At 40.3% G+C, this 72,089-nt stretch overlaps 1 protein-coding gene across 3 annotated transcripts; it reads right to left on the minus strand.

Moving 5' to 3' along the window:
* Window positions 1-4,080: 4,080 nt before the first annotated feature.
* Window positions 4,081-40,922, minus strand: PAGE4 (PAGE family member 4). Of its 3 annotated transcripts, none has more exons than XM_023202016.1 (5): window positions 8,660-8,716; window positions 7,517-7,624; window positions 6,937-7,024; window positions 5,364-5,489; window positions 4,081-4,204 (listed from the first exon to the last, which is right to left on the minus strand). In XM_023202016.1, the coding sequence occupies exons 2-5, from the start codon at window positions 7,592-7,594 to the stop codon at window positions 4,188-4,190; spliced, it is 309 nt and encodes a 102-aa protein (XP_023057784.1). In that variant the 5' UTR covers window positions 7,595-7,624; window positions 8,660-8,716; the 3' UTR covers window positions 4,081-4,187. The 3 variants fall into 3 exon arrangements, with proteins under 3 accessions (XP_023057784.1, XP_023057783.1, XP_023057786.1); XM_023202015.1 differs by lacking the exon at window positions 8,660-8,716 and adding an exon at window positions 40,844-40,922 and having other exon boundaries at window positions 4,088-4,204; XM_023202018.1 differs by lacking the exon at window positions 8,660-8,716 and adding an exon at window positions 8,723-8,759 and having other exon boundaries at window positions 4,088-4,204.
* Between the last annotated feature and the right edge of the window lie 31,167 nt (window positions 40,923-72,089).

Genomic DNA, 72,089 nt, shown 5'->3' on the forward strand with positions numbered 1-72,089 from the left:
CAAGACCATATTCCACACACTGTTCTACAGTGCTTTTTCCACTTAGCATTGCATCTTAGATATCAGATGTGGGCTGGATGGCTCTTGCCTGTGGACCTCATTTATAGGCCTTGGGTATGACACTGGCTGCACCTACCTGTGTACCAGGGAGCAAGTAGTGTCATCTGGTGCACCGGAGCTCCAGGTGGCAGTGAGTGTGGGAGATGGGGGAAGCTGACAGGCTGCAGGGGGTGAGGAGGTGTACTGGGAGGTAGGGTTAGTTTGTTGATGGTTCTCAGGTGGGTCTGGCCCTCACCTCTGGTGTATTCTGGCCCCTAACCCTGGTCACAGACAAAATTCAGATTTGGATGCAACCAATATTCACAGTGCCTTTAGAACAGGCCTAGCTATTTACTTTGCACATTAGCATTTTTAAAAATCTCAATCTATATAGAATCCTTGGGAGGGAGGAATTATCTGCATCTTACAAGCAATAAAGCTAAGACTCAAAGAGGATCATCTACATGTTATTATACAAAGCTTTTCAGAAGTAGAACCAAAAGCCAACTCAGTTCTTTTGATCCCCATCCAGGGTACTGTCCACCGCACTTCAGCAAAGGCTTCCAGGATAGTACCTTGTGCCTGACACAATGGTTGTTGAGTACAGGCTTTGTATCCCCTTTTACAGCTCTGATCTTCCTCCCTTATTCTTTCCGTCTTCCATGCAGGCTTCCCCCAGCCACTACAGGGCTGGGGGCCGAGCGGATGCCAAGTCCAGAAATGTTTCTGAGGCTGTGAAATGTCCCCTCCAAGGAGCCTGCCTGAGGAGCGCAGGCAGAAGCTGTGACAGGCCTTCATTTCGGCAGCTGAGCCTGCCTCCAGCCCCGTCCCAGTCTCCCCTCCCACCCCAGGTCCTGCCCTTCCCGGAAAAGACTGAAGCTCCAGCTGCAGTTCTGGGGAGGCCTGGACCCCAGCTCCGGAGGGGCTGTGGTTCCCAAGGCTGCTGGGCCTGGAGAGGAGCGTCCCTGGCCCATCTTATCAGCGCTCTGCAGGGTCTGGGCCTGCTCCTTGTCTCCTTCTGGGCTCCTAAGGCCATGGGTGAGTTGATGGTTTGGCAGCCAGCCTCCTGGCCCAGCAGATGCTGAGCAGCCTGGGGGTACAATCCAGCTCTTCTCTCCAAGGCCAGTTGGAGGGATGAGGCATGACAAGGGCATCCCTACAGCTGGCACCTCTCCTTCAGCTGAGAGGGGGCCTAAACTACAGGGCACAGTCCCAAGACCCTTAAGCCCTGGCAATGTCCCGGGGTAGGCAGCAGGTGGAAGTGGAAAGAAGCCTGTGGAGCTACCAGCAGGGACAGGGGATCGGACATGGGGCTGAAGGGCCTCTGGGAACCCCTGTGCCAAGGGGCTGCTGGCACTGGGCAGCAGCACCCCAAATCCCACGAGGAGTGTGCCCAGAGCAAGTGGCTCAGACCTTGGGCACGGCTCAGGGATGTCGGTTTGTAGCTGCTGGTCCCAGACAGTGCAGCCCAGGGCAGGCATCAGGACATGGGTCGGAGGAGAAAGAGTGTTCTAGGAAGAGTCCAGTTCCCGAGTGCTGGTGGTGGCTGGCCACAGCCTAGTGCACGCTGTCTGGCTTGTACAGCTGTGCTGCCTGACTGTACATAACCTAGCAACATTCTCCTTGCTCAGCACTGGACATCAGCTCTCCACCTGGCGTCTTCCTCCAGGGAGGGAACGGGGAGGCTTCCTAGGGTTAGTAGCAGGAGTTGGTCCTCAGGAATCAGGAGCCCTTGAAAGGAGGATGCCTGGTTTCCATACAACTGAGGGTCGCCCTGGGCCCTACCCTTCCTGAGTAAGTTTGAAGCACTCCAGCATTCTTTCAATAAATGTCTGCCCTTTGCTCTAAAACTAGTTTCTAGCTGTCATAACGCACTCAGTTTATAAGGCCCTTCCCTTCCATCTGCCACCTCTCTCTTACCCCCAGGTGACAGATGTAGAAACTAAAAATGATGTCCAGGTTGTATTAGATTTCCTTGCATACCCACAGCAGTTCCAATACCTGGTGATGGACTGGGAGGAGTAAAACCTTCCACCAGGAAACCTCCAACAGGTCTACTCCACATCCCCTCCTCAGGGTAAGAATCAGTGCTAGGATACCTTAAAGGCAGACAAAGCCAAGTGATTAGTTTGCCAGTAGCGAAGAGCCCCACCTCCTTATTGCTTTTTGTCTGCTTATTCTCTCAGTTACCAACCTCTTTTCGTATTCTGCCAATTTTCCCATCATATTTTGAAGCCACATTAGGCTCGTATTTAAAATCGAATCTTGCTAGTGAATTGAACCTTTTCTCTGTGAAATACTTTATTCCTAGTAATGCTCATTTGCCTTAAAGCCTATTTTAATTATTTTATGCAGAATATCTTTTGTCTATCCTTTTACTTTCAACTTCTGTAAATTTTTATGTTCTGGACGTATCTTTTGTAAACAGCTATTGTCAGTTATCTATACTGTGTAACACAACAACAGCTAGCAAGTGTTCAAATGTTTGGAAGAAATACACTTCTAAGTAATCTATCATTCAAATAAATAATGTGAATTAGAAAATATTGAGTTGAATAACAAAAATACTAAATATAATCTGTGGACTGCAGCTAAAGCCCTCATTAGAGAGAAAGTTATGAAGTATACATTAAAAAGAAGACTGAAAATTAATGAACTAAACATCTATCTCAAGGAGTTAAAAACAACAAATTAAACACAAAGGAAAAGAATAAACATGGGAGCCAAAATTAGCAAAATATAAAACAAAAATAGGATAGCCAAAAGTTAGTTTATTTTGAAAAGACCCTGACATTGATCAAGAATACAAGACAGAAGACATAAATTATCAGTTTTATGAATGAAAACAGGCATTAAGAGGATAAGGAGAGGATACTATGGACTATTTTGTATAACAAAAATTTTGATAATATGGACAAAATCCTAGAAAAATAAAACCCAAAGTGAAGAAATAGAAAATTGAAATAGTCCTAATGTGACTAAAGATATTGATTCAATTTTAAACTTCCCTACAAAGAGAACTCCAGGTCCAGATAGCTTCACTGGCAAATTCTATCAAACATTTAAGAAAGGATTCCAATGTTAGCTGAACTACATGAGAAAAATAAAAGGAGAATATACATCCTAACTCATATTACGAAGCCAGAATACCCTTAATACCAAGGCTTGAATGGAGTGAGTATTAAAAATTTATAGGTCAAGCTCATGAACAAAAGTGCAAAAATCCTAAACAAAACATTAGGAAAAGGAACCAGTAATACACAAAAGGACAGTATATGACAAATTAAATTGGGCTTATTCTAGGAATGCTATATTAACAGCTTAATGGAGAAATATCATACACCTCAATAGATGCAGATCAAGTGTTTGATAAAATTCAACATATATTCATGGTAAGCATGGTAAGTACTCTTAGAAAACTAAGAATTTTTTTGAAAAGTCTTTAATCTAATACAGGTTGAGTATACCATCCCTGAAGTGCTGTTTCAGATTTTGGAATACTTGCGTCATACTTACTGGTTAAACATCCATAATCTGAAAATCTGAAATCTGAAATGAGCACTTCCTTTAAGCATCACAGAGGCACTCAAAAAGTTTCAGATTTTGGAGGACTTCGTATTAGGTATACTCAACCTGTAGAAGGACTCTACATATATTTTTAAAACCTCTCATGGTGAAATGTTGAAAGTTTTCCTCTTGACATCAGGAATATAACAAGAATTCACATCATCATCACTTCTAATCAACATTGTACTGGAGGGGTCTGGCCAGTGTCATAAGGACAAGAAATGAAAGTATAAAGCCTCAAAAGGAAAAAACAGAATTATCATTATTTACATGTGGTATGATTGTGTATGGAGAAAATCCAAAAGGATGTAGGGATAAACCAACAAATAAGCAAGTTTAGCAACGTTGCCCAACACAAAATCAGTATACAAAAATATATACCAGCTCTAAACAGAACACAAGGAATTTTTAAAGATACCATTTACAATAGTTATCAATTTCCTAGGAATAAATTTTACAAAAGACACGCATGACTTCTTCAGAGAAAACTCAAACTTTATTGAGAGAATTTTCAAATTTTCAGTCACATTTTCAATGTGACATCAGCCATGTGTGTAGCTTCAGCTTGTCTTCTTTTTAACTTATGGTTGCCCATCTCCTAAAATATAAACATAACATTTGAGTTCATTACCTAGCAGAACTTTACCGAGATGATACTAAAAGCACACAAACAACACTAGTTTTGGTTTTTTAAGATGAAATGAAAACCAGAACCCTAACCACTGCATAGACTTCTATGCTAATGTACATTTTCAGGCATATGTGTACTAATTTTTAAAATTCATCACTCTAGTGGTATGAGGAAACAAAGGCTTCTCAAGTCAACAGATTAAATGCTATGAGCCCATTTAAAGAAAATTTTAAGTAGAGGGCAAAAACAGCCACTGATTTCAGTTTTGTTTTGTTTTGATTTTTAATCAAACAAAAACTCTAAGAAGCAAAAAACAAGCAAGTAAACACAGTGTCACTCAAATGTATTGACTAAAAACACTCTACTAATTATATATTAGCTAAGGAATTGTTTAGCTGACTAAAGAGAGGTCAAAGAATGCCATTCCGTTTGTCTCTTTTGTGCAAAAGTGCAAAAATAATTCATTGATCTAGTTAAATCTTTATGTGGACTCTTTATACCAGGGTGGCCATTTGTCTACCTGTTAACCTGATGTATTCCTTTCCCTCTCAAAAGTGTCCTGATTTAGGTGATAAAAATTACATGGTTGGAGGCCAGATATGCCTGTTAAAAAAAATACGTAGTCTTACTGGTTTATTTAAGCTACTACCATATAGATGACATTAAAATGAGAAGGAAAATGGTACTGTTTCTCAGTCTAGCTCGCAATTTAAAAAAAAACAACAAACCAACTTGGAAAATTCAAAACATACAGATCTATCTTGTTAGTGCCTAAAAGCGATTTGTGATAAACAATTCTGGCAAATTTTTTTTTAAAGCAACACTATGTGTCATTTAGATACCCAATTGCCCTGGGGTATGTTAAGTAATACATATACTTTTTAAAGTGTTTGATCACTTGCCTTGAATTTTGGAAGATTTCTACTCCAAAGTAATAATACTTTCATATTTTATAATTCAACAACATGGCTTTGACCTAATTCATTTTTTCCCTGACACTGTCTTTGAATCAAGTATTTGGTGTCTGAACTACCTTTCAAATAATATTTGTATGTGAGACTTGTTATTAAAGTATATTATAGAAAAAGAGTAACCCCATGACTTCCATTCCGAATGAATAACGTACCTGCTTCTTTAGTCTTAGCACGCTCCGAATTAGGTGGAGTCTTCTCTTTTACATCAGAGCCATCTTCACGCTCATTCCCAGTGTTTTCCAGATCCATTTCCTGGCAATCACCTTCCACTTTACGTTCTCATATAAATAAAAACATTATTGATATAAGTAAGCAGTAAACTATAAATTAGTGTTATTAAATAAAGCTCTGTAGGCTTGTATTCTAACAAATGTGAGGCATGAGTGCAATGGGCATTAGAATTTTCTGCTAGAAAATGGGGAAGAATATTATCTCTACTAGGAAGTTTTCTTTTCCTACGACTGTTTAAGACAACTTAGTTGTCACTTTCACGATCTGCATATACTTCTGTTACTGTAAATCACTCATTAGAGCAGTATTTATTTACATGAATTTCCCTGATTAGATTGCAAGCTCAAGGAAGAAATCATTCTCTCATTTATATCCTCAGTACTTAGTACATTTCCCGGCACCTAGTAAGCCCCAGTAAATGAATGAAAAAAATGTCTGTAAAAACATTAACATAAGACAAACCCAAATTAAAGAACATTTTACAAAACAACTGGTTTGGATTCTAGTTGTCAATGTCATGATAGGCAAAGAAAGACTGAGGAACACTTCCAGATTAAAGAAGACCAGAGAGATAGGACAACTAAATGCAATGAGTAGTCTTGGATTAGATCCTGGATCAGGAAAAAAATCCTATAAAGGACATTCCTAGGCCAACTGACAAAACTGCAATAGACTATATATTAGATGTTTTCTCAATGCCAATTTTCCTGAATTTGATCATTGTTCTGAGGTTATTTAAGAGATTATTCATATTTTTAGCAGATACATACTGAATTACTTACAGAGTAAATAGTTGTGATATTTGAAACTTACTCTCAAGTGGTTCAGCAATAAAATATTAATATGGCAAAAACAGGGAGATAAGTGGCAAAATGTTATAGCAATTGGTGAATCAAGGTGAAGAATAAACAGGAGTTCACTGTACTTAGATAACTTTTCCTTACATTTTAAATCCTTTCTAAGTAAAAAGTTAAAAAATGAATATATGACAAATAGATAATGGTTCAGAAAGACAAAAGTATTGAAGACTTTTAACGGCAACTAAAAGGATTTCACATTTTTATTTCTCTGAATTACGACATTTTCTAAAAATTGCTGTGTAAGAGCTAACCATAATATATCTAGGTTTGCTCAAACTTTTAATGCAATGACGTATGCCCAGAAAAATAATATCCCAATAAAACCAAGTTTAACTCATGAAACAGTTTACAATTTTTTCTAAATTTAATGTAGTTTCCTTTTGTTTGGTAATATAGAGTTTGGCAAGGATTGTATTTTCCAAGTATGCCAAAGAACTCTTAAGATATAAGACAAGTAAAATGCCGAAGAGAAAATTTATCACAAGAAGGACTACGGCAGCTGAAAACTACATTATTCCCTTACAAAGGATTACCTTACAGGTTTCCAGCCAACTTTTAGGGGATGGTTTATTTATCCTGTCACTAGTATAACATCATACATGAAATACAACATGCTCCTCCATGCCCTTCTCACCTTCAATCGGAGGTGTTCTTTCTCTCTCTCGTCCAGGTTCAATATCCTGATTGTCAGCTGGTGGTTCCTCTTGCTGAGATTCACCAGGCTTTTGAGACATGGGGGAGAGTAGATACAAATAGAATATTGTTATTAACACCATGGCAATGGAAGTCACAAATATACATACTATGTGAAGATAGCTAGTCACAAATAAATCTGAAGAGGTTTTTCTTAGCCTCTCTATAAGCATTCTTAAGAAAAGTTATTCTTCCTATATAGAAAATACTTTAAGGAGTTACCTGCAAGGACAGATGATTCTGGAACCTATCTTCATCTTCTTTGGGCTGTATTATTTATTAATAAGCATGATAGGAAAGTCATAAGGACTATTTCCAGACTCTTAACAACATACATATGCAGACAATATCAGAAAATAGGTCTTCTTGCTCAATATCTCATTAATGTGATTTAGTTTGCAACGATTTTCAGCAGGGAAGTCCTTTATATAACAGATCTATATTGGTTCAACAATGTTTTCGATTTTCTTTCAGAAAAATACATTTCTGCCAATGGAAATAAGACACTGAAAGGTACTCACAGCCACGAATGCAACCACATCGGGAGCCTCCTGACCATCTCCTCTTCCTCTGGATCTTGATCTCACTCTTGCACTCATCGCTCCAACTAGAAGTTCGTGAACTGCAGACTGCAATAAAAAGGAGTAATTATACTCGACTATTTCCATGGCCATCTGCTGATTGTAATTTTTTTTTTAAATTTTGTGAGATTTCCATAATAGGTCCTGAGTTAATAATAACTACTCCTGGTTTCCAATCACATCAAATAAATCTATCTGCAAACTGCTTTGTTTCTTCCACAGCCAACTTGGCAGAGAAGTGATCTTCAAGTCCTAGATCAAAACATGGGGTCTTTCCTAAAGAGATTTAATTTCATAACTGAATTCCATTACGAAGAGATTTTTTTAATATTCAGCCACCCCAGGTCCCCTCCTCCCCAGGTTCCCACTGTCCTCTGTCGGCAGTTTCAAGCGCCTCTGGGACTCAAAGATACCTCAAAAAGTACCCCCAAGTTTCGCTCCATCTGATCCCTCTCCCCTCCGTGGCCCAACTTCCTCCCTCGCCCCAGCCCTGCCACAACCACAAGGTCATGGCGGTGCCACCGCCTGTGAGGCCCTTCCTCCACCGAGGCCACGGACTGTGCTGCCTGACCCGCCTGAAGCCCACCAGCTCCTCCTCACACTTAAACTCCCAGGAGGAACGATCGGTGGACCCATCCATTGAGTCTCAGTCTCAGGTGAAAGAGTCCCGACAACTGGAATGCAAACAACACCCTCACAGCTCTGCGGCAGTTCACCTCGTGGGTGAAGGGGCTGATGGGAAGACCCCCAGTGAATATGCACACTGAGGCGGGCGCTGTCAAGCGCGGGCCGTCCCACCCTTTCCCTGGTCCCCACTGAGGACTCCGGCATCCGTCCTCTATGGGCAGTTTCATATGCCTCCAGGACTCTCAAATAGTGTCCCGCTCCAAAACTCACACCATCTTGGCTGACCCTCCTCCCCTTCATGGCCCTCCTTCCTCCCCTGTCCCTGCCCCGCCGCATAGCTGCCTGCTAGGAGAAGGATGAAGACCTCAAGGCCCTTCCTTCTCTGAGGCCAGGGACCACAGTGCCCGACCCACCAGAAGCCCGCCGGCTCACTCATTCACACCTGTTCTCACTTACACTTGACTGGAGTCAGCAGAGAGCCTGGCGAAGAATGAAGAAGGGAAGAGAAGTGGCACTTACCTACTTCTGCCTCCTTATTTAGACCTCAGCACTGTCAATCCCACCAGCCAATCCCAAACATGGGGGGGTGTCACGTGGGTTGTCTTTCCAGCCCTCTCCCGCCTCCTAGAGGCTCTGTGCCACCTGGAGGAAGGGCCTGCTCGGTCCTGGAAAGGGCTTGTCTCTGGCTTCTGGCCCCTCCTGCAAAATGTTCTGTCCTGGATCTAGGAATGTTCCCAGCTCTGCATATCACCTGCAAATTTACCCTTTAATTTTTTCTCAGTGCTGCTGCCTCAGTGGCCCTCAAGAGGGTATTCAGTCTTCCCAGAGATGTGTGAAAGCTTAGGTTCTCAGACAGTACAAAGCCATTTTAAGCATGATAGGAATCCAGAAAAAAAATGTAAAGAAGAAGGATGATAAACCCACATACATAAATAAGCCTAAACATTTGCACAAAAATCCGGGCCAGGTGCAGCAGCTCATGCCTGTAATCCTAGCACTTTGGGATGCTGAGGCGGGTGGATTGCTTGAGCCCAGGAGTTCAAGACCATCCTGGGCAACATGGCAAGACCCTGCCTCTACAAAAAATACAAAAATTAGCTGGGCATGGTGGTGCCCACCTGCAGTCCCAGCGACTTGAGAGGCTGAGGTGGGAGGATAGCTTGAGCCCAGGAGGTTGGGGTTGCAGTGAGCCAAGATCACACCACTACACTCCAGCTTGGGCTACAGAGCAAGACCCTGTCTCAAAAAATAAAAAATCCTGTGACCCAGCATTTCTACTTCTAGGACTAATGTTAAGGAAACTGTCTTGAATGTTGACAAATATTCTTTGCTTGGCCAAACTTTTAAGTCAGAAACTTCTGAAACTTCTCCTAGAACCATCTGTGCATTTCCTTGTAAAACCCAGTTTTAGCAAACAGCCCTGCTAAGTCAATGTGGCATGAACCCTCCATCCTCAATATCTAATCATATTTGCTATCTCATGGGGTTCTTCATCTTCCACCATCCCCCACGTGATGTCTGATTTCCCTTGGCCTGTCTTCAGCAAGAATCCTGCTAGATGGGTTTAGCCAGAATCCCCCTTACCCCTGATGTTTCCTCTTAGTAATTTTCCACCCACAGACTGTCATACTGCTCCTTTGCTATACATTCCCACTGGCCTGTTCTGTATTCAGTATTGAGCCTAATCTCTCTCCCCTACTGCAAGATCCCATTGCAATGGTCCCTATACCCATCACCACTGTCCTAAGTAAGGTTTTCCTTACTGTGCTTTAACAACCACCACTGAATTTTTTTTTCTTTAACCATGTGAACAAAAATTTGGATACATGGGACTTCCAAAACAGCTTAATTTATAATAGCATGGTCGTGGACTTGCTATATAAGTAAATTATGGCACATTTGAAAATGAAATATGGGTGACTACCAAAACCCATGCTGAATAATATTTCCTGTAATAGTGGTGCTGTTCACTTTAAGTCATTAACTTGAAACATCTGGTTATGTAGCACTGTGTATGTACAATATGATCTCAAAAGAAAAGAGAGGTTCAATAGAGCTACCACAACACCAGCCTTCCTCTCAGTAAGTGTGCTTTGTTCTTGTGCAACCAGCATGTTCTGGGACTCCAAAAATATATGGTTCTCCGAGGGGAACCCAGCAGATAAAATGCAGTGCTAGAGGACATAGGTCTCCTGCACCTGGTGCACGTCAAAGAGCTTCACCATTGCCTAGGTGGTCTGATCCTCTGCTGTCAAAGAAGGTGTGGGGGGTTGGGGGTAGGAGGACAGAAGCCCACTGCTACTGCTTTGGGCAAAAGTTAGATGGGTGCCTGCAGGACAGAAAGGAGCTTGCCCTGCACATCCCTGTCCACCCCCTCCTGCCCCCGCTAAGCCCCCGGGGGAAAAGTATCCTTTCCGTCCTTGCATGCCTGGACCTGGACAATTCGCAAACTGCAGGTTACCCTTAAAGAAGTGCACATTCTTTGAGAGTTAGAAAGATCCCCCATTGCAGAAGTAGAATTGCCAGATCTCCCTCTCCTTTTCTCCCTCTCTCCCACAGATAAGATATAGAGTCAATACAGAGCCAAGTGTGAATATATAATTCTTCCTTGATCTCACCAATCAGAGATAACCACTTTTTATATCTAAGCAGGAGCTGCTCCTACTACTCAGATCTTTATGTGGATTAAATAAAGATTTATTGACAGACTGAGATCTCACACTGTGCAATCAGCATAAACTGTGGGCTCTAGTCTCAGCCTCCTGTTTCTCCTCAGGTAAAGTGCTTTCACTAGCTCTTAGGTGTTTCCTGTTATCACTTGGAAAGGCTATCTGCAGTCTGCTGCCTCCCTGACCTTGGTGCCTGTCGGTTGGCAGCTGCTGTGTTCTCTGCATAGGATCAAGTTTCTTTAGGATGCTGTGAAGGAGTGAGAGGACAGGTAAGGCCCCCTTTCTGTGTGAGAGCTTAGATCTGAACTGAAAAGGAAATCCCGATTTACCCAGCACCATGAGCTTTCCCAGAGAACCTCATCCTCAGGCAACATTAGTGCGAAGCAAGCACTCTGATCAAGGATATGTAGGTGATCCCAAGCCCCTGTTTGTATCATTGTGATGATTATAGATGTCACTTTCATTGTATTCATTTTACGTCACAGGTGATATCTGCTCCTTACAAATAATCCAATCACTAAAAATTGACTAATACTACTGTTTTCTGCTATTTGATGGGAGAAAACACCACAGTACTATTTTAATTTGCACTTTTGATAAATACTATGTTTGAACATTGTTATTCAAGTAATTCATGGTCATAAACAATCCACAAAATCAGAAAGAGGAGAATTAAGAAACAACTCTGGAGTTCCAGCATTCATTAAAAGCCTCTCTTCTATTTGTCATTTTAGCGCATGTGTTTCCATATATTTATCATTTTAGATGATCATTCATGCTGCAGCAAATATCCTCATGGATCATTTTCTGTCCAATTCCTTAAACATTTCTTCATGAAAAAAACTCCTACATGAAGAAATAGGGGCTCAAGAGTATGTACAACTTGTCTAATGTAACACCCTCTGGCAAGGTATGCCTGGAATTAAATCTGTATCTTTCCGATTCCGGTTTAAGCCTGAACCATAAACATAAACATGTATGCTTCTTCACCTTGTGCTATCCCATAGATCCAATAGTTCCTTTGAATCTCGCAGCTCAAGGAGAAGCTTAGGAACCCCATGAGCACCATCCATGAGAGGTGATGTGGTATAGGGCCCACATGTGCAGAACGCAGGACTGGCAGAAGAAACATCACATGCTAAGTCTTGGAAGCATGCTTGCAGACTGCAGAGGCCACTGGAGCTGAAGACTGAGGCTGTGGGTCAGAGGAGGATCTTTCCTCTGGTGTCCTTTTACCTACTATATGCCACAATAAGTGCATGAATATAAATATTATGAATATAAATATTTTGTGAGATGATTTTTCTAAACACTGACTGGTAAACATGAAGGCAATTTTCTTTTTTTTTTTTTAATTATACTTTAAGTTCTAGGGTACATGTGCATAACGTGCAGGTTTGTTACATGTGTATACTTGTGCCATGTTGGTGTGCTGCACCCATCAACTCGTCAGCACCCATCAATTCGTCATTTATGTCAGGTATAACTCCCAATGCAATCCCTCCCCCATCCCCCCTCCCCATGATAGGCCCCGATGTGTGATGTTCCCCTTCCCGAGTCCAAGTGATCTCATTGTTCAGTTCCCACCTATGAGTGAGAACATGCGGTGTTTGGTTTTCTGTTCTTGTGATAGTTTGCTAAGAATGATGGTTTCCAGCTGCATCCATGTCCCTACAAAGGACGCAAACTCATCATTTTTTATGGCTGCATAATATTCCATGGTGTATATGTGCCACATTTTCTTAATCCAGTCTGTCACTGATGGACATTTGGGTTGATTCCAAGTCTTTGCTATTGTGAATAGTGATGAAGGCAATTTTCATGATTGCAAAGGAGAGTTCCTGGAAATCTTGACATGGGTTGACAAAGTATGTTATTTTAAACTGTTACTCCAACTACCTGTGAACTCCTTCAAATACTACTCATGCCCATTCAGTTGCTGCACACATTCTCACATCTATTCAGATAGCTATAACTTAGTGTCAGCATTTCCGAGTAGTTCACCTGAAGCAAGTGGAGAGGAAGGAAGATTCTGTCCTTGAGAGTTCCACCATCAGAAGGAGAAGCCCTTGTTTCCCATTCTCCTTATACAGAAACCTCCAGGTTCACCTTTCTGTGCCAACTGAACCCCATTTTATAGTTGTGCTTGTAACTTCAGTCTTCACTGATGGTATGCAGGCCTCTCACTTGTGCTAGAAAGCTCATCTGGCTTTGGACTTCTTTCTCTTGGGCAAGCCTTCTCTTACGCACGTATCCCCTCGTAGGTAATTAGTGAGGGTACGTTGGTCACGCTGGCCTTCGCTGGTTGTTATGTCTCTACCTGGATACCTTTCCCAAAAATCAGTTGTTTGTATAGGTGTAAGTTTGTTTCTGTACTCTCTGTGCTGTGCTAACCTACTTGTTTATCTTTAGGCCAATGTCACACTACTGTGATACAGTTTTGTAGTAACTCTTGAAATCCTACTTTGACTAATCTTGGTCCTTTGCATTTCCATACGAATTATAGAATCAGCTTGTCAATTTCTACCCCCCAAAAAAAGTTTCAGTAATTTTGATTGAGAATGCACCAAACTTATAGATCAATTTGGGAAGAATTGACATCTTAACAATATCGAGTCTTCAGACCCGTGAACAAGATATATCTCTTCATTTATGTCGGTCTTTTTTTTTTCTTTTGTTTTTTGTGTTTTTCAATTATGCAGGTCTTAATTTCTCTCAGAAATATTTTGTAGTTTTCAATGTACAGATTTTTCATATCTTTTTTCAGGTTTATCCCTTATGTTTTTCATGTTTTATGATATTGTAAATGGTATTGTTTTTATGTCAATTTTATTGTTTGTTGCTAGTAGACATAAACACAACTTATTCTTTATATCGAGCTTGTATCATGCAATTTTGCTAAACTCACTTGTTGATTTTAGTAGCTTTTCATTGTTTTAATTAGATTCTATCATGTTTCCTATGTAAACAATTGTGTTATTTGTGAATAGACGATTTTACTTCATTCCTAATCTGCACGCATTTTACTTACGTTTGTTCCCTGACTACACTACCTAGAACCTCCATTACAATGTTGAATACAAGTGGGGAAAGTGGAAATCTCTGTCTTGTTCCTGATCGTAGGGCAAAAGTTTTCAACATTCTGCATCTATTAAAAATAATTATATGTTTTTTCTTTTTTAGCTATTAATATGGTGAATTTTATTGATTCATTTTCAAGTATTAAAACAGCCTGCATTCCTGAAATAAATTCCATTCAGTCATGGTGTATTATTCTTTTAATGTATTGCTGGATTTAATTTGTTCAAATACTGTTTAGAATTTTTGCATGTATATTTATCATGGATATTGATTTATACTTTCCTTTTCTATTAATATCTTTGTCCAATTTTGGAGTCAAGAAATTCTGGCCTCATAGAATAAGCAGGAAAGTATTCTTTCCTCCTCAATATTTTGGAAGATTTTGCATAGAATAGGTATTATTTCTTCCTTAATTATTTGGTAGAATTCTTCAGTGGTGCCATCTAGGCTTGGGAGTTTTCTTCATGGGAACATTTTTAGCTATGATTTTAATTTCTTTAAAGGGTTATTCAGATAAAGGTTATTCAGGTTATCTATTTCTTCCTGAGTGAGCCTTGGTGGTTTGTGTCTTTCAGATTATTGTCTATTGTATCCTTGCTGATTTTCTGCCAACATGTTCTATCAATTATTGAGAAAGAAATATTGTAATCTCAGACTGTAATTGTAGATTTGTGTATTTCTCATCATGTATTTTGTGACTCTGTTATTAGATGCATAAATATTTGGGGTTCTTAGGATTGTCACTAACATAAATCTAAGAATCCTTAACAAAATATTAGCAAATTGAATCTAGCAATAAGAATAATACAGCACAACCATAGGAAGTTTATTCCAGGAATGCAATGTGAATTCAATGTTCAATAATCAATCAATTTAATCTTTGATATTAACAGTCTAAAGAAGAAAATCATATGATAATATCAATTGATGCAGAAGCATTTGACAAAATACAGCATCCATTCATGATAAAAACTCTCAGTGAAGTAGAACTAGAAGGAAATTTTCTTAATTTGTAAAGAGATCTGCAAAAAACCGACAGCTAACATTGTATTTGATGGTGAAAGACTGAATGCCTTTCCTCCAAAGATCAGAAACAAGACAAATATTTCTATTCTAACTACATCTGTTCAACATCATGCTGGGAGTCTTAGCCAGCATAATCAGGCAAGAAAAAAGAAATATAAGGCATTCAGATTGGAAAGGAAGAAGTAAAAATTACCCTATTTGCAGACAACATAATTGACCACATAGAAAATTCCAAGAAATCTACCAAAAAAAAAAAAAAAAAAAACCCCTTCTTAGAACCAACAAGTAACTTTACTAAGGCAGCAATATACAAGGTCATCACACAAAAATCGATTGGATTTCTATACATTAACAACATACAGTTGGGGCCAGGCATGGTGGCTCAAGTCTGTAATCCCAGCACTTTAGGCAGCTGAGGCAGGCAAATCACGTGAGGCCAGGAGTCCAAGACCAGCCTGGCCAACATCGTGAAACGCCCATCTCCACTAAAAATACAAAAATTTGCCAGATATGGTGGTGCGCACCTATAGTTCTAGCTTCTTCAAAGGCTGAGGCAGGAGAACTGCTTGAACCCAGGAAGCGGAGGTTGCAATGAGCTGAGATTGTGCCACACTGCACCCCAGCCTGGGTGACAAAGTGAGCCTCTGTCTCAAAAAAGCAAACAAATGAAAACAACATACAGTTTGAAACTGAAATTAAGAAAACATTTACAGTCAAAACATTGATGTGCCTAGATATAAATCTCACAAAATATGTACAGGATCTGTGTGCTGAAAACTGTAAGACACTGATCAAAAAAGTCAAAGAGGACCTAAGTAAGTGGAAATACATGCTATGTTCATGATTTGAAAACCCAACATAGTAAAGACAAATTGATATATAGATTTAACACAATACTAATCAAAATCCTAGGAGGACTTCTTGTACATGTAAGACAGGCTGATTCAAAAATTTATAAGGAAAAGCAAATGAATTAGATTGGCTAATGCAATTTTGAAGAAGAGGAAGAAAGTTGGAGGAATCTTATTAACTGGTTTTGAAGCGTGCTTGCCCGTAATTTTTAGACTGCCCCTCAATTTGAGTTTAATAGAGTCTCATGATTGGACTAAGATAATGGATTTGGGGGAAGAATACTGTTGGGGTAAAGTACCCTTCTCATCACATCATATCAGAGGGTATATAATATAATATAATATATATATACCATGAAATATAAACATGAAATCTTACTGGTGACATTAACCTTCATCACTTGATTTAGATTATGTATGTCAAGTTTCTCCACTATAAAATTACTATTTTCCCCCTTTCATATTCTATTCATTAGAAGTGTATCACTAAGTCCAGCTCACACCCAAGGGGAAGAGAGTTAAGCTCCACCTCCTGGGGGGAAGCATATAAATCTCTACAGTAACTAATGCGTATTTGAGGGGAAATACTTTGAGGCAATGCAAGTAACCTTTTTCTTCTTAAAGTGTAGGTGTCTAATTTTAGTATTAATCCATGGACCTTACCTAGAGCAATTATCACTGTGCTGTTCTAATAATGATTTTCTATTTCATTCATTCCTTCTACATTTATTGTTTGGAATTATTCCATAAGAAAGATCTGTCCCTTTTCCATTTATTTACTTATTAAATTGCTCATTTATATCAGTATGGACTCATGGATTCCTTTTTATTTTTTGAGTTCTATTCCAATACACTTGCCATGTGTTTTGTGACTCAAATTGTTCTAGCTTAGATATTGGGACCTCTTTCAGATTGGTTCTTACACACTTTTGATATCACATTCATCTTTTTTGTTTTTTTTTTTGGTTTTTTTTAGCTTTTGTTTACTTCCTGGCACTGCATGATAAGACAAGTTCACCTGCTCTAGAATCAACCATTTCTCCAGGTTTCTGGCTTCCTTGTAGTAAGAAATGGTATTTAGAAACTAAGATCTGTACACTGAACAATATGATTTTTAAAATTATTATAAAGTGACAGTAATCAAGGCACATAGATCAATGAAAAAGAATAGGATCCAGAGATTGGCCTACACAAGTATGGCCAGTTGGTTTTTGACAAAGGTACCAAAGCAGTTCTACAGATAAAGGATAGTATCTTCAGTAAATGGTATGAGGAAAATTGGATGGTCATATGCAATGAAAATTAACCACTATTAAACCTCACAACATATATAAAAGTTAACACAAAATGGGTCATATATCTAAATATAAAATATAAAACTATAAAACTTTTCAAGAAAGTTTTATAAAAAGAGACTTTGAGTTTATCAATGAATTCTTAGACATGACACCAAAAGCACAATTCATGAAAGAAAAAAATTGATAAATCAGACTTCATAAAAATTTGATACTTTTGCTTTGTGCTCTTAAAACTGTTAATAGAATTAAAAAGAAAAGCTTCTCTAAATGCAATGTGGTATCCTGGAACATTAAAAGGATATTAGTGGAAAAATTAATGAAATCCAAATAAAGTGTATCATTTAGTTAGTAGTATATTGCCAATGTTAACCTCTTAGTTTTGACAAATGTACTGTGGTTATATTAGATGTTAACATTAGGTGAATCTGAGTGAAAAGTATATGAGAAGTTTCTGTATTATCTTTGCAACTGTTCTATAAATCATTTCAAAATGAAAATGGGTATTAAACAAAAAAAAAAGTAGCCAAACCTAATAATAAAACAATTAGAACTACTGCACTTGAAGCCAGAGAGGAGCAGTCAGAGGCTCATCATCTCTATCCCCGCACTCCCAATTTCTTAGGTAGCCTCTGGGAATCCTCTACAGCACCAGTCCTCAACCTCTTTGGCACCAGGGACCAGTTTCGTGAAAGATAATTTTTCCACAGTCTGGGGAGTAGGGAGAGATGGTTTCGAGATGAAACTGTTCCACCTCAGATCATCATATGTTAGCTATATTCTTATAAGGAGTGCACACAACCTAGATCCCTTGCATGCATAGTTCACAATAGGGTTTGCTCTCCTATGAGAATCTAATGCCACCAGTGATGTGACAGGAGGTGGAGCCCAGGTGGTAATGCAGGCTTGCCCACCACTCACCTCCTGCTGTCCAGCCCGGTTCCTAACAGGCCACGGGCCTGTACTGGCTCATGGCCTGGGAGCTGGGGACCCCTGTTCTATAGAACCCCTGGGTTCCTTGAAGTATGATTCCTAAACCATCCAACTTAATCATTAATAATACTCTAAGATAGAAATACAAGCCAAACTTAGGCCTGAAGAATAAAAATTTATTAGTTTCTCTTGACCATTAAGGTTTTTCTATCATAGAACATTATTAAGTTGAATTGATATAATCTTTTCTTTACAAGGTCAAGCCTTTTGCTGCCCAGCATTTTGACCTTAGAACTTCAAATCACTTGATTCATTGTTCAAGGTGTCTTTAAAATGTCAAAGCTAGGGTAATTGCTTCTGATTATGCAAGAGTAGGGAGGATTAGGCTATAATTTGAGGACATATGTGTATGATAAAATTCTACCTATGTTTAAATTTTCATGAGGCCTCTTCAACGTCCTTAAAGCAATAAAATACTAACTTAAAAAAAAAGACAACTATAGACTGGGAGAAAATGTTTGTGAATCATCTATCTGACTAAAGCCTTATATTCATAAAATTTAAAGAACTCTCTAAACTCAATAACAAAAAAACACACAACCCAATTTGTAAGTTGGAAAATGTCATGGTCACTAAACCAAACAGAGCATACAGATGGAAAATTAGCACAGGAAAAGATGCACAACATCACTGGCCATTTGAGAAATGAAAATTAAAACCGCAAAAGATACCATTACTCATTTACTTGACTCACTGAAACAAAAGTTACTGACAATACCAAGTATGGGTAAGGATGTAGAACTACTAGATCTCTCATATGTTGAGGACATGAGTGCAAAATTGTACCGCCACTCTGAAAAACAGTTTGGCAATTTTCTATAAACTTAAATATATACATACCATATGACCCAAGAGTTCAGAGACGGAGCACTGAAAAAATTCTGCTCCTATCCCATCCAAGAAAAAAGCTAGTTAAACTGTAAATTAATGACTTTTCTTTTCTTTTTTCCTTTTTTTTTTTGAGACGGAGTGTTGCTCTGTCACCCTGTCTAGGGTGCAACGCCTCCCAGGTTCAAGTGATTCTCCTGCCTTGGCCTCCTCAGTAACTGGGATTACAGGCACCCACCACCACGCCTGCCTTTTTTTTTTTTTTTAAGTAGAGACAGAGTTTCACCATGTTGGCCAGACTGGTCTCGAACTCCCGACCTCAAGCGATCCACCCGCTTCAGCCTCCCAAAGTGCTGGGATTACAGCTGTGAGCCACCACACCTGGCTGACTTTTCTTTGACCCATCAGAGGACCAAGGTCATAGGGTAAATGCTATACCAAAATCTGGAGAGAGACAGGCACCGACAGGAAGCCACAGGACTCTGTGCCTTATGCTTACAAGGGGGCAGAAACCAGTGTGTAGATTAAACAATAAATTTTGATGAAGTCCTGGGAACCTAGTGTGAGCTAGCATGAGAATGTGAAGCTCCCAGAACACTTATTCATGTGAGGTTACCCTCTTGTAGGCTTTTCACCTAGGGCTACCACTAGGCTCACACAGAGAATCCAGAGAAAGTTCCCGCATGGCGCTGGCAAGCACAGCAGCTGCTGCCAAACTCCACATTGGTGCATTTCTCCTATCTCCCTTACAGAAATAAAGGCTTAAGCTGCAGGCACTGGTCATACTATAGCAACTAAAGAAGATGGGTCTGGGGCAGAGTTTCAATGGTGACTACCATATTTTCTCCCAACTGCTGTGGGGTTGCACCAGTGACCTCAGGCAATAGGTCTTCTTCAGCTTGTGAATTAAGGCTTTTGTTTTATGTGGGGCATTGAGAGACTGGGCAGAGTGGAGTTTCAACAACGACTTCTGTCGCCCTTCCTTAGTCTTCTCAGGATTCTCCCAACCTTCCCTGTCAGTACCTCCTGGAGTTGCTAGAGGGAAAGCCTGCAAGCAAGTGCAAAACTACCATGTCTGCAGCCTCCAGGACCTCACTCTCTCACACTAGCCCACACTCAGCCCTTAGCAAGTTATTTGGAAGTTTCTACCCTAATTTTCTTTTCTTTTTTTTTTTTTTTTATTTTTCTTTTTTTTCTTTTTATTTTTTTTATTGTTTTTTTTTATTATACTTTAAGTTCTAGGGTACATGTGCATAACGTGCAGGTTTGTTACATATGTATACATGTGCCATGTTGGTGTGCTGCACCCATCAACTCGTCAGCACCCATCAATTCATCATTTATATCAGGTATAACTCCCCAATGCAATCCCTCCCCCCTCCCCCCTCCCCATGATAGGCCCCAGTGTGTGATGTTCCCCTTCCCGAGTCCAAGTGAGCTCATTGTTCAGTTCCCACCTATGAGTGAGAACATGCGGTGTTTGGTTTTCTCTTCTTGTGATAGTTTGCTAAGAATGATGGTTTCCAGCTGCATCCATGTCCCTACAAAGGATGCAAACTCATCCTTTTTTATGGCTGCATAGTATTCCATGGTGTATATATGCCACATTTTCTTAATCCAGTCTGTCACTGATGGACATTTGGGTTGATTCCAAGTCTTTGCTATTGTGAATAGTGCCGCAATAAACATACGTGTGCATGTGTCTTTGTAGTAGCATAATTTAATTTTCTTGCTGACGTATATGGCATTCAGAGGCATCTGCCTCAGATAATCAAATGCTCAGGTGCTGTGTCTCCCTATAGGTGTTTGTCTTTCTAGATTTCAGGTTAGTTGTTTTCCCAGAAAACTTATTTCCTTGATGATTTCAAGAAAAGTATTTAATTTGAAGTTTGCCCAGCATTTTTCTTGTTGTGAGGATGGAAGTGATACCCTTTCCAGCCGTCTGTATCTCTACACTGAGACCAGCCATCTTTTTACTTTTATCCAACCTATACCATTGTATTTGTAGACAGCATATAGTTAGGTCATGGTTTGTAATTCATTTTGACAATTTCTTTTAATTGGTGTGTTTAGATCATTTAAATTTATTATTTAGACCTACCATTTTATAATTTGTTTTCTGTTTGTTCTGTCAGTTTTTCATTCCTCTGTTTTACCTTTCCTCCCTTGTTTTGCGTTATTTAAAACTTTCAGCATTACATTTTAATATATCTGTTGTGTTTTCTACTATATCCTTACATACACAGTCGTCCCTCAGTATTCGTGGAGGATTGGCTCCAGGACCCTTGTAGATACCAAAATTCATAGATGCTCAAATCCCCGATATAAAATAGCATAGTATTTGCATACAACCTACACACATTCTCCTGTATACTTTAAATCATCTCTAGCTTACTTGTAATACCTGATACAATGTAAATGCTATGTAACTAGTTGTTATACTGTATTGCTTTTATTTGTATTATTTTTATCATTTTTAACTTTTTTTTCTGAATATTTTTTATCCTCAGTTGGTAGAATTTGAGAATGCAGAACCTGCAAATACGGAGGGTTAACTGTAGTTTTTTTAGTAGTTACTCTAGGAATGACTGTTGCCAAACTCCATCCTGGTGCATTTCTTCTATCTCCCTTACAGAGAGGCAGATATAAACTTAACTCTCCACATTCTACTTAGACTCAATGTTTCGTAATTTTAATTGGAATGTAGAAACCTTGCCACCTTATATAGGCCTCTTAAGCATCCCTTGTTCAAGCTCTAGTTGTCTTACGTATTACATCTGCATACATTGAAAACCCCATCAGACAATGTTATACATTTTACTTTTTTAAGCATAAAACATATTTTAAAGAATTCAGGAGAATCATCTATTATATTTACCCAAATATTTACCATTTGTGAATCCCTAGGTTTGAATCTGAGTTATGCAGGATGAGTGTTGAGACTATGAGGCTTCTGAATACTTTATCTGTGTTTAGACTGTGAGGTCTCTGAAATCTTGAGAGTCTCTGTTGTGAGATTTGATTCTGAATGTTTTGGAGGTCTGTATTCAGGGTGTGAATTCTCTGAACTCTTTAAGGTCTGTGACTCAAGGTTTGGACTCTGAGCTGTAGTATTCGGTGATCTTTGTTCACAAGTGTGAGGTCTCTGAAGTAAGTCTTTGAGGACTGGTGTTGTAAGGTTTTAACATACAGTCTTTGTGGGTCTATGTTCATGATGTGAGGCCTCTCAAATCTTTTGGTATCTTTGTTTTTGTTTTTGTTTTTGTTTTGAGACGGAGTCTCACACTATCGCCCAGGCTGGAGTGCAGTGGCGTCATCTCGACTCACTGCAACTTCTGCCTCCCGGGTTCACGCCATTCCCCCGCCACAGCCTCTCTAGTAGCGGGGACTACAGGCACCCACCACCACGCCCGGCTAAATTTTTGTATTTTTAGTAGAGACTGGGTTTCACCGTGTTAGCAAGTATGGTCTCAATCTCCTGACCTTGTGATCCACCCGCCTCGGCCTCCCAAAGTGCTGGAATTCTGAGGTATTTGGGGGTCTCTGTTCAGAGTGAGATGTCTCTGCAATCTATGGGAGTTTGTTTCCAAAAGTTTGTTTCACATATTTGGAGGTCTGAATTCATGGTGCGAGGTCTCTGTACTTTTAGAGGATCTGTTTCCCAAAGCCCGAGTTATCTAGGGGTCCACATTCAGAGTTTGAAAGGCTTTGAAATTTTCAGTTTCTGTTCCAAGATTTTAGTCTTAGGGATTAGGAAGCCTGGGTTCAAGATATATGGTCTTTGAACTTTTGGAGGGTCTAAGTCCACATTTGGATCTCAGGTATAATATTTGGGTCTGTCTGTGTTCAAGAAGTGAGGTCTGTGGATTCTTTCAAGGTCTTTGTTCCAAGTTTTTTACCTGAGGTGTTTGGAAATCCATGCTCAGGGTGTGAGGTCGCTGATATCTATAAGGGAGTATGTTCCACATTTTGAGTCTGAGATACTTAGGTGTGTGTACTTTTGTTCTCTGAAATCTTTCAGGGTCAGTACAAAAGTCTAAGGTAACTGGTGGTTCTGTGTTCAGAGTATAAGGTCTCTGAAATTTTTCAGTATTTGCATTGTAAGGTTTGAATTGGAGGTAACTGGGGGTCTGTGACCAACATGCGAAGTCTTTCAAATTTTAGGCTTTGTTCCCAAATTTTGGACATATTTTTGCTCTGCATTCAAAGAATTAGGTCCTTGAAATCTTTTAAGATCTGGGTTCCAAGTTTTTTGTCTAAGTTGTTTAGACATTTCTGTTCAGGGTGTGATGTCTGTGATCTCTTCGAGAATCTGCATTTAAAGGTTTGAATCTGGGATATTTGGGGGTCTGTGTTTGCAGAGAAAGGTCTCTGAAAGCTTTTAGGATCTGTGTTGTAAGGTGTGAATATAAGGTACTTGGGGGTCTCTGGCAGATAAAGGTTTAAATCTGAGATATTTGGAAGTCTGGGTTCAGGGAGAGGAGTCTGAAATTTTTAGTCTCTCAAGTTTGAGTGTGAGGCATTTGGAGTTCTGTGTTATGTGTGCATGCTCTCTGCATTCTTTGAGGCCTGTGTCCCTAGGTTTGAATCTGAGGTACGTGGGGATCAGTGTTCAGGGTGTGAAGCCTCTGAATAGTTTCTGAGTCTATGTTCAGAGCATAAGTTCTCTAAATTATTTGAGGGTCTGTGTTCCAAGGTTTGAATCAGGGGTTCTGAGGGGTCTGTGATCAGGGAGTGAGAGGTGTCCAAAGTTTGTTTTTTGTTTGCTTGTTTGTTTGTTTATTATGGGTTTTTTTGTTTTGTTTCATTTTGTTTTTTGAGACAGGGTCTTGGTCTGTCGGCCAGGCTGAAGTGCAGTGGCATGATCATGGCTCACTGCAGCCTCAGACTCTCAGGCTCAAGCAATCCTCCCTCCTCAGCCCCCAGAGTAGCTGGGACTACAGGCATGCACCACCATGCTCAGCTAATGTTTTTTTTTTCTGTAGAGACAGGGTCTCACTATGTTGCCTGGTCTGGTCTCGAACTCCTGGACTCCAGCGATCCTCCTACCCTTGCCTCCTAAAGTGCTGGGATGAGCCACCATGCCCGGCCTGGTGTCCAAACTTATTAACTGTCTGTGCTCCATTGTTTCAGCCTGAAATATTTTGGGGTCTGTGATCTGAGTGTGAGGTCTCTCAATGCTCTAAGGGTATTAGTACCAAGATTTGCCTGTGTTCTATGAGGGTGTGAGTTCCGGGTTGGAGATTCTGATGTGCTTTGATTACGTGTATTCCCAGATCTCTTTCTGACATAACAAGGGATCTGGATTGTATGTTAGGTCTCTGAAATCGTTGAGTGTCTGTACTTCAAGTTTTTAGTCTAAATTGTTTGGAAGTCAGCAACCAGAGTGTGAAGTCTCAAATACTTTGAGGGTTTTTTTTCCAAGGGAGGAGTTTGTGGTATTAGAAGATTTGTGTTGAGGGTGTGAAGTCTCTGAAATCTTATAGTGTCTGTGTTCCAAAGTTTCAGTCAAAGATAAGGTATTGGTCAGTGTTTAGGCTGTGAGATATCTATAATTTTAGGGGATCTGTTTTCCAAGTACTAATCCTGAGATATTTGGGAGTCTGAGTTCAGCATATGAGGCCTGACTTGTTGAAGTACTTTTTAAAAATAAGATTGAGTCCGAGGTACTGGAGTCTGGGTTTAAAATGTAAGGCCTTTGAACTCTATGAGGGTTTGCGTACTAAGGGTAGAGATTGATGTATTTGCAGATAGTTGTCCAGGGTGTCAGTTCTCTTTGAAGGTCTGTGTTTGAAGTCTGAAGCTCAGGCATTTGGGATCAGTATTTAGACTGTAAGTACTCAGAACTCTTAGTATCTGTGCTTTCATGTTTTCTCTATCTGCATTCCAAGACTGAATCTGAGGGATTTGGGGGTTCCGCATTCAGTGTTTGAAGGCTATGATTATCATTGAGGGTTTATCTTTCATTGTTTGAATTTGAGGCATTTCAGGATTGGAGTTTGGAATGAGAGGTCTCTGAACTCTTCGAGGACCTATTTTTCAAGTTGTTTCCTATAGTATTTAGGGCAAATGTTCAAGATACAAAGTCTTTGAACTCTGAGCATTTGTGACCTGTTTTCTCCTGCATTAATCTAACTTCAGGGAGTGAGGTTCTTGATTTTTTTTGTTGAGCCTCCATGTCCCAGAGTTTGAATCTGAGGTGTTCGGGACTCTATGTTTAGGGTGTGATAGTCTCTGAACTCTTTGAGGGTCTGTGTCTTGAAGTTTTAGTTGATGTATTTAGGGATCTATGTTTAGGGTATGAGGGCTCTGAAATCACTGAGGGTCGTTGGTACAAATTCTGAATCTGAGCTCCTGGGGGTCTTTATTCAGGGTGTGAGGGTTCTGACTCTTTGAGGTTGATGGGTTGGGATTGTGGGAGACCAGAATATGCCTCCCCCAAATAAGAAGTATTGTTGAGCTGAAGACAATTAAGAGAAAATAGGCACAGGAGAGCTTTCTGCCCTCCCTCTATTTGCCTAAAAACTGGACATAATCTATAATAACAAAGGTATCCTGCTCCCCTCCCTACAACCAGGAAGAGTGAAGGTTAACAACTTTAGACAGCTTTAGACTTTCATCAGCCTGGAGATGGTTCCAGAGGAATTTATATTGGCAGGTTTTGCTAACTCACCTTTATCTGCCATTTGTTTGTCTTTCCTCAACTTGCTGCCTATAGAGACTCAAGAACCTTTCCCTTTGTCTTGTGACTTCTCTAAAAAGTTACTCTTCTTTGTTAATAAGGCTATATAAGCTGTAATTCAAAGCCATCTCTTTAAGAACTACTAATTCTCTGGGTGTTCCCCCATGTATATATGAAATATACGTGTTAAAAAACCTTCTGTTTGTTTTTTCTCTTGTTAATCCATCTTTTGTAACAGGGGTCCATTCCAACTAAGAACCTATTGGGGGTTATATTACTACTTCCCCACAGGGTCTTAGGTATTTGGTGGTACATAATTAGGGTATGAGGTATCTGGTTCTTTGAAGGTTTTATATATATACACACACACACACACACACACACACACACACATATTTATTTAATATGTAACATCTTTTAATATATAATATCTTAAATATTTAATATATAATATCTTAAATATATATCTTAAATATATAAAATGTTAAATATTTAATACATAATATATTAAATAAATATACTAAATGTATAATATATTAAATAAATATAATATACTAATATTTAATACATTAAATATTAGTATATTACATATTAAATAAATATATGATATATAATTATATTAAATAAGTATTCATATACTTTTATATTTGTATATAATTATGTACTATATAATTGAGTTTGAGTTGTATGCACATCTGCATTTGGAGTGTGAGATCTCTGAGGTCTATGAGGGTCTATGTCCTATATAATGAATTTGAGATATTTGCACATATGTGTTTAGAGTTTTAGTTCTGTGACATCTTTGAGGGTGTATGTTCCAAGACTTGAGACTAAGGCATTTTATATCTGTTTTCTGAGTGTAAGCACTCACAAATATTTTAGGGTCTGTGTTTTAATGTTTATATGACGTATTTGGGTTATTTTTAAAAGGCATAAATTCTCTGAACTCATTGAAGGTCTGTGGTCCAAGGTTGCTGTTGAGATGTCTGAAATCTCCTTCAGGATATGTGATATCTGAAATCTTTCAGGTTTTGTGTCATGAGGTTTGAGTCTCATTTGTCTGTAAGCTAGTGTACTGGGTTGAGGTCTATGAATTCATTGAGGTGAGAGTCTAGGTTCTAAATATTGAATCACTAGTATTCAATTCTCAGGTTATGATAATGCCATTCAATATTTAGGTGTTCAGGTTGTGATGAGGCAGAACACTCTCATGGTATGTATTCCAAGTTTGGAGTGTGAGGTGTTTGGAGTCTCTTTTCAAGGTTGAAGGTATCTGACCTCTTTGAGAATTTGTTTCCTAAGTTTGCTTCTGGGATTTTTGTTTTTGTTGTTGTTGTTGTCTAAGTTCATTGTGTGAGGTCTCTGAACTTTAGAGAATCAGTGTTCCAAGATGTATGTGTGTTTGTGATGTAGTAAGAAGTATATATTTGTTCTCCATCCCTCCCAAAACCATTGGAATCTCCAAAGTGAGATTCCAATGCTAATGGATTGACTGGTGGCTATGGGCTCATAGCTAGCCTCAGGATGGGGGCTGGTTACCAGGGGCAATGATTAGAGAGTTGGAACTTTCAGCCCCACCACTGACCTTGGAGGAGAGAAGGGCTAAAAGTTGAGTGATCCTGTCCAACAAGCATATGAAAAAATGTTCAACATCAGCTAATCATTAGAGAAATGCAAATCAAAACCACAATGAGATACCATCTCACACCAATCAGAATGGGTATTATTAAAAAGTCAAAAAATAACAGCTGAGGTTGCAGAAAAAAGGGAATGCTTATACACTGCTGCTGTATATGTAAATTAGTTCAGCCATTGTGGAAAGCAGTTTGGCAATTTCTCAAAGAACTCAAAGCAGAATTACCATTCGACCCAGCAATCCTATTTTGGGGCATATACCTGAAGGAATATAAATCATTCAGCTATAAAGACACATGCACATGTATGCTCACTGCAGCAGTAGTCACAATAACAAAGACATGGAATCAACCTGAATGTCTTTCAATGGTAGACTGGATAAAGAAAAAGTGGTGCATATACCCATGGAATACTACACAGCCATTAAAAAGAATAAGATCATGTTCTTTGCAGCAACGTGGATGGAGTGGGAAGCCATTATTCTAAGTTAATTAACACAGGAGCAGAAAACCAAACACTGGCATGTTATCACTTATAAGTGGGAGCTAAACATTGAGTACATATGGACACAAAGAAGAGAACAACAGATACCCAGGTCTACTTGAGGGTGGAGGATGGGAGGAGGGTGAGGATCAACAAACTCCTTATTGAGTACTATGCTTATTACTTGACTGGTAAAATAATCTGTACACCAAACCCCCATGACATGCAATTTACCTATATAACACACCTGTGCATGTACTCCTGAACCTAAAATAAAAGGTGAAAAGAAATGATTTGGGTTGTAATCAAAGGAACGTGAGCATAAATCTAGCTGGGTGTGGTAGCTCATGCCTGTAATCGCAGTATTTTGGGAGGCCGAGTTAGGCGGATCACTTGAGGTCAGGAGTTCAAGACCAGCCTGGCCAACATAGTGAGACCCCATCTCTACTAAATATACAAAAATTAGCCAGGTGTGGTGGTAGGCACCTGTAATTCCAGCTACTCAGGAGGCAAATGCAGGAGAATCGCTTGAACCTGAGAGGCGGAGATTGCAGTGAGCCGAGATCATACCACCACACTCCAGCCTGGGCAACAGAGTGAAATTCGATCTCAAAAAAAAGAAAGAAAGAAAAGGAACATAAGTGTAAATCTGTACAAAGATAAATATTTTCTAAAAGAAATTCCAATAAAAAGTTTTTTAAAAAGATTAAGTGATTTAACTGATGAAGCCTCCATAGAAACACAAAAGGACACGGTTTGGAGAGCTTCAGGGTTGCTGAACTCATGCAGGTGTCTAAAGATTGGTGCACCAGGGGAGGGCATAGAAGCTCCATGACCCTTCCCACTTACATTGCCCTATACATCTCTTCATCTCTCCATCTCTATACTTTGTAATATCCTTTATAATAAACCAGTAAATGTAAGAAAGCATTTCTCTGGATTCTGTCAGCCATTCTAGCAAATGATTGAACCCAAGGAGGTGGGAACCAATTTATATCAGTCAGAACTACTGAAGGCCTGGACTTGCAATTGGATCCTGAAATGGAGGACAGTCTTGTGGGACTGAGCCCTTAACCTATGGGATCTGATTCTAACTCCAGGTAGATAGTGTCAGAATTGAGTTAAATTGTAGGATACTCAGCTGGAGTCTACTGGAGAACTGATGTGTGCAAAAATTCCCATATATCTGGTAGCAGAAGTGAAGTATTGAGTGTTGTGAGAGTATAATGGGAGAAAAAAGTTTGTTTTTCCTATATTCGGTGGTATTTGGGTGTTTATGTTCTGGGTGTAAATCATTAAATCTTTGAAGACCTCTGTTCCAACCTGAGAATCGAAGTGTTTCATTCCTCTGAGCAGAGAATGAAAGGTCTCTGAACTAATTGTGTTCCAGTGTTTAAATCTGAATCATTTGGGGATCTCCATTCAAAGTGTGAGATCTTTTTGACAGTATTTTTTTCATAGGATTGAGTCTGAGGTATTAGTCATTTTGTGTTTAGCGTGTGAAGTCTTTGAATTCTGGGAGCCTATGACATAAAATTCTAAGTTTCTGTATTGTGGGCCTTTTTGTAGGGTTTTGGTCTCTGAAGTCATTGAGGGTCTTTGTTACAAGGTTTGAGTCTTAGGTGTTTGGGTCCGAACTCTTTTAAGGTTTTCATCCTAAGTTTTGTTCTGAGGTTCTAATGCCTCTCTTCAGGGTGTGAGATCTCAGAAACTCAGTACTCTTGGAGATTCTGTGTTCCAAGATTTGAGTTTGTGGTATTTGGGGATTTATATTTAGGATGTGAAGGCACTGACTTCTTTGAGGGCCTGTGTTCCAGAATTCAAATCTGAGATATTTGCAGGACTGTATTCACAAAGTGGTACCTGGGGATCTCTTTTCAGGGTATGACTTCTCAAATCTTTGAGGTTCTTTCCCAAGATTTGAGTCTGAGGTGACTTGTTTTCAGGGTATAAGGTGTCTGAAGTTTTTAAAGGTCTGTATCACAAGTTTTAATTCTGAACTATTTGGGGAGTTTTAAGGGAGTAAGATTTCTGAACTCATACAGGCCTTTTCCAAGATTTGAGCCTGAGGTATTAGAAACTGAGTTTAAGGTGTGAAGTCTCTGAACTTTTAAATGTTCTATGCCCCAAAGGTTGAGTATTAGATATTTGGGGGTTCATATTCAAGATGTGAGGGTCTTAAAATCTTTGCAATTCTGAGTGTTTTTTTTTTTTTTTTGTTTTTTGTTTTTTTTACATTTTAGTTTTAGGTGCTTGGGAGTCTGTGTTCAAGGTGTGTGAGGTCTCCAGACTTTTTCAGGGTCTATGTGCCAAATTTTGAGACTTAAGTATTTGGCATACTCTGGTTAGGATGTGAGTTCTCTGAACTTTCTGAGGGTCTGTGTATCAAGACTTGAGTCTCAGGTGTTGGGCAGTCTGTGTTCAAGAGATGAAGTCTCTGAAAATCTTTTGAGGGTCTGTTTTTCAAGTTTTTGATCTCAGGTATAGGTGGTCTGAGCTCAGAATGTGAAGCCCCTGAATTCTTTGTGGATACATATCCACATGGTTTGAATCTGAGGCTTTGGAGATCTGAGTCCAGGATGTGTTGTCTCTGAACTTTTGAGGGTCTGTGTACCAAGTTTTCAGTCTTAAGTATTTGGAGTACTCTGGCCAGAGTTTGTGGTCTCCGACTTTTTGAGGGTCTGTGTTGAAGATTTCCATAGGTTATATTTATGGCATCTGTGTTTAAGGTCCCAGAAAATTTTTGAGTGTATGTTTTCTAAGATCTGAATCTCAGATATTTGTTGCCTGTGTTCAGGTTGGGAGCTCTCTGAATTCTTTGAGGGCATGTATCCTAAGCTTTGGAGCTGAGATTTCGGGGATCTGTGTTCATGGTGTAAGGTCCCTGAACTCTTTGGCATTGTGCTTCAAGGTTTGAGTCTGAGGTAATTAGTGGCCTGTGTTCATAAAGTGAGGTTTATGAACTTATTTAGAGTCCTTTTAAAGATTTGAGTCTGAGATATTCAGGGACTGTGTTCAGGGTGTTAGTGTCTGAAATTTTAGTGAGTCTGAAAGTTTGAGTCTGAGGTATTTGTTGAGTCTGCTTTCAGGATATTAGGTCTCGGTCTCTGAAATCTTCGAGAGTCTGTGTTCCAAAATTTTAGTCTGAGGTATTTAGGAGTCTATGTTCAGGTTAGAAGGTCTCTGAAATCTGTAGGGGTCTGCATCTCAAGGCTTGACTCTGAGATATTTAGGTGTCTGCTCAAGGTGTGAGGTCTCCAAATTCTTTGAACATCTTTGTCATGTCCCAAGATTTTAATTCTGTGTAACTCAGGGTCTGAGTTAATGGCTTGTGGAATCTGAACTCTTTGAAGGTCTGTCACAAGGTGTGAGTCTGAGATATTTGATGATGTGCTTTCAGTGCATAAGGTCTCTGAACTCTCTCAGAAACTACGTAAAACGATTTGATTCTGAGTTTTTGGGGAGTCTGTGTTGATGTGAGGTCTCTTAAGTCTTTGTGGGTTCTGTTTTCCAAAGATGTCCTGATTCTGAGGTAATCACGGGTCTGTTTTTAGGGAATTAAGTTTCTGAACTCATTTAGAGCACTTTCCAAGGTTTGGATACGAGGCATTTTAAGACTCTGTTCAGGGTGAAGTCTCTGAACATTTAGAAGGTTTATACTCCAAGATTTGAGTCTGAGGTGTCTGGGGTTTGTATTCAGGTTGTGTGGTTTCTGAAGTCTTTGAGATTCTGTGTTCTAAGGTTTGGGTACGAGGTACCTGAGTGTCTGTATTCAGTGTGCAAGATATCTGAACTCTTTCATGATCTTTGTCCCAAGTTTGGGTCTAAGATCTTTGGAGTCTTAAGTTTAGTGTGTGAGGTATATTTGAGTGTCTGTGTCCCAAGTTTTTACTCTGAGATATTTGGGGAGTTCATATCAGGGTATGAGGCCTCCTAACTCACTGAGTGTCTATGTTTTAAGGTAGAGACTTTGGTGTTTGTTGATTTGTGTTCAAAGTGTGATGTCTTTGAAATCTTTAAGGGCCTTTATTCCAAGGTTAAATGTGAGGTTTTGGGGTCTGTGTCCAGGGTATGAGGTCTTTGAATTATTTGGAGTTCTGTATTCCAAGATTTTAATCTGAGGTGACTGAATGAAGTACCATTTTCTATTGATAGGTCCTATAAATGAATAGCCAAGTAGTAGAGGGAATTTTTAAAAATCATAAGCACATTTCCAAAATGATGTCCATAAATTTAAATGCTCTAAATAAATCTTGATTTTGCTTGCTGTAGATTTCCATTATATTTTCAGAGAGAAAAGAAATGTTTGTCCTGAAGATAGCATAACGGTTGTTTTTAAAATGCAGCACATAATTGGCAGGAAAAGTATTTCTCAGAAAAATATACTGTTTATAGTAATACAGGTATGTCCTCCATTAGTGGTTATTTTAGAGGAAGAACTCTTGTGTACATCATATTTTTCTAAACCAAATAATATTCCAACTCCAAGCACATTAAAAATCAGGACTGTGTTTAAAGAACACCTCAAATGCCACATCCTGTACAAAACTCCCTTAGTCTTGTAGATGCTAAAATGTTACCTAAAACCTTTCTGGAAATCCAGCCCACTCACCACGCTTACCTCTTACTCACCCATCTTCACTCCTATGGCATTATTATAACATGAATCTTTTTGTGAGATTTAGTTTCACACTATCTGTTGTGCCTCTTCCCACTGAGGGCAAAGACTATATCTTCTTCTCTCAGCATTTCTGTTCCCTACCACAATGCCTGACCCATAGTGGGTGGTAGATATTTCTGCCGTTATGTTTTTATCCATTATTTTATTTATTTGTTTGTTTGTTTGTTTATTATTTTTTGGAGACGGAGTCTCGCTCTGTCTCCCAGGCTGGAGTGCAGTGGCGTGATCCTCAGCTTACTGCAACCTCTGCCACCCAGGTTCAAGCAATTCTCCTGCCTCAGCCTCCCGAGTAGCTGGAACTACAGGCGCATGCCGCCACGCCTGGCTAATTTTTTGTGTTTTAGTAGAGACAGGGTTTCACCGTGTTGCCCAGGCTGTTCTCGAACTCCTGAGCTCAGGCAATCTGCCTGCCTTGAACTCTCAAAGTGCTAGGATTACAGGCCTGAGCTACCGTGCCCGGACCCATTACTTTAATAAGACATCATGCCTTTAATTCTCTCCATCTCAAGGTGCCCTGCATTGTCACTGACAGTGTTGAATTGCTTTCAAGTGTTCCTATAAGGACCCATGGTGGACATTAATTAACTACCCAGATCCCCCTCCAATGAAGGGCTTATTACCTCAGTTGCTCAGTGTGCTATTATCAGACAGCTGTCGGCCCCTTCAAGGACTGTCTCAACTGTAGGCAGATGCCTCACTCAAGACCACATTCCTTCCCTGGGTGGCCCCCATTTAATGACTTATCAACATAGGGGTATAAAGGCACAGTCATCTAGACCCAACTCAGAATAACTGATGGGCCATTCAAGAACTTCCCAAGGAGTTGACCATGCAGAAATTTGGTCTGAATCAAAGTTTGACTTCTTTCCCCGCTTGACGTATTTATGTAGACAAATTTGTTGGCTGAAAGTTGTTTGCCAGTTTTTTTTTTATTATCCTTTGAATGTCTGCAGGGTCTCTGGTGAAAATGTCATGTGTGCTTCGAATATTAGTGATTCGTTTCCTCTCTTTAGTTTTCTTTTTTAGTTTAATTAGAGATTTGTCAAGTTGTGTTGATCTTTTCAAAGATCTGCTTTGGATTTGTCAGTTTTCTCTATTATCTGTTTCCTACAATGTTGAGTCCTATTATTATCATTATTTTTCCTTCCTTCTTGTTACCAAGGGTTAACTTTGTACTTCTTTGTTTAGTTTCTTAAGGGAAAACCTTAGATAATTGATTCTATGTATTTCTTTTCTAATATTATCATTTAAAGCTATAAATTTCCCTCTAAGCATCTCTGTAGTTCAATCCCCTAAATTTTGATCTGTTCTACTTTATCATTCAGCTCAAAATATTTTCTAATTTCCCTTGTGATTTCATTTTTGACCCACGAATCATTTAAAAGTATGTTGTTTAATTTTCAGATATTTGGAGATTTCCAACATATCATACCACAATTGATTTCTAATGTAATTCAACTGTAACCATAGAATGTACTCTGTATGACCTTGACCCTTTAAAATTTATTGAGGTATGTTCTAAGGTTCAGCCTCTGATCTATTGTGGTGAAATGTATCATGTGCTCTTGAAAAGACTTTACACTCTGTACTTGTTGCATGAAGTGTTCTATAGATGTCAATTAGGTCAAGGTGCTTGATAGTGATCTTCAAACCTTCTATGTCTTCTACAATTTTTTTGGTCTCGTTATTCTATCAAGTAAGAAGGGTTGTTAAAATCTCCTATTACAGTTCTGTCGATTTTTACTTTATGTGCATTGAGACTCTATCATTAGGTGCATACCATTTATAATTGCTACATATTTCTAAGAAACTGTCATCTTTATGATTATGACATTTCCCTTTCATTTGTGATAATACTGTCTTCAAGTTTATTTTGCCTGATTTATAAAACCCACTCCAGCCTTCTCATGGTTTTTCCTGTGTATAGTATAATTTTTCTATCCACTTATTTTTGAAATTTTCTGTCTATTTAAAGTATGTCTTTTATGTGTAGCATTTAGTAGACCCTGGCTTTTCATTTACTCTATGTATCTCTGCATTTTAATTGAATTGTTTATACTAGTAACATTTAATGTAATAGTTGGCAGGGTTGTATTTTGGCTCTGAGGTTATTGGGAAGGGACTTGTTCTGTTTATTCCTTCAGGCTTTTATTTGCTTATTTATTTGTTGTTTTCCCCCATTTCCTGCCTTCTTTTGAATTATTTGAATATATTTGATCTTCCTTTTAATTTATCTGTTGTCTTTTTCATCTTGTTATTAGAATTATAATATACACATCTAACCTTTCACAGTGTCTAGTTTGAATTTATATCATACCACTTGATGTAATTGCTTTGGGTTTAATTTGCTATTATTTTTCTAGTTTCTTAAGATGAAAGCTAAGGTCATTGCTTTGCAAATTTTCTTCTTTTTTCCTTTTTTTGTTTGTTTTCTTTTCCATTTCTTAATTGACAAATAACATTTTTATATATTTATGGCATATAACATGATGTTTTGATAACTGTATACATTATGGAATAGCTAAATCAAGATAATTAATACATATATTACCTCACATACTTATCAATCTTTGTGATGAGAATTCTTAAAATCTACTCTCTTAGAAATTTTCAAATATACAATACATTGTTATTAACTATAGTCTATAACTTTCTTAGCTATGAATTTCTTCTTTTCTAATACGAGAGTTTGATGTAATAAATATTCCTTCAAGTATGCCTTTAATGGTACCCCACAAATCTTGATATACAGTACTTTCATTTCCATCTAGCTCAAATACTTCTTAATTTCCCTTTGATCTGTGGGTTACATAGAGTTATTTAGTTTCAAAACGTTTGGAGATTTTCCAGAGATCTTTATGTTATTGATTCTTAATTTCAATGGAGTCAGAAAATAGACTTTGCTTGACTTGAATCATTTTAAAGTTATTGCAATCTATTATATAGCTTAGAATATCTTGGTGCATGTTCCATAGGCACTTGAAATGAGAATGTATTCTGCATTTGTTGTATGATGTGTTCTATAAATACCAATAGGTCAACTTGATTGAGAGTCTTGTTCAAATCTTCTATATGCTCACTGATTTTCTGTCTGCTTTTTCTATCAATTATTGAAAGAGGTATTGAAACCTTTAACCAAAATTGGAGATTACCTATTTATGTATGTGATTCTGCTAGTCTAGGGAAGGGAGATTCTGGCTCCTATTACTCCATCTTGGTCAGAAGCAGAAGCCTACCACTTCATGTGAAATGTAGAAACATTGCAAACATACTATTCCCTTTAATCCACTCCCAGGGACCTGTATGTTACAGTGGCCAGATATATTACATCTACATCTATGAAAACCCTCATCAGACAATATTATAACTTTTTGTTTAAACAAACATATATATTTTAACAAACTTCAGAGGGAAAATTATATTTACCTAGTTATTTACTATTTCTGTTGCTCTTCCATCATTACCAAATATCTACATTTCCTTCTCATATCATTTCCCTTCAGCTTGAAGAACTTCCTTTAGTATTTCTTAATAGAGCAGGACTGTTTTTTCTTTCATCTGAGTATGTCTTTATTTTACCTTCATTTCTGAATAATATTTTCACTTGAAATAGATCTCTGGGTTGACCATTCTTTTCTTTCAGGACTTCAAAGATGGCATTCCACTATCTTCTGGCCTTCATGATTTCTGATAAGAAATCTGCAGCCATTTGAATTGTACCTTTCTATGTAATGTGCCATTTTCTCTGGCAACTTTCAAGACAGATTTTCTTCATCTTTGCTTTTCAGCACTTTGATTATGATGTGTCTGAGTGTGTGGTGGTCTTTCACCAAATTTGGGGAATTTTCAGCCATCATATCTTTAAATGTCTTTTATATTACAATCTCTTTTTTCTCTCCTTCTCGAACTCCAATTGCACTAATGTGAAAACTTTTGCTATTGTCCTATTGGTTTCTGAGGATCTGTCCATTTAAAAACTAATGTCTCTGATCTAACAATTATATAATTTCTATTGATCTAGGTTCAAGTCCACTGACTCTTTCCTCTATTGTCTCCATTATTCTTTTTTTTTGGACAAAGTCTTGCCCTGTCACCAGGCTGCAGTGCAATGGCATGATCTCAGCTCACTGCAACCTCTGTCTTCCAGGTTCAAGCAATTCTCCTGCCTCAGCCTTCCAAGTAGCTGGGATTACAGGCGCGTGCCACCACACCCAGCTAATTTTTTGTATCTTTAGTAGAGATGGGGTTTCACCATGTTGGCCAGGCTGATCTCGAACTCCTGACCTCATGATCTACCTGTCTAGGCCTCCCAAAGTGCTGGGATTACAGGCGTGAGCCTGGCCTCCATTATTCTATTTTAACCCATACTGTGAAATTTTTGAGATACTTTATTTTTCAGTGCTAACATTTTCATGTAATTCTTCATTAAAATTTCTATTTCTCTGTTGAGAATTCCTACGCTTTCATTAAATTCAAGTGTATTTTCCTTTACCTCATGGAACACAGTTAAAATAGCTACTTTCAAGTCTTTTTCTGAAATTTCCAACAACTAGGCCATCTTGGGGATGGCATTAGTCTTTTCCCTTGAGAACTGGAAGCATTTTGCAGATTTTTTTCCCAGTAGTTTTGTCATTTTTTGTTTTTTATTATTGTTACTATTTTATTTTATATATGTATAGTATGCAACATGATGTTTTGATGTGCTTTTACATAGCTAAATGGTTACTATAGTCAAACAAATTTTGATTGGTGCCTTGGGCATTATATATAGTATGCTCTGTAGATTCTGGGTCCTTTGAAGAATGTTGATATTTTAGTTTTAGCAGGAAATCAACCCAGTTAGAGTCATAACTGAACTTCTATCTCTTCCCCTATGAGTGGTGGTTCTAATCTCAGTTCAACTCTCTAAGCTTTTGCTACTTTGGTTTGTGTCTATTCTGTACATGTATAGTTCAGATGTTAGTCTTAAACTAGAGAAGGCAGTTCAAATCACAGCTCAGTTCCCTCAGTCTTTGCTACACTGGTCTTGGTCTGTTCTACACATGCATAGCTCAGGGGCTAGGCTAAGACTTGCACAGGATCCATATGGATCCCTATTCCTGTTTCCTCTGGCCAAAGGATAGTGTTTCTCTCAGAGTATCAGTCACCTGCACTACCTGGACTGGGGCCAACATCATGAAATAAAAAATGAAGACATCCAGTAATATAATCCCAATAGCTTCTGTAAGTTTTGCCTCACCTCCACAATCCAACTGCTTTAGCTTACTTTCAGAATCCTCAAGTAATTGCTTTTGTATTTTGTCCAGAGTTTTGAGTTGTAGTCAACCAGAGAGACAGGCTATAATGGACTTCTGCTGCAATAGTAAACCAGATCTGCCCAAGTTAGTTGTTTTTAGAAATGGAAATTTGAACCAAGTTTTTTTTTGCCAGAACTTTGACTAATTCGACTTGTCAATTGTAATCATTTCATTTTAAAAGGACATTAAAATAGTCATATTTAACCCAGGTTTTACAAACGCATTCAGCCAATTTAACATAAACATAACAAAACTCCAATTTAACATAAACACCTCCATACAGGAACTGTGCACTGATGGAGCGAGGTTAAGATATTAGCACTGACTCCAAAGATGACACGGTATAGTGGGGGACCCTAAAAAGCTCACAGACAACTTACAACCAAGTAAAATAAAAGGTAATACAGAGAGTAACCCAGAGGTGTAGGGGAGTGGAAGGGTATAGAGAACACACTGCATCAAATACCTTATCCTTAGTAAGATCCTGAATACTCCCTTTCTATACCTCAGAATAGGAGTTAGTACCATCTGTGACTTGCATTAAGCCCTCATCATCCTCTTCACATGGAGTCACAGTCATCATCACCTTCACGTTTTCTTTTCATTGCATTTGTGGACTCAGTGGCTTCAACTAACTTGTGATGGAATCACACAGTGGGTGATAGCAGTGTTTCTGGCCAAGTTATCAAAGGATGAAACATAACACCTTGTCCTGAAGGTGGGATAGGATCTGCTCACTGGAAATTCATAAGTCAATTAGGAACCACAAAGTTCCTCCATCCTGCCTTCCTCATACCAAAGCTGATTGCCTGACCCTGGGTACAATCCCATAGCCTAGATACAGAGAGGAGGAATGGTAAAAAGAAATAGCACTAAAGGACACTGAGCATATGGCCACAGCAAACCAAAAACAGGTGTTTTCATGAAGCTGGGTAGAAGCAGCTTGGAGGAGGAGATGGAGACTTAAGACACTCAAGACAGAATAACCTTTGTGCCCATCAAGGGCTGTCGTAGATCCACTGCCAAAGTGAAGTGGCCCTTGTATGTCTTCCCCAGCACCAAACCCAACACACACAATAATTTTTCTTGAAATGGGTGGCCCCTACTCATTGGAACTTCCCAAAGTGGGCTGTTCCATTACTGCTCCTGGGAGAGGCCTATTCCATCCCTCACTCCTCATCCCCCCCACCCCGCCTACTCCCTGCCCACCTTTATGCGCTCTAGAGATGAATCCCCGGAGGGGCTGAAGCCAAAGGACTACATTCAGACCCCAAAGAGTTCATAGACCTGACACCCCAGAACAAAAAACCTGAAGCAGCAGAGGGACTTCACACTGTGGAAAGAGACCTCCATAGGCCTCACACTATGGTTGCAGATCTACAAGTAACACAGAGCCCAAATCCTAGGAGGACACAGACCCCTATGCAACTCATAGACTTCACACCCAGAATTGACAATTCTGAACAGCAAAGAGTCTTCACACTCTGGCACAGAGCCTCAAACAGCTTGCTAACACCACACCCTGGGTCGCACATACTCAGATAGATCAGAGACCTCACATCAGGGACAAACACACCCTTAGAGTTAAGTCATTTTACACTGAGGATCTAGACCCCTAAATATCTATAGACTTCACTACCTTGGGAATGGATGTCAGAAAAGTTGAGTGACCTCCAAGTCTAGGCAAAGACCCTTAACTAGGTCAGAGACTTAAAACCCTGTATGCAGAACCCCAAAGACCTTAGAGAGCCCACACCTTGGACCACTTCTTCCATGCAACTCATACAACTCACACTCTTGACAGACATGTGAACCATGTGAACAGCTCAGAGAGCTCATATCTTGTAAACAGAACACCAAAGAACTCAAAAACCTCATGCCCTTGGAACAAAGGCTCACAAGACTCACATGCTAAACAGACTCACCAAAAGTTCAGATACCTCACATTCTGGGGCACAGAACCCTTCCTCAAAGAGCCATAGAAAACATGTACTGGAAAATAGACCATCAAACTCTTCAGAAAGCTGATAATATACTCTTATAGCTTTGATTTCCAAACCCTCTACTGTGTAGAGTCTACACAATCCCTGCAAACAGCTCAAGGAATCCGCACCCTGAACACAGACTCCCTAGAAGCCACAGAACTCATACCATAAGAATCAGACCACCAAACAGTAAGTAGATCTTACATCCTAGACAACAGAGTTGTATAAGGCACAAAAAACTCATGGCCTGAGAGAAAAGCCCCAAAGGAGCTCAAGACTTCGCCCACAGTCAGACCACAGATTCAGACAACTAAAGAATTCAGAGACCTCACACCCTGCACACAAACTCCCAAACAGTTCAGCATCCTTACACTTTGGAACAAGGGGTGTTCTGAGACCTCACACCAAGAATCCAGGCCCAGAAGACCTCAGACACCTTAAAATTTGGGACACAGATCCCCATAGAGCTTATAGATATCACAGCCTGAACACAAACCTCCAAAAAGCTGAAAAATCTCATGCTAGGAAAGAAACAAACAGTTCAGAGATCTAATATCCAGTGCAAAGACCTAAAATCAGATTTACAGACCTCTGAACCTGAACGCAGATCCCCATACAGGTGAAAGACTTTGAACATTGGGAAACAGACCCACAATTAACTTAGAAACCTCACACCTTGGACCACTTTGTCAAAGTCTTCAGACAACTCACATCATGGTCAGAGAGCCCCCTCAAAAACCTCAAAAACAGCTTAAAACCTCACCTTCTGGGACACAGACACCAAAAGAGATCATGGACTTTACATCATGGGCACAGACCCCCATTCTGTCCAGAGACCTTCAAAACTCCGGGTAGTTCACTCTCTGAACAATGAACTCCAAAGCTAAATGGTCTTCTACCTGGCACACAGACACACAATTAGCCAACGACCTCATAAACTGAACACAAACCCATAAGCAGAACAAATACCTCATAACCTGGCCAAAGAATCCCAAAATCTAGGAGACCTCTCACTGTGAAACACAGTGTTCCAAAGAGTTTAAAAACTTCAAAGCCGGGAACACAGTTTCAAAAAAATGTTCAGAGACCTCACACTTTAAACACAGATCCTAAAACAGCTCCAAGAGCTCATACCTTAGGGACTCCACAACAGTGCCCAGTCCACACACCCTGGAACCAGACCTGCAAACAGGAACATGTCATCGACGCTGGTTTAGAGAATCCCAAACAGCTCAGAAACTTCACACCCTGTAACTGACCAAACAGCATAAAGACTTCACTCTCTGCACGAAGACACCAAAAGAACTCAGCAACCTCTCACACTAAACACAAATTCACAGACACTCGGAGATCTCAAACCAGACAGAGACCTCTGCACAAATCACAGACCTCACACCCTGAACACAAAGCCCTAAACAGTTCAGCATCCTTACACCCTGGAACAAGGACACACACCCCTCTCACCCCAGTTATCAGAGACAAAACATGGGAGCATAGGCCCTAGTACTCAGACTGAAATCTTGAAACACTGTTTTTTTGTTTTGTTTTGTTTTGTTTTTTTGTTTTTTGTTTTCGACGGTGTCTCACTCTGTCACCCAGGCTGGAGTGTGGTGGCGTGATCTTGGCTCACTGCAGCCTCTGCCTCCCGGGTTCAAGTGATTCTCCTGCCTCAGTCTCCCGAGTAGCTGGGACTACCAGTGCATGTCACCATGTCCGGCTAATTTTTTTTTTTTTTTTTTTTTTTTGTATTTTTAGTAGAGACTAGGTTTCACTATGTTGGCCAGGCTGGTCTCGAACTCCTGACCTCGTGATCTGCCCACTTCAGCCTCCCAAAGTGCTGAGATTACAGGTGTAAGCCACCGTGCCTGGCCAAAACACTGCTCTTGAAGAATTAAGAGATTCTCAGCTTTGGAACATAGACCCCCAGTGAGTTAAGAGACTTCACACCCTGAACATAGACTCTGAACGAGTTCAGAGAAGACGTACTCTGTATACTGGTCCCAAAAAAACGATAGACTCGATCTGTGGGAAACAGACCCTCAAAGACTTCAGAGATCTCATGCCCTGACCAAAGACCTCCAAATACCTCAACCTGAACATTTAGACTACAGACCCTCAAAGAGTTCAAAGAACTCACACCATAAATGCAGTCCCCTAAACACCTCAAACTCAAACTTTGGAACACACACCTCACTGAGTTCAGAGACCTCATGCCCTGAACACAGTCCTCAAAACACCTAAAACTCAAACCTTGGAGCACAGACACCAAAAAGCTTAGAAACTTCACAGACTGAAAACAGACGGCCCCCGACCCCACCAGGAAACTCATATTCAAAACTTGAAACAAAGGCTCTCAAACAATTCAGAGACCTCACACTTTCAACACAGACAACCAAACACTTCCAACTCAAAACCTTGGAATGCAGACCCTCAAAGACTTCAAGATTCACCCCATGAACAGAGACATACAAATACCTTAGATTTGGGACTCAGACCCTCAAAGAATTCACAGACCTCACACCCTGAGCACAGACCCACAAATTAAAATTACTCAAATATTGAGATGCAGACCTTCCAAAAGTTCACAGACATTAAACTTTGAACATAGAGCCCAAGTACATCACACTCATACCTTGGGACACACCTTCAAAGAGTTCAGAAGCTTCACACTCTGAACACATATCCCCAGATACTTCAGACTCAAACATTAACTGAGATTCCCCAGAGTTCACAGACCTAACATTCTGAAAAAAGATCCAAAAAATGTTCAGAAACCTCACACTTTAAACACAGATCCTAAAATAACTCCAACACTCTCATACCTTAGAGAGTCCACAAGAGTGCCCAGTCCACACACCCTGGAACCAGACCCACAAACAGGAACAGGTCATTGACACCGGTTTAGAGAATCCCAAACAGCTTAGAAACTTCACACCCTGGGACTGAGGTTCAGAGACCTCATGCTCTGAATACAGATCTCAAAAACACCTAAAACTCAAACCTAAACAGCACAAACATATACCATGGGACACAAAGGCTCAATAATAAAGAAATCTCATACCCTGAATGAAAATCCCCAAATATATCAGACTTAAACGTTAAAGTACAACCCCACAAAGATTTTAAAGGCCTCACAAACTGAACACAGGCACCCCCCGCTGCCCCGGCCACCAAGTACCTAGATTCAGCCTTGGAACACAAACCTTCAATGCATGCAGAGACCTCACACCCTAAGCACAGACCACAAATACCACTGACCCAAAAGTGGGAAAAAGACCTTTTAAAAACCACAGACTTCACACCCTGAATTCAGACAACACATAATTTATGCTAAAACTCTGTAACAAAGACCTATAAAAATTCAGATACCCTTAACATTCTGAAACTGACCCCCACAAACTTCAGACTCACACTGAAACACAGAACCTCAATGAATTTAAACAAAACACGTCCTCCTTATGAACACCCAAATATTTTAGACACAAAAATTGGAACAGATACCAATTGGTACAACTTGAGACTCAGACTCTCAAAGAGATCAGGGACCTCAAATCTTAAAAAAAGGCCCCCAAAATACCTTAGACTCAATTCTTGTGACACAAACTACCGAAGAGTTCAGAGATCTTAAAGCCTGAACACAGACCTCCAAATACCTCAGACTAAGACATTAAGATACAGACTCTCTAGAAAATTCAGAGGCCTTACACCTTAAACATTGACCAAAAAATTGATACAAAAAGCCTTGATCACACCTAAAAGTTCAAGGACCTCACACCCAAGTGCACACCCCAAATATGTCAGAGTCAAAACTTAAAACACAGACCCTCAATAGTTTAGTGAACTCATCTCATGAGCAGACACAGAAATTCCTCGAATTCATACCTTGGAACTCAGACTTTCAAAACTCAAACCCTGAACACAGGTCACCAAATAACTCTGACTCATATCTTGGACACAAAACGCCAATGAGCTCAGACACCTCACAACCTGAACATGGGCCCACATACCTCAGACTCAAATATTGAGACACTGGCCCTCTAAAAGTTTCACAGATCTCCAACTCTGAACACAGACCCAAATAAATCAGATTCAAACCTTGAAACATACCCTCAAGGAGTAAAGAAACCTCATGCCGAGTACACAGACTCCCGTTTACCTTGGTCTTAGGTATTGAGAAACAAACCTTCAGAGAATTCAAGTGTCAAACATTGTGAAAACACACCACAAAAATCACTGACCCAAACTTGAAACAGAGACCCTTAAAAATTATGGATTTCATACCCTAAAATTAGACCTCCAAATAATTGACCCTAAAAATTTGGGTTAAAGGTCCTCTAAAAATTGAGAGACCTCACTCCCTGAACACTGACACTCAGATTTAAACCCTGTGACACAACAGTCAATGAGTTCAAATACAACACACCCCTTTTATATGTGTTTTATATCTAAAACATTAAGATATAGACTCTCTAGAAAGTTCACAGACCTCACACCCTGAACACTGACCCAAACATTGGCACACAAAGCCTCCATCACACTCTAAAAGTCTACAGGCCTCACACCCTGAGCAATGATCCCCAGATAGCTCAGGTTGAAAGTTCAGGAAACATACCCTCAAAGAGTTCAAGGACTCCACTCCCTGAATACAGATCCCCAGACCTCAGACTCATGCATCAGATTCCTCAGCGTTCAAAGTCCTAACACTACGAAGAGACCCTCAAATACCATAGACTGATACCCTGGGACACAGATCCCCAATAGTTCAGAAATTGTATACCCTGAATATAGATCCCCAAAATGTGTCAGACTCAAGCATTCAAATATGAACCCTCAAAGATATGAGAAAACAGTCTGACCATTGACCTCCCAGCACCTCTGACTTAAACCTTCTAACTCATACTCTCAAAGATTTCAGAGTCCTTGCACTCTGAACATGAACCTGCAAATACCTCAGACTCAAATATTAAGACACAGACATAATAAAAATTGAGAGACCTGACACCCTAAATATTGACCCCCAGACACATTGGTTTCAAGCCATGGGGTACAGACTTGAATGAGTACATAGACCACACCACTCTGCACACACATTCTTATACTTCAGACTCAAACGTTAAAATCAAGATCCTCTAAGAGTTCAAGGAACTAACATATTAAACACAGACCCCCAAATACTCCAAACTCATCCTTTGGGACACAGATCCTCAATAGTTCAGAGGATCCTCGGTGCCTCAGACTCAAACACCAGACCCTCATAAATTTGAGAGGCCTCTTAACTAGAATACTGACCCCCAAGTCCTCAGACTCAAACCTTGCAAAAATAGACCCTCAAGGAGTTTAGAGACATCATACCCTGAGCAAAGACCACAAATACCACCAACCCAAACCTGGGACAGTGATTTAAAAAAATTACTCAACTCAAACTCCAACTCAGACCTTAACTAATTCACACTAAAGCTTTAGAACAAAGACCCTCTAAAATTCAGAGACCCCACACCCTGAGCATTCACCTCAGATGCCTCATAATATGGTTTGGTTCTGTGTCCCCACCCAAATCTCATCTTGTAGCTCCCATAATTCCAACATGTTGTGGGAGGAACCTGGTGGGAGATGGTTGAATCATGGGGGTGGGTCTTTCCCATGCTGTTCTTTTGATGGTGAGTGAGTCTCACGAGATCTGATGGTTTTAAAAATGGGAGTTTCCTAGCACAAGCTCTTCTTCTCTGCCTGACGCCATTCATATAAGATGTGACTTGCTCCTCCTTGCTTTCCACCATGATTGTGAGGCCTCTGCAGCCTTGTGGAACTGTAACTCTATTAAACTTCTTTTTCTTCCCAGTCTCAGGTATGTCTTTATCAGCAGTGTGAAAACGACGAATACACCTCAGATTTAATACCTTCAAACACAACATACCTTAAACATGGACTCCCAGACACAATGAGTTGAAAAATTGGAACAAAGACCCTCAAATAGTAGAGACACCAAATCCTGAACGCAGATCCCCAGAAACGTCAGACTCAAATCTAGGGACAGAGACTTTAAACATTCAGAGACTTCACAACTTCAGAGACTTCCTGCCTTGAATACAGACTCCAAATAACTCTAAATAAAAGCATGGTACAGAGACACTGTAAAAGTTCAGAGATCTCACACCTGAACTACAGACCCCCAAATACCTCAGAACCAAGTACTTGGATACAGAAACTCCAAAGGTTCGAATACCTCATACCCTGTACACTGCTACTAAATGACTGACTCATAAAATCTTGGTAATTTCCTAAAGTTCCAGAGACCTCACACTTGAATGTGAGCCTCCAAATGTGTCAGACTTAAACATTAAAACACCGACCTTCAATGTTTCCAGAGACATCACACAGTTAGATATTGACCCCCGAATACCTGATTCCAACATTGGGACACAGATCCTCAGAGAGTTTAGAGGCCTCACACCCTGAACACAGTCCTCCAAAAGCTTAGACAAAAAAAAATTGAGACACACACCCTCAAAGAGTTCAGGGACTTTATATCCTGAACAGAGACACCCACATATCTCAGACTCAAACCTTGGATTGCAAACGCAAATGATTCTTGAGAACTTACAACCTGATCAAAGATCCCAAAATGCCTTAAACCAAAACCTTGCAACACAGACCTTCCATGAATTCAGACCTGACACTCTGAACATAAACCTCCAAATACTTCAAACTCAAAACTTGGAATACAGACCCTTAAAGATCATGTATCACACACCCTGAATTCAGGCCCCAAATACCTTAACCCAAACTTAGAACTCTACTGGACACATGCCCAAACATCTCAGACTCTATCCTTGGGACACACACCTTCTAAAAATTCAAGGACTTCACATTCTAAGCAGAGGCCCAAATAACTCACACTAAAACCTTAGGACAAAGGCCTTCTAAAAGCTCAGAGACCACACAGCCTGAAAACAGGCCCCGAAATACCTCCAATCCAAACCTTGTCAGCAACCCTCTACAAGTTCAGAGACTTCAAACTCTGAAAAAGACACCCAACTTTCCCATATTCAAACCCCAAGAAACACACTCAGAGATTTCAGAAACCACACACCCTGAACACTTACCTCAGACCTTAGGCCACAGATCATTCAAGCATTTAAAACCCCAAATCCTGAACTCGGACCCCAAATACAACAGGTTAAAACCTTGGGAAAAATGTCCAAAGATTTCAGAGGCCTTATACCCTAAACAGACTGAAAGTACTTCAGACTAACACCTTGGAACCCATACCCTTAATTAATTCAGAGACCTCACACCTGGAATACAAAACCCCAAATACCACAGATTCAAACAACTTGAAATACAGACCCTCAAAAAGTTTAGAGACTTCATAGCCCCAACACAGACTTTGAAATACTTCAGACTCATACCTTGGAACACAGAACTCCAAAGAGTTCAGAGGCCTCATCCCTGAGCACCAGCCGCCAAACAACAGACAGACATTAAATATGAAACAATCAACTTAGAGACCTCACACTCTGAGATGAGAACCCTCAAACTGCTGAAACAATTCACACCTTGGACAGGGACCCCCAAATTGCTCAGAGATCTTATACTCTGGACAAAGATGGCCACACAGCTGAGAGATCTTATGTCATAAACAGAGATATCCAAATGGCTCAGAAGATTGACTTTCTCAAGCACAGGTACTCAAAGGGTGCAGAAACATCACATTCTGAATGCAGACTCCCCAGGTACCTCAGAGACATGACAGCCTGAGAACAGACACAGAAACAGCTCAGAGACCTGCAGACAGCCACATCTTAGACACAGACCCAAAACTATATACATCAAGAATGCAAATTCCCAAACAGCCAGAGACCTCACACCCTGCAAAACAGCCAACCAGTTCAGGACCCTCATAAAACAGAGTCCAAATAGCTAATAGATCTTACACTTTGGCACAGATGCCTAAACAGCTCAGAGAAGTCACACTCTGAGTTCAGAAACCCCAGAGTCCAGAGACCTCAAATTCTGCACAGATTACACCAAATAGCTGGGAGACCTCAAATACAGGATTCAGACCCCTGAATATACAGACACCTCATGATGTGAACACAGACCTACCAAGAGCCCAGAGACACTGTGATACAAACTCCCCAGGAACACAGATCTCACACCCTGGGATGCAGACCCCCAAGCAGCACAGAAACATTACATCCATGGATACAGACACTCAAAGAACTCAGACCTTACATGGTAGAAAGAAAAAAAAAATCCCAACCTGTTTTAAAATCTCACACCTGAAAAAGTATCCCCCCAAATCTCAGAGACCTCGTCCACTGGTTAAAAATAAAATCCCCAAACAACTCAAAGACCTCATATCCTAGACACAGAACCCCCGACCTGCAAAGAGCTCAGAGACCTCATATTGCAAACAGAGACTCCCATAAAGCTCAAAGCCTTCATACCCTGGACACAGAGCCACAAACAGGTCCCACTTCACATCCTGAGACACAGATCTCCCAATGTACCAGATAATTCATATCCTGGACAAAGATTCCCCAAACAGCTCAGGGACCTCATCCCTGGGATATAGACCCTGCCATAGAATTCAAAGACTTCATACAGGACACAGACCCCATAACATCTTACACACTGCAAACTCTGGACGGAGAAGCTTGAGCAGTTCGGAAAGCTTATGTTCTGAAGAAAAACGGCAAAGAACTCAGGGACCTCATGCCCGTGACATCTTCCAACTTCATAGAACAGTGCCCAGCACACAACAGGCACTCATTAGGTGTTTGTTGAATGAATGACTCCCTTGATGCAGCAATGACAGTTCTGAGAATGTGTCCCCAAAAAAACCTACATGTGCACAGAGCCGTGTGCACAAGAATGAGAGGATCAATATGTTTTATTAATGTGTAATATTATGATTATTGTCATTGTTATGCATCGATATGTTTTTCTTTCCCATGGGAGGGAAACCTCATTTCCCTTGGAGTAGGCCCCATCTGTCTTATCTTTTTTTTTTTTTTTTTTTTTTTTAACTTTAAGTTCCAGGATACATGTGCAGAATGTGCACGTTTTTTACATAGGTATATGTGTGCCATGGGGTGGTTTGCTGCACTTATCAACCCGTCACCTAGGTTTTAAGCCCCACATGCATTAGATATTTGTCCTAATGCTCTCCCTCCTCTCCTGCCACCACAGGCCCCAGTGTATGTTGTTCCCCACCCTGTGGCCATGTGTCATTGTTCAACTCCCACTTACAAGTGAGAACATGTGGTGTTTGGTTTTCTGTTCCTGGGTTAGTTTGCTGAGGATGATGGCTTCCAGCTTCATCCGTGTCCCTGCAAAGGACATGACCTCATTCCTTTTAGTGGCTGCATAGTATTCCATGGTACCACATTTTCTTTAATACCATTCAGGACATAGGCATGGGCAAATATTTTATGATGAAATTGCCAAAAGCAATTAGAAAACAAAAGCTAAAATTGACAAACGGAATCTAATTAAACTAAAGAGCTTCTGCACAGCAAAAAGAAACTATCATCAGAGCGAACAGGCAACCTACAGAAAGAAAGAAAATTTTTGCAATCTACTCATCTGACAAAGGTCTAATATCCAGAACCTACAAAGAACTCAAACAAATTTACAAGAAAAAAACAAACAACCCCATCAAAAAGTGGGCAAAGGATATGAACAGACACTTCTCTAAAGAAGACATTTATGCAACCAACAGACACATGAAAAAATGCTCATCATCACTGGCCATCAGAGAAATGCAAATCAAAACCACAATGAGATACCATCTCACACCAGTTAGAATGGCGATCATTAAAAAGTCAGGAAACAACAGGTGCTCGAGAGGATGTGGAGAAATAGGAACACTTTTGCACCGTTGGTGGGACTGTAAACTAGTTCAACCATTGTGGAAGACAGTGTGGTGATTCCTCAAGGATCTAGAACTAGAAATACCATTCGACCCAGCCATCCCATTACTGGGGATATACCCAAAGGATTATAAGTTATGCTGCTATAAAGACACATGCACACATATGTTTATTGCGGCACTATTCACAATAGCAAAGACTTGGAACCAACCCAAAAGTCCATCAATGATAGACTGGATTAAGAAAATATGGCACATGGAATACTATGCAGCCATAAAAAAAGGATGAGTTCATGTCCTTTGTAGGGACATGGATGCAACTGGAAACCATCATTCTCAGCAAACTATCGCAAGAACAGAAAACCAAACACTGCATGTTCTCACTCATAGGTGGGAATTGAACAATAAGAACACTTGGAAACAGGAAGGGGAACATCACACTCCGGGGCCTGTTGTGGGGTTGGGGGAGGGGGGAGGGATAGCATTAGGAGATAAACCTAATGTAAATGACAAGTTAATGGGTGCAGCACACCAACATGGTACATGTATACATATGTAACAAACCTGCACGTTGTGCACATGTACCCTAGAACATAAAGTATAATAATAAAAAAGAAGACATTTTTGCAGACAACAAACATGAAAAAACACTCAACATCACTGATCATTAGAAAAATGCAAATGAAAACCACAATGAGATACCATCTCATGCCAGTCAGAATGGCAATTATTAAAAAATCAAGAAACGGCCAGGTGCAGTGGCTCACGCCTATAATCCCAGCACTTTGGGAGGCCGAGGTGGGTGGATCACCTGAGGTCAAAAGTTCAAAACCAGCCTGGTCAACATGATGAAACCCCATCTCTACTAAAAATACAAAAATTAGCCAGGCATGGTGGCAGGAGCCCATAATCCCACCTACTCGGGAGGCTGAAGCAGGAGAATCGCTTGAACCCGGGAGGTGGAGGTTGCAGTGAGCCAAGATTATGCCACTGCACTCCAGCCTGGGCAACAAGAGCGAAACTCTGTTTCAAAAAAATATAAATAAATAAATAAATAGTCAAGAAACAACAGACACTGGCGAGGCTGTGGAGAAATAAGAATTCTTTTACATTGTTGGTGGAAATGTAAATCAGTTCAACCATCGTGCAAGATGGTGTGGTGATTCCTCAAGGATCTAGAACCAGAAATGCCATTTGACCCAGCCATCCCATTACTGGGTATATACCCAAAGGAATATAAATCATTCTATTATAAAGTTACATGCACACATATTTTTATTGCAGCACTATTCACAATAGCAAAGGCATGGAACCAACCCAAATGAGCGTTAATGATAGACTAGGCCCCATCTGTCTATCTCTGGCCCCAGTATGAGGCTGCAGTATGAGGACAGGGCATTCACCACAAAGGTCTGGGGAAGAAAGAAGGGAAATGCACATCTTCGTCCCTCCCAGGTTCCCATTTAGGTCAGAAACACCCAATCCTGTAGCCCCCTAGAAAATGGTATAACTGGGATGCTGATATGGTGGCCTTGCCTACTCATCAGCCTCAGTGACAGCGGAAACTGCAGAGGGTACAGGTCCCCTGAGGAGGATGTGATGGGACAGTTTGCCTCTCGAGGGGTCAGGCCAGGAATGGACCAGGCATACATGGAAGCCCACACTCTGCACATCTTCAAAAAGCCAACTGCAAAGTTAGAGAGAACAGTCCAAACAAACCCACCCTTACTATGGACACCAATTGTAAATGCAGGGGGGGTTCTCAAAACCACCTTCAGTTTTGATAATTTGCTAAAAGGACTTACAGAACTCACTGAAAGCTGTTATATACATAGCTACATAATTCATTACAAGGAATGGATACAGGTTAAAATTTAAATAAGCTAAGGGAAGAGACAAACAGGGCAGGGTCCAGGCGGGAAGCAAACACAGACCTTCCAGTTGGCCCCTTCCCACAGAGTTAGGACAACATTACTCTGCTGGCATTGATATGCATGTAGTGTTGCCAACCAGGGAAGCTCACCCAAGCCTTGGTGTCCAGAATCTTTACTGGGGCTCCATCATGTAGGGACAGTTACTACCCACATGGCTGATCTCAGTTTCCAGCCCTCAGGAGGTAGAGTTTCATGACCCAAAGCCCCTATCCTACACACCATTGTTGGTGTGGCTCAGAGTCCCTGCTGTACATCACATAGTTACCATCTGGCTGGACCAAGTTCCCTATCCTAAATCACATTGTTGGTGTGGCTCAAAGCCTCTACCCTAAATCACATTGCTTCAATCTGGCTGGCCCAGGGCCCCTAAGCAAATAAAGACACTCCTATCAGGCATGACAGCTTACAGATTACCAACTGGAATCTGAGGGCAAAGGACAGACCTCTCTTTGAGGTTAAATTTTCAGGTTAAATTCTTTACTATGTGACATTATACACACATGGGGGGACATCATGGAGAGTTGTTAATAGTGGAGAATCACTAATATTCATTAATAGTTCACTGAGTGTCACTGATCCAAACACTTCACGTTAACCAACTCCTTAAATCCATAAACAACCCTGTGAGGGTAGATCTGTTAATATCCAATTTCGAAGACAAGGATACTGAGGTATAGCAAAGTTCATTAAATTCTCCAGATTCCACAGGTGCTTGGTGGGGGAAGCATGAATCACCCACTGCATGTTGTGACCCTGGGGGTCCTACCCTTAGACAGCCTCTATTCCACTTTGGGTAATAGTACTGGGTTTTCAGAAATGGTGCCCACATGCCCATACTTACATATGATGTCTCCAACATGCACATTGGACATGCATAGTAGTAATGTATGAATAATAGCAACATGAATAATAGTAATCTCATGGTAGAAACAGCTGTTTAACCTCTTCACTGACAGAATCCAGAGAGCTTCCCTCACCCTCCTCCTCACTGGACACCCCTTTCCCCGATCACCAGGGAAGAACAGCCAAGCCCTTTAAGCACAGCATTCAAGACTCAAGACTGGCCTGGTTTTCTGGTTATTTTGATTACTCTTCTACATTCATTCACTCATTCAGTAAACTAATATTTATTGAGGACCTACTACATGCCAAGCACTGTATTAGGACCTGGGAGACAGCAATAAATAAAACAAAGTTTCTGCTTCCACAGGGCTTGTATTGTAGAAGAGGTGTCTGCAAACTTTCTTTCTGTGAAGGACCAAATAACAAATAGTTTAAGCTATGAGGACCACACTGTCTCTTTCACAACCACTCAACTCTGCTGTTGTAGTGTGAAAGCCACCATACACAATACACAAAGGGATGGGTGTGGCTGTATTCTAATAAAACTTTATTTACAAAATCAGGCAGTGGGGCCAGGTGTGGTGGCTCACATCTGTAATCCCAGCACTTTGGAAGGCCGAGGCGGGCAGATCACTTGAGGTCAGGAGTTCGAGACCAGCCTGGCCAACATGACGAAACCCTGTCCTTACTAAAAATACAAAAATTAGCTGGGCATGGCAGCATGCACCTGTAATCCCAGCTACTCAGGTGGCTGAGGCACGAGAATCGCTCAAATCCAGGAGGCAGAGGTTGTAATGAGCCAACATCATGCCACTGCACTCCAGCCTGGGTGACAGAGTGAGACTCCGTCTCAAAAAAAAAAAAAAAAAAAAAGCATTAAATTAACATATAATAAATATATGTCAGGTGGTGATAAGTTCTATGGAGAGAAATTAAATGGGGTGAGGAAGCAGAGACTGATTGTGATGCTCAACCATTTTCCAAATGTGTCAGAGAAGACCTCACCATGAAGAAGATATGGAAGAGAGAGACCCAGAGGAGATGAGGGAGTCAGCCACGTGGCTCTCTGGGGATAGAGTGTCCCAGGCAGGGGAAGCATCCGGGATACAAACCCTAAGGTCAGAGTGTGATTCTCTGTCATCATTTCTCTCTGCTCTGTGCTCAAATGACCCCTGGCAGTGAGGCTTTTCCCACTCACCCTAAATATAATCCCTCCACCACCAGAATAGTCCTTCCCCTGACCCTGCCTTATTTTTACATATAGCACTTGCTACACTGTGATGTGCTATATATTTACTGATCAACTTATGAAGTTAGGGACTTTGTTGGTTTTGTTCTCTGTTGTATCCCTAGCACTTAGAGCAACACCTGGGCACATAACAGATACTCGGAAAATTCCTGTTGAAGGATGGCTGGGAGCCAGAGTTTTACATGTGTATTAGTCCGTTTCACACTACGATAAAGAACTTCCCTGAGACTGGGTAATTTATAAAGGAAAGATATTTAATTGACTCACAGTTCTGCATGGCTGGGGAGGCCTCAGGAAACTTACAATCATGGTGGAAGGGCACCTTCTTCCCAAGGTAGCAGGAGGGAGAAGTGAGAGCACAGGAAAAAAACCGCCATTTTAAAAACCATCAGATCTCATGAGAATTCTCTCATTATCACAAGAACAGCATGGGGGAAACTGCCTCCATGATCTAATCACTTCCCTCCCTCAACACGTGAGGATCATAAGTCAAGATGAGATTTGGGTGGGGACACAGAGCCAAACCGTGTCACAACACATGGCAAAGATGCACAGACATCCTCCAAGATGGGCATTTGAATGAGACTCAGAGAGGACAGGTGACTTGCCCAAGGTCACTGCTATGGTTTGAGTATTTGTCCCCACTAAAATTCATGTAAAAGTTTAATCCCCAATGTGGTAATGTCACGAGGTGGGGCCTTTGAGAGGTGATTGGGTCATGAGGGTTCTGCTGTCATGAATGGATTAATGAGTTAATGCAGTAATGGGTTACCATGGGAGTGGGACTGGTGGCCCTATAAGAAGAAGAAGAGAGATCTGAACTAGCACACTCAGCCCCATTGCCATGTGATATCCTGCATCACCAGGGGACTCTGACAGAGTCCCCACCAGAAAGACCATCTTCACCAGATGTGCCCCTGCAACCTTGAACTTAGCCTCCAGAACTGTAAGAAATAAATTCCTTTTCTTTATAAATTACCCAGTTTCAGGTATTCTGTTATAAGCAACAAAAAAATGGACTAAGACAGTCACACAACCAGGAGTTGAGGACTCCAGGCTCTAAAATAAGGTTTGCAGGCTCTGAAGCCCACATGTCCTGGATTGTTTGAGATATCTCAGTAAGGCTTGAGGGGAGATGGACCCAAACATCTGAGGACAAGATGAACAGAGGAACAGATGCTACAAGACTCAGAAGAAATTCCCTGCAATGAGATCATCATGAAGCACCCATGGCAGCCATGTGACGCTCTCCCCAACCCCAAGGGAGGCTGTGAAGGAAGTAGCCACCTAAACATCATGATGTTGTAGATGAGTTCACAAAAAAAAACATATCACACACAATTTTCACAGTCATTTTGGATGGAGACTAGAGTGGCATGTCAGGGGAGGGTTCATATCCAGAATGTGGTCTTTGATGAAGTCTCTCAGAAAGACCTCATGGAGAGACAAATGAACTCTGGGTGAGATGAAGTTGATGAGTTTGTATCCATCAAGTGGCTTCTGTAGAGGCTTTCACAATAAACATTATAAAGAGTTATAAACCATTAAAACTGTTATAAACATTATAAACCACATACACACACAAACACACACACACAAAAGGGTAATGGTAATAGTAATAGTAATAGCTATAGTAGAGATACATTATAATACCTAGAATAGTAGAGATACATTAAAATACGGAGCATTTCCTTTTTTTTTTTTTTTGAGAGTCTCACACTGTCGCCCAGGCTGGAGTGCAGTGGTGCGATCTCGGCTCGCTGCAAGCTCCACCTACCAGGTTCACGCCATTTTCCTGTCTCAGCCTCCCAAGTAGCTGATACTACAGGAGCGTGCCACCACACCTGGCTAATTTTTTGTGTTTTTAGTAGAGACGGGGTTTCACCATGTTAGCTAGGATGGTCTCGATCTCCTGACTTTGTGATCCACCTGCCTCGGCCTCCCAAAGTGCTAGGATTACAGGCGTGAGCCACCGCGCCTGGCCCTCTATTTAAGAGCTTTATACTTTCCATGTGGTAACTCATTCAATCCCTTTCTAACAGGACCCTATATATCTTTCAATGTTACATTTAAGAAGCACTTTCTTCATGAAATCTGCCCTGACCATTGAACCTGAAAGTGGCCTCTTCTTCCTCTGAAAGTCTGTGATGTTCCATGTGTATGCCTTGGAAATTCTGGGTATGTCTTCATCTTGGTTATTTGTTTGCATGGGCTTGCTTGCCTTCAAGATTAGGAAAAGATTTTTTCCAAGACCGTATCTCTTACATCATTTTAACCTTCACCAAGCTAGCATGGTGCCAAATATGCTTGAAAGAGTCTAGGCTTAGGGACCTTAAGAGCATTTGGCTGCTCACCACATCTCAGTTCCCTTTTTCTGTCAAATGAAGAGAATAATAATACCACCCTGGTAGAGTTTTTGTAAAGAATAAATGAGATAATGTATATTAAATGTTTCATGTAGTGCCTGGCATATAATTAACACTCAATTAATATTAGCTATTATTTAATTATTTTTGTTATGGATTGTATATTCAAAATGATGAATAAATGGAAATAGTAGTACACATCAATAGACAAAAAAGCTTGAGTTCCTACTATCCACCAGAAACTTGCCAGAATCCTCCCTATGACAGGCCAGGCATAATTATCATGACGTTATAGTTATGGCTCAACAAAATTACATTCACCTAGTAAATGGTGTATGACTCCACAGCCTGTATTTTCCACATTCATACACTAGATAATTTATGCCTTGGCCTGACCTCAGAGAGACCAAGAGCTTTTTCTTTTATTTCTTTTTTCTTTTTTTTTCTTTTCTTTTATTTCTGTTTTTTTTTTTTTTTTTTTTTTTTTGAGACAGAGTCTCACTCTGTTGCCCAGGCTGGAGTGCAATGGCACCATCTCAGCTCACTGCAACCTCCACCTCCTGGGTTCAAGCCATTCTCCTCTCTCAGCCTCCCAAGTTTACAGGTGCATACCACCATGCCTGGCTAATTTTTGTATTTAGCAGAGATAGGATTTCACCATGTTGGCCAGTCTGATCTCGAACGCCTGACCTTAAGTGATCTGCCCACCTTGGCCTCCCAAAGTGCTGGGATTACAGGCATGAGCCACCGCACCTGGCCCCAAGAGTTTTTTCAACATACACCTAGGGAAGCCACTGCCTCACCCCACCCTGTCTACCTTGTGTGCTAGAATGAGTGTATTGCATTCCAGAGAAACAGCCATGTTTACTTAGAATCCCACCACATCAGTTTACATTTAAGAATACTCCAGGGCATTTGTCAAAAATATAGATTCCTGGCATTATCCTAGTTCTCAGGAAGAACTTAAGAATCAACTTCTGTAATAAATATCCCAGGTGATTTAATGCAAACTGACCACAAATGACTCAGTGAAATGAATAGGCGATTGGGTTATATTTAGGTAATTCTCTACCACAGCTTGTAAAGGACCAAGAATTCCTAAAAGTGAGGCCAAATTCAGATTCAGTAAATTTAGAGTGGGACCTGAGAATTTGCATCTTTAATAAGCTCCTATCTGACGCTAAGATCATACTTTGAGGTGCTAGAATAAAGCATTGTGCCCAAGATTCCTGGGTCAAGAATCTGGGGTTGTATTAGGGATCAGCTGGAAAGAATGCTGTAACAGACTTGCCATGTTCTCCAAGAGAATAGCCACGGAGGCTGCTGGCAGGAATGCCAGATGTTGGCCATTCCGCATCCCTCTACAAGCACGCCACTTTACTCAGGACATATGAATCACTTCATCATAATGCAGAGTGTAATCTCTCCCATGCAAAGATAAAACAACTGACTCCCCTTCCTCCATCAGAACAAACCATATTCTATCTTATCCATGGACAAATGGAGATTGTCTCACACAACCATGTCCCCTTCTTTTAGCCAATAGCAATGAGTACTGGGAGCAGTTGGCAAAGTTTGGAGGTACCACAATGGTTGACAGGTGATGAATCTGTGACTTAGATTATGAACCAGATATGCTTAAGAGTTGGAGCTGAATATTTGAAACCATGTGGAGAATTGGACTGGAAGTGGGGACATACTGGATAGAGTGGAAAAAGAACCAGATTTCACAAAGTGAAGGAAAACTCTATTTTCACCATTTTGTTCAGAAGAAGAAGGAGGAGGCGGGGAGGGGGAGAGGGAAAGGGAGGCAGAGTAGGAAGAGGAAGAGGAGGAGAAGGAGGAGGAGGAAAGTAGCACATATTTGTTGTAAAAGAAGGAGAAGGTGGTGGAATAAGACTAAAGGAGAAGGAGGAGGAGAAGGAGAAAGAAGAAGAAGAAGAAGAGGAAGAAAAAGAAGAAGGAGAAGAAGAAGAAATTTGTTGTAAAAGAAGGAGGAGGAGGTGGAATAAGATTAATTAAAAAGTCATCTAGGGCCACGCACGGTGGCTCACTCCTGTAATCCCAGCACCTTGGGAGGCTGAGGTGATGGGATCACTTAAGGTCAGGAGTTCAACACCAGGCTGGCCAACATGGTGAAACCCTGTGTCTACTAAAAATACAAAAAATAGCCAGGCATAGTGGTGGACACCTGTAATCCCAGCTACTCAGGAGGCTGAGGCACAAGAATCACTTGAATCCAGGAGGCAGAGGTTGCCAGAGGTTGCAATGAGCTGAGATCATGCCACTGCACTCCAGCCTGGGCAAGAGAACGAGACTCTGACTTAAAAACAAAAACAAAAAAACCCCACCTCATCTAGGAGAGTGGAATAATATGGCAGAATAGAAGCCCCCACCATTCATCTCTCCCCCCAAAAGGAACGCCAAAATTTAACAACAATCTGCACACAGAAAATTACCTTCACAAGAACCAAAAATCAGGAGAGCAATCACAGTACCTGGCTTTAACTTCATATTGCTGAAAGAGGCATTGAAGAGGGTAGGATGGACAGTCTTGAGTCTCTGACACCACCTCTCTTCCATCCCCCAGCAGCAGTCATGCTGTGTGAAGAAAGAATCTGTGAACTTGCGGGAGGGAGAGTGCAGCAACTGGGGGACTTTACATTGAACTCAGTGCCACTCTGTCACAGTGGAGAGCAAAGCCATGCTGGGCTCAGCCAGCACCCATGAATGGAGGGAGCATTTAGGCCAGACCTAGCCAGAGGGGAATCGTCCATCTCAGGGGTCAAGGCATTAGTTTCTTGGCCAGCCTCACTGTGATGGGTCAAAGTGCTCTGGGGTTCTAAGTAGACTTGAAAGGCAGTCTAGGATACAGGGACTGCAACTTCTAGACTACTCCCAGTGCTAGGCTGGATTTAGCGCCAGTGGACTAGGGTGGCATGTGACCTAGAGAAACACCAGCCAGGGCAGCTAAGGGAGTGCTTGTGCCATCTCTCCTCCAACCGCAGGAAGTGCAGCTCACAACAACAAAAATGACTCCTTCCTTTGGCTTAAGGAGAGGAGAGCAAAGGATAAAGAGGACTTTGTCTTACCTCTTGGGTATCAGCTCAGCCACAGTAAGAGAGGGCACCACCCAGAGTTGTGAGACCCCCCCCCCCCATTCTAGGCCTTAGCTTCCAGGTGACATTTCTAGACCCACCTTGGGCCAGAAGGGAACCTGCTGCCTTGAAGAGAAGGACCCAGTTCTGGCAGGATTCATCACCTGCTGTCTAGAGAGCCTTTGGGCCCTGAATAACCAGCAGCAACACCCAGGTAGTACACAATGGGCCTTGGATGAGACTCTGAGACATGCTGGCTTCCGGTGTGACCCGATATATTCATAGTTGTGGTGGCTATGTTGAAAGACTTCTACTTGAGAAAAGCAGAGGGAAAAGTGAAGGGGACTTTGTCTTGCCCCTTAGGTAGCAGCTCGGCCACATTGGGGTAGAGCAACAAGCTGGCTCTTGGGGTCCCAGAATCCAGGCCTAAGCTCTTGGACAGCATTTCCAGATCTTGCCCTGGGCCAAAGGGGAGCCCACTGCCCTGAAAGTAAGTCTCAGACCTTACAGAATTCACCACAAGCTGTCTGAAGAGCCCTTGGCCCCTGGGCTTTAGGTGCACATTAGCAAGGCCTGACAGAAACCCCCGTAGGCTAATGGTGTCTCCAGATATTGCCCTGGGCCAGAGGGGAGCCCACTGCCCTGAAAAGTAAGTCTCAAGCCTGGCAGAATTCAGTACAAGCTGACTGAAAAGCCCTTGGCCCTTGGGCTTTAGGTGCACATCAGCATGGCCTGGCAGAAACCCCTGCAGGCTAATGGTGTTGGTAGCCACAGGGAGAGGCTCCTCTACCTGTGAAAGGAGGAGGGAAGAGTGGGAATGACTTTGTATTGTGGTTTAAGTGCCAGCTTAGCCATAGTAGAAGAGAACATCAAGTAAATTTCTAATATTATTGACTCTAATCCTTGACTCTCAGATAGCATATCTGGGCCCACCCAGGGCCAGGGGCAGCTCACCACCCTGAAAGGAAGAACACACAACTTGACTGGCTTCACCACCTGCTGACCATAGAGCCCTAGGGCCTTGAGTAAACATAGGTAGTAGTCAAGTAGTGGTTACAGCAAACCTTAGGCAAGACCCAGTGCTGTGCTGGCTTCAGAACCGACCCAGTGAAGTCCCAGTGGTGGTGGCCACAGGGGAGCTTATATCACCACACCCCCAGTACCAGGTGGCTCAGAACAAAAAGAGAGACTCTATTTGTTTGGGAGAAAGTAAGGAAAAAGAATAAGTAACTCTGCCTGCTAATCCACAGAATTATTCTGGATTTTACCTATGACCACCAAAGTGGTGCCTCTATGGGTCTGACAAACCCACAGTGTTATTGGGCTTGGGGTCCAAGTCCCTTTGAAAACCTGAAAAGCCTTCCCAAAAAGGATGGGTACAAATAAGCCCTTATTGTGAAGACTACAACAAATATCTACCTCTTCAATACCCAGACACTGACAAACTTCAACAAGCATCAAGACCACAAAGGAAAACATAATGTCACCAAGTGAACGAAATAAGGTGCTAGGGACCAATCCTGGAGAAACAGAAATATGTGACCTTTCAAACAGAGAATTCAAAATAGCTGTTTTGTGGAAATTCAAAGAAATTCAAGATAACACAGAAGGAATTCAGAATTCTATCAGATAAATTGAACAAAGAGATTGAAATAATTAAAAACAATCAAGTAGAAATTCTAGAGTTGAAAAATGCAACTGATATACTGAAGAATGCATCAGGATCTCTTAACAGCAGAATTGATAAAGCAGAAGAAAGAATTAGTGAGCTTGAAGATAGAAGATAGTCTATTTCAAAATACACAGTCAGAGGAGACCAAAGAAAAAAGAATTAAAAGAATGAATCACACCTAAGAGATCTAGAAAACAGCTTAAAGAGGGCAAATCTAACAGTTACTGTCCTTAAGGAGGAGATAGAGAAAGAGATGGGGTAGAAAGTATATTCAAAGGGATATCAGAGAACTTCCCAAACCTAGAGAAAGATATCAACATTCAAGTACAAGAAGGTTATAAAACACCAGGCAGATTTAACCCAAAGAAGACTACCTCAGGGCATTTACTAATCAAACTCCCAAAGGTCAAGGATAAAAAAGGGATCTAAAAGTAGCAGGAGAAAAGAAACAAATAATATACAGTAGAGCTCCAATACAGCTGGCAGCAGACTTTTCAGTGGAAACCTTACAGGCCAGGAGAGAATGGCATAACATATTTAAAGTGCTGAAGGAAAAAAAATTTTACCTTAGAACAATATATCCAGCAAAAATATTCTTCAGGTATGAAAGAAAAATAAAGACCTTCCCAGACAAAAAAAAAGCTGAGGAATTTCATCAACATCAGACCTGTGCCTACCAGAAATGCTAAAGGGAGTTCTTTAATCTGAAAGAAAATGATGTTAATTGAACAAGAAGAAATCATCTGAAGGTACAGAACTCACTGGTAATAGTAAACATACAGAAAAACATAGAATATTATAACTCTGTAATTGTAATGCATAAACTGCTCTTACTGTATGTAGAAAGACTAAATGAACCAATCAAAAATAATAACTACAACAACTTTTCAAGACATCGACAGGACAGTAAGACATAAGAGAAACAATGAAAAGTTTAAAAAGGAGGGGAACAAAGCTTAAGTGTAGAGTTTTCATTACTTTTCTTTTTGCATGTTTGTTTCTTTGTTTATGCAATCAGTGTTAAGTTGTCATCCACTTAAAATAATGGGTTAACACATCTACAGCCATGTGATCTTTGACAAACCTGACAAAAACAAGAAATGGGGAAAGGATTCCCTATTTAATAAATGGTGCTGGGAAAATTGGCTAGCCATAAGTAGAAAGCTGAAACTGGATCCTTTCCTTACTCCTTATACGAAGATTAATTCAAGATGGATTAGAGACTTAAATGTTAGACCTAAAACCATAAAAACCCTAAAAGAAAACCTAGGTAATACCATTCAGGACATAGGCATGGATAAGGACTTCATGTCTAAAATACCAAAAGCAACGGCAACAAAAGCCAAAATAGACAAATGGGATCTAATTAAACTAAAGAGCTTCTGTACAGAAAAAGAAACTACCATCAGAGTGAATAGGCAACCTACAGAATGGGAGAAAATTTTTGCAATCTACCCATCTGACAAAGGGTTAATATCCAGAGCCTATAAAGAACTCAATCAAATTTACAAGAAAAAAAACAAACAATCCCATCAAAAAGTGGGCAAAGGATATGAACAGACACTTCTCTAAAGAAGACATTTATGCAACCAACAGACACATGAAAAAATGCTCATCATCACTGGCCATCAGAGAAATGCAAATCAAAACCACAATGAGATACCATCTCACACCAGTTAGAATGGCGATCATTAAAAAGTCAGGAAACAACAGGTGCTGGAGAGGATGTGGAGAAATAGGAACACTTTTACACTGTTGGTGAGACTGCAAACTAGTTCAACCATTGTGGAAAACAGTGTGGTGATTCCTCAAGGATCTAGAACTAGAAATACCATTTGACCCAGCCATCCCATTACTGGGTATATACCCAAAGGATTATAAATCATGCTGCTATAAAGACACATGCACACGTATGTTTAATGCAGCAATATTCACAATAGCAAAGACCTGGAACCAACCCAAATGTCCATCAGTGACAGACTGGATTAAGAAAACGTGGCACATATACACCATGGAGTACTATGCAGCCATGAAAAAGGATGAGTTCGTGTCCTTTGTAGGGACATGGATGCACCTGGAAACCATCTTTCTCAGCAAACTATTGCAAGAACAGAAAACCAAACACCTCATGTTCAAACTCATAGGTGGGAACTGAACAATGAGAACACTTGGACACAGGAAGGGGAACATCCCACACCGGGGCCTGTTGTGGGGTGGAGGGGTTGGGGGAGGGATAGCATTAGGAGATATACCTAATGCAAATGACGAGTTAATGGGTGCAGCACACCAACATGGCACATGTATACATATGTAACAAACCTGCATGTTGTGCACGTGTACCCTAGAACATAAAGTATAATAATAATAAGAAGAAGAAGAAATGTAAAGATCACTTTCACTTTGGAATATACACGTCAAACTCCTAAAAAAAAACTTTAATCCCATTCACAATAGCCACAAATAAAGTTAAATATCGAGAAATTAACTTAATCAAAGAAGTGAAAGATCTCTACAATGAAAACTATAAGATGAAAGAAATTGAATAGGACATCACAAAATGTAAAGATATTCCATGTTCATGGATTGGAGGAATAAACATTGTTAAAATGTCCATACTACCCAAAGCAATCTACAGATTTAATGCAATCCCTGTCAAAATACCAATGACATTCTTAACAGAAATAGAAAAAAACAACCCTAAAATTTATATAGAACCACAAAAGACCCAGAATAGCCAAAGCTATCCTAAGCAAAAAGAACAAAATTGGAGGAACCATATTACCTGACTTCAAATTACACTACAGAGCTATAGTAACTAAAACACTATAGTACTGGCATAGAAACAGATGTGTAGCCCAATGGAACAGCATACAGAACCCAGAAACAAATCCACACACTTACAACTAACTAATTTTTGACAAAGGTGCCAGGAACATACATTGAGGAAAAGACAATCTTCAATAAATGGTGCTGGGAAAACTGGATATCCATAGGCAGAAGGATAAACTAGACCCGTGTCTCTCACCATAAAACTAGATAAACTAGATAAACTAGGCATAGGCAGTAAATGGTGCTGGGAAAACTGGATATCCATAGGCAGAAGGATAAACTAGACCCGTGTCTCTCACTATAAAACTACTACAAGAAAACATTGGGGAAAATCTCCAGGACATTGGTCTGGGCACAGATTTCTTGAGTAATACCCCACAGGCACAGACAACCAAAGCAAAAATAGACAAATGGGATCGCATCAAGTTAAGCTTCTGCAGAGCAAAGGAAACAATCAACAAAGTGAAGAGACAACCCATAGAATGGGGGAAAATATTTGCAAACTACCCATCTGACAGGGGATTAATAACCAGAGTATATAAGGTGCTCAAACAAGTCTATAGGAAAAAATATACTAATCCAACCAAAAAATACCAAAAGATTTGGACAGTCATTTCTCAAAAGAAGACACAAATGGCAAGGAGGCGTATGAAAAGGTGCTCAACATCATTGGTCATCAGAGAACTGCAAATGAAAACTACAATGAAATATCGTCTCACCCTAGTTAAAATGGCTTATAGCCAAAAGATAATAACAAATGCTGGCAAGGACGTGGAGAAAAGGGAACCTTTGTACACTGTTGGTGGGATTATAAACTAGTACAACCACTATGGATAACAGTTTAGATGTTCCTGGAAAAAACAAAAATAGAGCTACCGTATGATCCAGCAATTCTACTGCTGGGTATATACCTCAAACAAAGGAAATCAGTAAGTCAAAAAGATATCAGCATTCCTATGTTTGTTGCAGCACTGTTCACAGTAGCCAAAATTTGGAACCAACTTAAATGTCCATCAACAGATGAATGGATAAAGAAAATGTAGTACTACCCCAAACTATAAAAACCCTAGAAGAAAATCTAGGCAATGCTATTGAGGACATAAACACAGGCAAAGACTTCATGACAAAAACATCAAAAGCAATTGCAACAAAAGCAAACATTGACAAATGGGATCTAATTAAACTAAAGAGCTTCTGCATAGGAAAAGAAACTATCATCAAAGTGAACAGACAGCCTACGGAATGGAAGAAAATTTTTGCAACCTATCTATCTGACAAAGGTCTAATATCCAGAATCTACAAGGAACTTAAACAAATTTATAAGAAAAAACCAACCCCATTAAAAAGTGGGCAAAAGACATGAACAGCCACTTCTCAAAAGAAGACATTTATATGTCCAACAAATATATGAAAAAAAGCTCAACATCACTGATCATTAGAGAAATACAAATCAAAACCAAAATGAGATACCATCTCACACCAGTCAGAATGGCGATTATTAAAAAGTCAAGAAATCACAGATACTGGCGAGGCTGTGGAGAAATAAGAATACTTTTACACTGTTGGTGGGAATATAAATTAGTTCAACCATTTCAAAAGACAGTGTGGTGATTTCTCAAAGACCTAGAACCAGAAATACCATTTGACCCAGCAATTTCATTACTGGGTATATACCCAAAGGAATAGAAATCATTCTACTATTATAATCTTTATGATATTACAATATTATAAAGATAGATGCACACATATGTTCATTGCAGCACTATTCACAATAGCAAAGACATGGAATCAACCCAAATGCCCATCAATGATAGACTGGATTATAAAAATGTACCATAGTGGTATATATATGCCATGGAATACTATGCAGCCATAAAAAGGAATGAGATCATGTCCTTTGCAGGGACATAGGTGGAGCTGGAAGCCATTTTCTTCAGCAAACTAACACAGGAACAGAAAACCAAAAGTTGCATGTTCTCACTTATAAGTGGGAGCTAAACAATGAGAACGCATGGACACGGAGAGGAACAACACACACTAGGGCCTGTAGGGGGATGGGGAAAGGGAGAGCATCAAGAAAAATAGCTAAAGTATACTGGACTTAATACCTAAGTGATGGGTTTATAGGTGCAGCAAACCACCATGGCACATGTTTACCAATGTAACAAACCTGCACATCCTGCACATATATCCCAAAAGTTAAAATTTAATTTAACTTAATTTTAAAAAGAAAAGAAAATGTAGTACTTATACACAGTGGAGTACTATTCAGCCATGAAAAAGAATGAGATCCTGCCATTTGCAACAACATGGATGGAACTGGAGGTCATTATGTTAAGTGAAATAAGCCAGGCACAGAAAGACAAACATCACATGTTTTCACTTATTTGTGGGATCTAAAAATCAAAACAATTGAACTCAAGGACATAGAGAATAGGAAGATGGTTACCAGAGGCTGAGAAGGGTAGTAGGGGGTTGAGGGAAAAATGAGGATGATTAATGGGTACCAAAAAACTAGTTAGAAAGAGTAAGACCTAGTATTTGATAGCACAACAGGGTGACTATAGTCGAAATAATTTAATTGTATATTTTAAAATCTCTAAAAGAGTATTCTCACTCATAGGTGGGAACTGAACAATGAGCTCACTTGGACTCGGGAAGGGGAACATCACACAATGGGGCCTATCATGGGGAGGGGGGAGGGGGGAGGGATTGCATTGGGGAGTTATACCTGATATAAATGATGAATTGATGGGTGCTGACGAGTTGATGGGTGCAGCACACCAACATGGCACATGTATACATATGTAACAAACCTGCACGTTATGCACATGTACCCTAGAACTTAAAGTATAATAAAAAAAAAGAAATAAAAATCACAATTCGTATAAAAAAAAAAAAAGAGTATAACTGGGTTGTTTGCAACACAAAGGACAAATGCTTGAGAGAATGGATAGCCAATTTTCTACACATTGCATGCCTATGTGTAAAATATCTCTTGTACCCCATAAATATATACACCTATTATATACCCACAAAAATTAAAAAGTAAAAAACACAGAACAGAAATTTTAAAAACTCATCTATAATTCTACAATGTAATTCTGTTCATATTTTAGAATGAAATCCTTATGAGTACATCCTTGTGCATCTGTATTTTCTTTGAAGTGAAACTCCTAAGTTAAAGGGCTATAGTTTCCGTAATAACTATTTGCACTTAGTTAACTGTCTGTGTCCTTAGCCCATTTTTCTGTTCTTTATCTTCTTTTTTAATGAGGATGTATTATATATTAAGTATCTTTTCAAATATGTTCCTTTTTTATTCATCTAGAATTTATTTTGGTATAAAGTATGAAATGCAATCTTAAAATATTGCATTTATTATTTTTCTTCTGAACAGTGAAACTGTTTTCCCCTCAGCATTTATCAAATAATGAAAACTCCTACTTTAAAAACATTACTTTGTTTAATCCTCATAATCCTATGAGGTAGGTACTCTTAGTAGCTCAACTTTACAGATAAGAAAACGGAGGCGTAGAGAGGGTGAATAGTTTGGTAAGGAGTGGAACCAGACTTTGTTTTAGAAGCTGTCAATAAAACATGTTCATATTAAATCAATGTTGAGAAGATCACTTTATTCTGTCCTTCAATCAACTGATTTCCATAAATGAGCTGAGCATTCTGTCTCCAGAGTCCCTACTTCCCTAAGGACAGCAATGCCAGCAGGCTGATACCGCATGGCTCCTCTTCTCTGAGAAGACATTTAAAATGTCAAATTTATAATTTATCCAAAAAAATGTGAGAAGGAGGAAATTGAATTTTCTATCTTTCTCTGTATTTTACTTTTTCAACTAAAAACTTGTAAATCATATGAAGGAAAAACAAAGCAGAAAAAAAGTAAAAACTTGTAAATGATGATATTCAATGCTACATTATTAAAAACAAAATCAAACAATTGCATCCATGGAAACAGAAGGGGTACAGTTCAAATCTTTTAGAGTCTGCCAAGAAGACCTCTCTGACTCCTTCCATACTGTTCTCATTCTATTATCCTTTCTTCCTAGGGATTTATTTTTGTATTATCTCAAACTTTTCTCAGCACTACTGCCCTGATCTAAAATTTTCAGTGATTCCTTTTGGCAATGAAATAATGTCCAAACATCTTTAATTGTCCTTCAAGGCCATTCACGATGTAGCCCCAACCTGCCTTTCAATCAGATTCTGCATCCTTCTTCAGGAGCAGGACCTATGCCGTATGTTACTTTTTCTAAGAGGTGTCTTTTTGTATTCTTCTGTGTTTAATACAAAAAAGAGATCAAGAGAATTTTAGAACTCAGACCTTAAGGCTTATCTAGCCAAACCTGGACATTTTAAGGAAGAAACTGGCGCCAGACAGTGTAACTTGCTCCAGATCATATAACAAGATAGAGGTCACAATGCAGACCCCTACTTTTACATAATAACTATTTGTATTGGCTGGATGTCCTGGAAGATAAATTTTTTTAAGACTAAACAATAACTATTTGTACTTGGTGAACTGTGTCCTTAGTCCATTTTTCTATTTTTTATCTTCTCTTTTAATGAAGATGTATTATATATTATCTTTGAAGAGCTTTGGTTTTTCTTCTCTTGGATCAGCCACCTCCTGAGCATTAAACTGTGTTTGGCAAATACTTGTTGGATGTGTTGTATAATTTGAGTGTATTTAATGCATTCTGTTGACTTGGCAGGAGTTGCATTTTTGTTGTGAATGAGTGAAATGAGCCACATGCGCATCGGTTGAGCAATTCCACAATTCCAAGGCAGTAAAAACACGACAGAAGTCTAGATGGAGAAATCTGTGTATCATGGAGTCAGCTGTCCATTAACCATTGGAAGCCATGGGGAGGAAGGGACTCAGCAGGAGGGCTGGTGCATTTCAGCCCCACAGAGCTTGTCCCCTCAGCCCCCATTAGGAATGAGCTAAAGCCTTGTATGGCAAGGTCTGTCAGCAAAGGTTTCCCATTTTCACTGCCTGGTCCTGGTTATTATTAGACCACATTAGAATTCCCAATCATTAGAATTTGAGGAGACTTGAGAGATTCTTCTTTTTTAGGTGAGGAAACGAAGGCCCAACAATACAGGAACTGGTATATGGGATTCCTTCATGGAAAAAAAAATCACCAAGAAACCCCATGAATTACCTCAGCAGTGTTTTTTGTTTGTTTCATTTTGTTTTGTTTTTGTTTTAGAGACAAAGTCTTGGTCTGTCACCCAGGATGGGGTATAGTGGTATGATCATAGCTCACTGCAGTCTCAAACTCCCAGGCTCAAGCAATCTTCCCACCTCAGCCTCCCAAGTAGCTGGGACCACAGGCACATGCCACCAAACCTGGTTAATTTTTAATTTTTTTTTTTTTTTTTTTTTTTTTTTTTTAGATATAGGGTCTCGCCACGTTGGCCAGGCTGATCTCAAACTCCTGAGCTCAAGCAATCCTTTTGCCTTGGCCTCCCAAAGTACTGGGATTACAGGCATGAACTACCATGACCGGCCTCAGTAGTGGTTTTTAAACTGTGTCCTACACTGTGTCCAGGAGTGTTCTGGGCCCTCTTCAGGTCTATTGCCCACAGCTAGAGAGATTCTGTGTGGCTAGGGCTGTATCTCCCCACACTCCCATTTCCATATCAACCAGAGCAGCAGCTGGAGGTTCACAACTAGATTTCATAAGGCAAAAAATCAAGACTCTGCATATAAAAACCATTATCTTGGTTTAGGGCAAGGAACTCAGGTACTAGAAGATTAAGGGGAAACTCCACATCTCTCTCCCAGTCTCCTGTGGTCTATTATGTTGGGGGACCCCACATACACACACACAAATTTACAGCCCACTCATCTTACAGACATGGAATGCCTTGGTTGGGGTGGGAGGTGAAGAGGAATCGTATCTTGTTGTTTTTAGTCTCAATGTCAATACTTCAACTTCCAGATGAGTTTGTTCATTTCTAAAGCAGTCATCTTATGATCTCAATGGTGTTGCCAGTACTAAAGGCATTTCTGGAACACCTCTTTTTGAAACTGCCTTCAAATTGCAAAGCATAATTTTTCCAAGTGTTTACAACTGCAGCAAAGGTATGTCTTTTGAGTGTGAATTTTCATTTCAGGAACCATTCGGTTATGTTTGGAGTCATACGTGGTGAATAAGGTAGGGAACCCAAAGGTCAGATACAATGTGGCCCCTAAACAGGCTGTCATTGAAAGCAATGGCTGACTTCTTTGTGTATTTCTGAAAAACAACCCTAAAAAGGAACACTAGGAAGGCTTTACGATCTGGCTACAGCTTCTGAAAATAAAGGGAGCCTCTTCATCAGACCAGCTTTAAAGAGTAGCACTTGATACACATGAAAAACATCTTGGCATAAGGGAAAGAGCAACTCATTTGAAGCTCAAGAAACCTGAGTTGGAATCCCATCTCCATCACTTTTCATCTGCAGGAGACCTGGAAGATTAGCTTAACGTGTCTGAAAACTTGGTGTCCTCACCTGTAAATTGTTTTCAGTAATTCTCACCTTGCAGGATTGCTAGGAAAAATGGACATACTGTGTGTAAAGCATCCAGCTCGATTATTGGTCATAGCATACATTCAATAAATGGTAAATATTATCATTACTGTTATGGTTAAGTCTCTCTAAAACTACCTGTAGTTTGCAGTTATAGGTTTTTTGTTTGTGTGTGTGTGTGTGTGTTTACAGTAACTAACCTTAGAGACAACAGTTATGTTTTTATTAGACTCATGCCTCCATGAAAGCAGAGGCTTTTGGCAAATATGTGAGATGTAAAAAAAGCAAAGTGGATTTCTTGACAATTCCCTTCTCCCCTCCCTTTTTTATCTGCTTCTCCTTCTCCATAACTTTGCATACCATTTAGTTTCTTAATGATTAGCATGTGCTCCATTTAGAATGAGCTTCTTTGTTTTTCAGGTGAGACTACAGCCAGAACTTATCTGCTTTGCCCAAGACCACACACCCAAGTTTGATGACCTTAAGTGCATCATCAATGTTGTCTAATTCCACATAAGGGATCTTGCCATTTTACCACCCACTGCCTTTCCTACCAAGGTATTTCAGAGAGCTAACATTCACTGAGTATCTACTTTGTACACTTAACCAAAGCCGTTCCATTCTCACACTCACAACCCTAAAAATGTAGGTATGATCACTATTCTCACTCTACAAAGGAAAAGGCTGACATTCAGAAAAAGCAAGCAATTTGCCCAAGGACACACAGTGGCCATGTTAGATGATATATTTGTTCAAACAGAAAAGCCTTCAGAGTCACAGGAATCAAAATATGAAGGTGAGATAACATCTATTCCCCCATCCCCACCAATGACTGCCCAGCTTGGGTTCCTGCCAGGAACGCCCCCCCTTTCAGTCTTTTCCAGAACCAGATCTCAAGTCATAACTGGAGGGGAAAGAGCCACTGAATAATATGGGGACCCCTATGTTAGTCAGCTAAGTCTAAAGCCTGAACTCTTTTAGAGAGGGTTTGTTCCCCTAAGTTACTCTGTGACATCAGGACCAGATACTCCATCCCCAGCATCCAGATGCCTGATGTCAGAGGCACCAACGTTTTGAAGAAGCACAAAATGATCAAGGATTAGGTGCACCACTTTGATTGTTTGGCCTTTGGCCTGCTCTTCATTAAAACAAGAGTCTGGACTAGAATTTCCTCCAGCTCTAACATAGAAAAAATAATGCCACCGTATGTAGGATGTCAGGAGATAGGGACTCTGAAATCAGACAGGTCTATTTAGGAAACTTAACTTCGCTATCTTCTGGCCTTATGATTTAAGGGGAGGGACTTATTTTACAAGCCTCAGTTTCCTCCTCTGTATAAGAGAGATTACGTGAACCAATAGGCACATAGCAATGGCTAGCACATAAAAAGCACTTTAAAAATGTTAACCGATGTACTTTTTCCATTAAAATTTAATGGACACTCAAGGATACATTTACTCCAAAAAGTCTCTCCTGCTGCCTCAATATAGCAGAATTTTCCTTTCCTATCTGATTTCTAGTTTCACTAGTGGACCACAGTGCTTTGGTGCTGCCCCTGAGAGGCACAGAATAAATGTCACACTTGCTTGGCAATGACTCTCCCACTTGAAACAGTTGATCCCACTGCACATCTCAGTTAGATTAAGTTTCTGTAAACACTGCTCCCCTCACCTGGGCATGGTGGCTCATGCCTGTAATCCCAACATTTTGGGAAGCCGAGGTAGGGGAATCACTTGAGCCCAGGAGTTCAAGGACAGCCTAAGCAACACAATGAGACCCTGTCGCTACAAAAAAATAGGAAAAATTAGCTGGGCATGGTGGCATGCACCTACAGTCCCAGCTACTTGGGAGACTGAGCCCTGGGTAGGTCAAGATTGCAGTGAGCTGTGATCGCACCACTACACTCCAGCAAGGCAACAGAGTGATAGCCTGTCTCAAAAACAAACAAGAAAAAAAAAAAAACCGCACTGGTCCC

The sequence above is a fragment of the Piliocolobus tephrosceles genome, chromosome 12 (genome assembly GCF_002776525.5).
Source record: "Piliocolobus tephrosceles isolate RC106 chromosome 12, ASM277652v3, whole genome shotgun sequence".
Classification (NCBI taxonomy): domain Eukaryota; kingdom Metazoa; phylum Chordata; class Mammalia; order Primates; family Cercopithecidae; genus Piliocolobus; species Piliocolobus tephrosceles.

Excerpts from the sequence above, each read along its gene's own strand:
- PAGE4 (XM_023202015.1), bottom strand. The coding sequence starts at position 40,912 with ATGACATGTTCCTGTTTGCAGGTCTGGTTCCAGGGTGTGTGGACTGGG. Across the intron at positions 7,625-40,843 it reads ACTGTTGTGGAGTCCCTAAG|TCTGCAGTTCACGAACTTCT; the intron begins GTATGAGCTCTT and ends TTTTTATTGCAG. Across the intron at positions 5,490-6,936 it reads AAGAACACCTCCGATTGAAG|AACGTAAAGTGGAAGGTGAT; the intron begins GTGAGAAGGGCA and ends TATTTATATGAG.